Consider the following 71,310-nt stretch of genomic DNA (forward strand, 5'->3'; position numbering starts at 1 on the left):
GCAATAAGGAAGGCAGTTGACGTTAACGACGGGTCCCTGACGCTCTCCCGGGCTGGGTTAGGACTAGGTCCTGCTGAATGCCTCATCCTCCCTCCTCCAAGCCCAGGAGTGCCCTCTTGCCCACCGGGGGGCGGGGTTTGAAGAGGCTTTGAGGCACCACTTGGGCACGTGGAGACCTCTGCCAGTCTCTCTCGTCCGCCCCTGCGTTCCCGGTTTCCAGGAGACATGTGAGTCGGTCTTTTCAGCCTTCGAAATCTGAGTAGCTAGTAGAACCCGGAGGAGCTGTCAACCCCAGGCCGTTGTCATGGAGAGAGCGCGCCGAACTACGTGGCTTGTGATTGGCAGGGAGGCACTCCCCCGCCCTCCCCTTCCAGCCCGTGGCTCGGCGGCTTACAGGGAGATGAGGACCCGCGGGAAAAAATGGCTGCTGGCTTTTAGTACCTGGGGGGTCTTGCAACCCGACGACAACTGCCGGGACGGAGTCTGGCTGCTCGACCCCTTGCAGCAGGTGCTGGGCGAGGCGCCTTCCCTGCAACTAGTCTGCCTCTTCACTCCGGGCGCCCCCACCCCCAGTCCCGAGCGCGGACCTGAAACGGAGAGGAGAGGTCGGTGCCTCCAACTCGGGGCGGCAGTCGAGAGGCGCGCGTCGTTGCTCCTGGGACTCACTGCCAACCAACCCCCATTCCTCAGGGGCTCGTTCCCTTCCCCAAGGCTCAGGACGTAGAGCCTGGGCGGGGCCCCCTCCCCAGCAGCAGTCAGAGGACCTGCACGAGTCAGACTCCACTTCTGGTGCACCTGGGACCTTGGTGCGCTGGGTTAAGGGCTTAGGGGTGGTTCTGGTTGGGGTGGCATTTTGGAACTGTGAGCGGGAGCCGATGAATTCCCCCGAGTGTGTGTTTTCGTGTGTGTCTCCGTCTGTGCAGAAATCCGAGCCAACCACTAGAGCTCTGTGAATGGGGAGAGCTTCACTCTCCAAAATATCCAGTTGGTCCCCTCTCCCATAGCAACTCCAGGTTTTATGAATAATAATCTTTGAGACTGGGTGCGATGGCTCACGCCTGTAATCCCAGCACCCTGGGAGGAGAGGCGGGCGGGTCACTTGAGCCCGAGTTGGAGCATAATAAAGCCAAAAGTGTAAACAACCCAAATGCCCACCAACTGATGAATGACTAGACAGAATGTGATATATCCATATAATCATATATTATTCAGCAAATACAAAGGAATGCGTTGCTGATATGGGCTACAACATGGATGAACCTCAGAAGCACTACTGTTATAGGAAAGCGGTCCCTATCCAGACCCCAAGAGAGGGCTCTTGGCTCTCTAGCAAGAATTTAGGGCGAGGTCCACAGTGCAAAGCAAAAGCAAGTTTATTAAGAAAGTAAAGGAATAAAAGAATGGCTACGCCATAAACAGAGGGCTGCTGGTTGCCCATGTTAATGGTTATTTCTTGATGATATGCTAAACAAGGGGTGGATTATTTATGTCTCCCCTTTTTAGATCATTTGGGGTAACTTCCTGATGTCATGGCATTTGTAAACTGTTATGGCGCTTTTGAGAGTATAGCAGTGAGGATGATCAGAGGTCACTCTTGTCGCCGTCTTGGTTTTGGTGGGTTTTAGCCAGCTTCTTTACTGCAACTTGTTTTATCAGCAAGGTCTTTATGACCTGTATCTTCTGCCGCCCTCTTATCTCATCCTATGACTTAGAATGGCTTAACTGTCTGGGAATGTAGCCCAGTAGGTCTCAGCCTCATTTTACCTAGCTCCTATTTAAGATGGAGTTGCTCTGGGTCACATGCCTCTGACACGACGATAAGTGAAAGAAGCCAATCACACACATACAAACAAATATATACTGCATGACCCCATTTATGTGAAATGTCCAGAATAGGCAAACTACATAGAGAAAAAGAACAGTGGTTGCCTAGGACTGCAAGGTGGCAGGGTAGGATTAGGGAATGGCTACTAATGGGCATAAGTTTTCTTTTGGGGATGATGAAAATGTTCTAGAATTCGATTATAGTGATGGTTATATAACTCTCTACATCCAGTAAAAACTACGGAATTGTACACTTTAAACTGTGAGTGCTATAGTATATGATTTATATCTCAATAAAGCTGTTAGAAGAAGAAAGGGCCTGGTGTGGTGTCTCACACCTGTAATCCCAGCACTTTGGGAGGCTGAGGTGGGTGGATCGCCTGAGGTCAGGAGTTCGAGACCAGCCTGGCTAACATGGTGAAACCCCGTCTCTACTAAAAATACAAAAATTAGCTGGGCATGGTGGCTGGCGCCTGTAATACCAGCTACTCGGGAGGCTGAGGCAGGAGAATCGCTTGAACCCAGGAGGCGGAGGTGGCAGTGAGCTAAGATTGTGCCATTGCACTCCAGACTGGGCAACAACAGCGAAACTCTGCCTCAAAAAAAAAGAGGAAATGGGTGGAGTGGGGAGAAAGGTGGGATGTAGAGGAGAAATTCTAGGAGCTCCAGAAAAGGCAGTATTAGTAGCCAGTGGAGGAAAGAGTTTCAGGGAAATAAGTGCCAGATAGCATTAGATAAAATCTGCCTGATGTCCAGTCAGGTCATCAGCTAGCTAAATCACTAGTCATGTTGGCAAAATCAGTATCAGAGTAAGGTGAAGGTAGAAGCCAAACAACAGTCAAACAAGGCATGAATGGGAAGTGAGGACTTGGTCTTCACAAGATGGTATACTTTTTCTGGAAGTTCAGATGAAATGCATGGGGTAAAGAAGAATGGCAGCTGAGAGACGTCTGGGGACAAGAAATCTGTGTGTGTGTGTGTGTGTGTGTGTCTGTCTGTCTGTCTCTCTTTCAGAAGGGAGAGATTTAAGCATGGTTATAAGTCCAATGGAAAAAGCCAAAAGAAAAAAAATGTAAGATGTAGAAGAAATACGGATGATAGATTAGAAGGGATTGGGGACCAAGGACCCCGAGAGAGAGCACTTTTATCCAAATCAGCAAAGGAACATCTGTCATTAAGACTGGAGGTGAAGTGGAGAAGTGGGTTTGAAAAGTGGGTATAAAAATTGTCAACAGGCTCATTTTCCCAGCAATTTTCAGCTGGCATGATACTGGATTTTGTAGGTCAGTTTCAGCACAAGTGGGGATAAAAGAATCAAGAGCCCTGGTAGGAAAAAAGTTCAGTTGACTGGCTGTGAGGTCTTCATAAAGGAGAAAGAAACAAATGCTGACATTCAGAGAAAGTGAGAGACCGAGAGGCCATAGGGACCTTTGACATATAGTCAACCCACTGAAGTCCCTCTTTATCCTCCAAAACAATATAATAATCTTAGAACCTTTAATCTCTCATCAGGAGAACCTTGATTTTTTTCTGTTGACCTGGATTTTAGTTTCATCTTTTTTTAAACGCACAAGACATAATCAATAGTTTTACATAGTCAATTTTAATTTAGATTTACACATAGATTTACCACTTTTTTTTTTTTTTTTTTTTTTTGAGACCGAGTCTCACTCTGTCGCCCAGGCTGGAGTGCAGTGGCACGATCTCAGCTCACTGCAAGCTCTGCCTCCCGGGTTCATGCCATTCTCCTGCTTCAGCCTCTCCAAGTAGCTGGGACTACAGGCGCCCGCCACCACGCCCAGGCTAATTTTTTGTATTTTTAGTAGTGATGGGGTTTCGCTGTGGTCTCGATATCCTGACCTTGTGATCTGCCCACCTTGGCCTCCCAAAGTGCTGGGATTACAAGCGTGAGCCACCGTGCCCGGCAGGTAGTTACCACTTTCTTTGTTCACTGTTTCCTTGTCTATATATGACTTTCCATGTGGAATCATTTTCCTTCCATTTGAAAGACACCCAACTTTAATGAGTCTCTGTTGATGACTTTTTTTGTTTTTCCAAAAATCCCTCTATTTAATCCTCATTCATGAAGATATAATTCCAGCTGTCTTCCATTGTTGCCATCTTCTAATTCTCCTTTTTTGTTGTGTTTTGAGACAGAGTCTTGCTCTGTTGCCCAGGCTGGAGTGCAATGGTGCAATCTCAGCCTACTGCAACCTCCACCTCCCAGGTTCAAGCCATCCTCCTGCCTCAGCCTCCCGAGTAGCTGGGAGCCATCACACCCAGCTAGCCATCTTCTAATTTTCATTCCTTCAAAGGTAATCTCTTTTTTCTCTCTAGGATTTTAAAGATCTTCTTTGGTGTTTTACAGTTTCACTATGATGTGTTTCAATGTAAATTTATTTTTATTTATCTGGCTTGGAGTGTCAGGATTCCAGAATCTTTATATCTTTCATCAGTTCTGGAAATTTTCAGCCTTTATCTTTTCAAATATTGCCTCAATTCTCTTTTTTTCTTTTTCTAGAACCCAGATTAGATGTGTTATAGCTCTCTCCCTTTTTTAAACTTTTTTTCATCTCTTTGTCCATTTGTGGATAATTTCCTCAGACTGACCTTCTATTCACTAATTTTATCTTCGGCTGTGTCTAATCTATTGTTAACCATGTGCATTACATTTTAACTTAAAGATTTTCTTACTTTTTTTTTTTTTTTTGAGACAGCATCTCACTGTGTAGCTCAGGCTGGAGGGCAATGGCGTGATCTCAGCTCACTGCAGCCTCCCCCTCCTGGGTTCAAGTGATTCTCCTGCCTCAGCCTCCCGAGTAGCTGGGACTACAGGCGCGTGCCACCACGCCTGGCCAATGTTTTGTATTTTTAGTAGAGACGGGGTTTCACTGTGTTAGCCAGGATGGTCTCGATCTCCTGACCTCGTGATCCACCCGCCTCAGCCTCTGAAAGTTCTAGGATTACAGGTGTGAGCCACCGCGCCCAGCCATTTTTTTAAATTCTATTTGGTTCTTAAGATTTTGGACTCTTGTTCTTTATTCATATGTCCAACCCCTACTTTAGTTTATTTAAAATAAATTTTTGACAGCCGGGTGTGGTGGCTCACGCCTGTAATCCCAGCACTTTGGGAGGCCGAGGCGGGTGGATCACGAGGTCAGGAGATCGAGACCATCCTGGCTAACACAGTGAAACCCTGTCTTTACTAAAAATACAAAACATTAGCCTGGCTTGGTGGCAGGTGACTGTAGTCCCAGCTACTTGAGAGGCTAAGGCAGGAGAATGGCATGCACCTGGGAGGCGGAGCTTGCAGTGAGCTGAGATCACACCACTGCACTCTAGCTTGGGTGACAGAGCGAGACTGTCTCAAAAAATAAATAAATAAAAATAAAATAAATTTCTGAAACATATTAGACATTATTATAAATTTTGTGTCTGACAACTCCCTATATTTGAGGTTGTTATGAATATTATTATACTATTTTTTCTGTCTGTCATTCATGATTCCATGTTTTATGTATGTGCTTTGTGTTTGTGATTCATGGCTGTGAGCTCATATTTCTTGGGATTATATCTGGGGAAGTTCTTTGAAGCCTGGACTGAAGGCAAGTTCTCCCAGACTGGATTTATGTTTCATTCTGCCAGATGCCTGGAAGCACTGTTAGCTGAGAACCAATTTAAACTACATTCTCAGCTTGCAGTTTTTTGGACCACCCAGGGACTGTGTATACAGGCTGTAATTCCACATAGGAACCAGCTTTGGTTACAAATTCTCAGGAAAGATATCCACCAACCACCTCCACCAACCCCCCTACTCATTGTCAAAGTTTGAAACAGGTAATTTACCTTGCAGTCTCTACCATGGGAGTGAGTATTCATCTATGGAGGCCCAATTTTTATTGGGTGATGGGGAGTGTCTCCTATTAGATACCCTACTTTGGATGGGGTCTGGGTTTTGTCACTTGGCTCTTGTGCCTACAGGACTATGAAACACAAAGCTCTTAGCTTTGTGCAGTGGCAGTATCGTAACCAATGAGGTTTATCCGAGGCACAATTATTGCTAATTGAAAACTTTTCCCAACACACTGCCATAATGACTTGAACTATACTAGGCATTGGCAATTTAATTTTTGATAGTCTCTACGGAGACTGAAGAAAAAAAAAAGAAAGAAAAACAAAGCTCAAGTTTGCCTCATTTGGCAAATGATTCCCAGGTGAAAGCTAGCGTTCCACGTTCTGCCTACTACTCTCTAAGTTATTCATTTTGTTTGGGTTTGGGTTTCTCTGTATTCCTTACCAATTTTCTAGCTCATCAATACATTTTAAAAGATCTTTAAGTTATTTTATCCAGCATTAAAGTTGCTGAGCCACACTCCCAGAAGCAGAAGTGCATCTGTGAGTTCCTTAGAGGAAATCAATAGATACCTGACTTGGAACACCCGGCTCTGCTTCAGCTTCCTTCAGTCTCCAAATGGGTGTGAGCTTCTTCTCACACCCAGTTAATTCCACAGCCTCTTACTATTGTGAACTGCACACCTTTCCCCGGGGGCTAAAAGCCCAATTATTTTCCAGTACATGCACTTTCTACACAAATAGCAGAAATTCAGGTTGTTCTCGTTACAAACAGCGTTGTTCTCTTTCACTTTTCTCTGGGAGGTGGCAGTACAGTTTTTAAAACCTCCGCGCTCCTGGGTAGGCTCAGTGTTTGAGTGCTCTTTCTCACATTCATCTTGCAAGTGGGAGTGGGGGTGAACACTGCCTTCCACACTAGGTGGAAGGCTTGCTCATCTGAGGAATTCTTTTTCTTTCTTTTGAGAGAGGGTCTTGCTCTGTCACCCAAGCTGGAGTACAGTGGCACGATCTCAGCTCACTGCATCCTCAACCTCCCCTAGCTCAAGCTGATTCTCCCACCTCAGCCTCCCCAGTAGTTGGGGACTACCGGCATGCCACCACACCTGGCATTATTATTATTACTATTGTAGAAACAAGGTCTCACTATGTTGCCCAGGATGGTCTGGAACGCCTAGGCTCAAGCGGTCCTCCCTCCTCAGCCTCCCAAAGTTTGGGAATTACAGGCCACTGTGCCTGGATACGGGTTTTTCCTTTTCTTTCCCATCATACTCTTATATAGCCTGGGAAAAGAGGGGTGGCATTGTGTCAATGGTTAATAGTAACAGCAAATTCAGAATTCAGCACCCAGCTTCCTTTGATAAGACCTGAGAGGTTTTCACCCCAAATGTTTTCATCTTTCCTTAGAATGCAGAACTTAATCCTCAACTCTGAGTCCTGGTTACCAATTCTGGGACAGTAGGAAAAATTCCTCTTATTCTCTCATAGTAATAAGTGACTCCACTGCTGTTACTAAGCCAATGGCTCTCATCACTCTCAAAATAAAATCCATACCCCTCATCACAACCTCCAAAGCCTTGTTCCATCAAGCCCCAGTCTACCTGCCCTACCTCTGCTCTGCTCACTCTCTTACCCCTCACTCTGCTAAGGTACATTAGGCATCTATCTGTTCCTAAGCACACAAAGCTTGTTCCCATCTGAGAGCTTTTGCACCTTCAGTTTCTTCAGCCTGGAATTCTTTTCCCCTTATGCACCTGCAGTTGTTTTGTTGTTGTTGTTGGGTTTTTTTTTTGTTTTTTTTTTTTTGAGACAGAGTCTCCATCTCTCACCCAGGTTGGAGTGCAGTGGTGCAATCTTGGCTCACTGCAACCCCCACCTCCAGGGTTCAAGCGATTCCCCTGCTACAGCCTCCCAAGTAGCTGTGACTACAGGCACACACCACCACACCCTGCTAATTTTTGTATTTTTAGTAGAGATGGGGTTTCACCATGTTGGCCAGGCTGGTCTCGAACTCCTGACCTCAAGTGATCCGCCCCCCCTCAGCCTCCCAAAGTGCTAGGATTACAGGCGTGAGCCACCATGCCCAGCCTGCAGTTGCCTTAAGTTGCAGCTACTAAGTCACTTGCCTCAGAGAGGCCTCCCAGTCCACTCTAATTCATACTTGTGAATTATGCGTTCTGCTAATTCCAGAGCACTATATTCACAAAGCAGTGATAGAAAGCATTCATTAATTTTTATATAGACAGAGTCTTGCTTTGTCGCCCAGGCCGGAGTGCTGTGGTGAAATCATAGCCCACCACAACCTCTGCTTCCTGGGTTCAAACGATCTTCCCACCTCAGCCTCCCAAGTAGCTGGGACCACAGGCACACACTATTGCAACCAGTTAATGTTTGTATTTTTTGTAGAGACGGGGTTTTGCCATGTTGCCCAAGCTGGTCTTTTAATTCCTGGGCTCCTCCATCCTCAGCCTTCCTGTGCTATTGACGTGTTATTTCATTACTTGTTAGCCCCTTGCACAGGATTTTGTGTTTGGGACAAGCCAACAGTGATGGAAATTTTCTCCCTTTTTTGTTTTGTTTTGTTTGAGATGGAGTTTTGCTCTTGTTGCCCAGGTTGGAGTCCAGTGGTGCAATCTCGGCTCACCACAACCTCCGCCTCCCGGATTCAAGTGATTCTCCTGCCTCAGCCTCCTGAGTAGCTGGGATTACAGGCATGCGCCACCACACCTGGCTAATTTTGTATTTTTAGTAGAGACGAGTTATCTCCATGTTGGTCAGGCTGGTCTCGAACTCCTGACCTCAGGTGATCCGCCAGCCTCATCCTCCCAAAGTGCTGGGATCACAGGCTTGAGCCACTGCACCAGGCATAAAGCATTTATTTTTGAATGTTCATATTTTTGATAAAGCAGTGTGACATCAGGAACATTTTGTTGCAGTCATTTTCTACCATGTTGGTATGCGATGCTCTAATGCTAAGAAATCAAGCTGAAATCTAGGAAATGTAGCCTGAATGTCTGTGATATATAAGACATAATTACATAAACCTCATAGCTGTATCTAAAAGTTGACCTATCTTTGTGTTGAAAATTTCCATCGGGCCGGGCGTGGTTGCCCATGCCTGTAATCCCAGCACTTTGAGAGGCCGAGGCGGGCAGATCACCTTAGGTTGGGAGTTCGAGACCAGCATGACCAACATGGAGAAAACCCGTCTCTACTAAATATACAAAATTAGACGGGCGTGGTGACGCATCGCATGCCTGTAATCCCAGCTACTCGGGAGGCTGAGGCGGGAGAATCGCTGGAACCCGGGAGGCGGAGGCTGCGGTGAGCCAAAATCGTACCATTGCACTCCAGCCTGGGCAACAAGAGCGAAACTCCGTCTCAGAAAAAAAAAGAAACAAAGAAAGAAAAAACTTCCATCACTGTTGGCCTGTCCCAAACACAAAATCCTGCGTAAGGGTCTACGAAGTAATGAAATAACACGGCAGTAGGTCTGCCTTTGCACATTGCTCAGGAGGCCACAGATTTATCCGAAGTTTCTCTTTTCTCTGAAACGAGAAATGGAAAATTGCCTTTTGATGAAGATGCAAATGCCCCACCCTCTGACGCTGTGTCACTCCCTTCCTGTGTCACTGTTACAGCTGAAGTCAGGACCTGACATTATCTTGTTGACATGTTTGCGTTTTTATCGTCAGCCTCGTCCAAAGGGGCGTACTCTTGCTCCCCGAAACCAGGGTCTTTCCCGGCCGATCCCTCAGCTGGCAACAAGCCCCTTGCACAGAGGAGGCGGACAGTGACTGTGGAATACTGGGACACGCACACTCGAGCCACGCTGGCCGCCTCCCTCGGCCCTCGCAGGGGTCCCTAACGCGCCTTCGGAGGCCGCCTAGGCGGGGCTCGCGCGCGCGGGCCTCTGGGAAGTGTAGTTCGCGCGCCCGGCGCGGACCCGGGGTTGCGGGAGCAAGGCGCCGCGTGCGCAGGCGCACTTCCGGCTCTGCCCCGCCGCTGCGGCCATTGTCCGACCCCGGTGCGGCTGAGGCCCCTTTGGGCGGCCCCTCCGCAGATCAGGATTGGAGATAACCGAGCCTGCGGCGGGGGCGGGAGGAGCTGCCCGAGGCTCTGGGTGGGCCGGAGGTCGCGAAATCTGGAGTCCCCCAGAGGCGGTGATTCTGAGTGCGCGGGTCTGGGCGGCACCCCTCCTGGGTTTGGCGGGGTGTCAGCCGGGCCTCGCCCACCACCTTGCGAAGGGGACTGGGCGTGTCCGGAGGGGGTGTCCGGGAGGCCGCCGAGCCTTTCATTTCGGGGATGGAGAGCGGCAGGCCCGGGCTGATTCCGCGGTCCTCGCCACCATCTCCGCTGGAGATGTGGTTTGGGGCGGAGGTGGGGCGGGGTGGGGTGGGGTCGGTGTTGCAGCGGGGTGAGTGGGCCCTGTCCTTTCTCCCCAGCTCCTGCCCCGGAGCCGGGCCCTGGCGAGGCAGGAATGGCCCCGAGGCCTCCGACGGCCGCGCCCCAGGTGAGCAACGCGTTCCTAACCTCCTGGGCATCTCATCCATCCGTCCCATTTCCCAAGGTGTTTGGAGCAGTCATTGTTCTCGGCCTGGCGATTCCCTTGCTTGTTTGGCTCGATCGGAGCCTCCTAGCCTTGCAAAACCCCAGGCTTTGGGGAGCTGGATTCCCAAAGGGGAGGCTGCTCTGTGGGATAGAGAGGGCCAGTGTGGTGCGATCTTGTGGGAGGAGTTGAGATTGGATGCGTTGGGAAGTGTCAGTTTTGAGAGTCCTGAATGCCACGCCAGTTTTTTGAACTCTCGTCAGTAAGAAATGGAGAGAGTGGGGTGACAGGATGGAACACTGTAGAGGAGGAAGTGACTGTCGGCAAGTGAGGAAGAGAGGAGCCCCAGCTTCTGACCCAGGGCCAATAGAGAGTCCGTAAGGGGCCGTAGAAGCCTGGTTAGAACATGTCTAGAAAGAGGCTGGAGATGGGCTTTCTTGGGCAAGGAGGCAAAAACAAAACAAAATAAAAAACAACCAAAAACAAAACCAGGGCTGATTCTCCCAGAGCTTTTTGTGTCCTTTTCTGCTTTAACAAAAATGTAATAGAGCACACCACTCCCCACCGCCAGAAGTCCAGCCTTCACCTTAATTAATGTGAGGCTGATTCGTGAACTCATTTATTCTTGTGGCAGAGGGGGCATTTTCTAGAAGCGTCACAACTCTAAGGTTATCCATTGATTTACATATTGGTGAAAATACATCAAGATCCAGATGGTATCTGTATCTTTGAATCTACACTCTCTTTAGAATTAAGGAAAAATGACAGATTGTAGTTGCTAGGTGTGTGAGACATCAAGATCAATTCAAATAAAAATACCAAGTTGCCAGGTACAGTGGGTCACACCTGTAATTCCAGCACTTTGGGAAGCTGAGGCAATAGGATCGTTTAAGCCCAGGAGTTTGAGACCAGCCTGGGCAACATAGTGAGACTCCGTCTCTGCAAAAAAAAAAAAAAAAAAAAAAAAAAGTTTAAAAGATAAAAACACCAACTTAATAATGTCCTTCAAAAGAGCAGTTTACAGTGAATTAAGCATACAATACACCATGCTTTTTTTTTTTTTTTTTTTTTTTGAGACAGGGTCTCTCTCTGTCACCCAGTCTGGAGTACAGTGACATAATCTTGGCTCACTGCAACCTCTGCCATGGTGCACGCCACCATGCCCGGCTAATTTTTGTATTTTTTTGTTTATTTTATTTTTTGAGACAAAGTCTCATTCTGTCACCCAGGCTGAAGTGCAGTGGCATGATCTCGGCTCACTGTAACCTCCACCACCTGGGTTCAAGTGATTCTCCTGCCTCAGCCTTCCTAGTAGCTGGGATTACAGTACACCCCCACACCCGGCTAATTTTTTTGTATTTTAGTAGAGTCAGGGTTTTACCATGTTGGCCAGGCTGGTCTCGAACTCCTGACCTCAATTGATCCGCCCATGTTGGCCTCCCAAGGTGCTGGGATTACAGATGTGAGCCACCATGCCTGGCCTAATTTTTGTATTTTTTGTAAAGATGGGGTTTCAACAGGCTGGACTTGAACTCCTAAGCTCAAGTGATCTGCTCGCTTCAGCCTCCCAAAGTGTTGGGATTACAGGTGTGAGCCACCACAGCTGGACGTGTGCCACCATGCCCAGCTAATTTTTGTATTTTTAGTAAAGACAGGGTTTCACCATTTTGGCCAGGATGGTCTCGATCTCCTGACCTCCCAAAGTTCTGGGATTACAGGCGTGAGCCACCGGGCCTGGCCTGCCTTTTCTAATAGATATATATATATTTACTTCTTATTATATGTTTCTGTTTTACAGGGATGAGCCTTAAGGAGTAAGACACCTGACAGTACTAAAACAAGACAGTTACTTGGTTTGAGGAGAGCCAGAGCACATCATGATCGTTATCCCCTTTACATGCAAAGTGTCCTCCATAGGCTTGTGAGAATTAGATGACTTAACACCTCATCAGGGACTCTGGTCTTTTCCATAGTGGGAGGATACCTTTTTAGTGGTGAAAGTGGATTCATGTTCTGAGCAGTGAATTTTAAGGACCACTGTAAACTTGACTTTTCAAGCTACGTTCCCTGAACACGCTGGCTCAGTTGCATTCTCATTGGATGGCCTGATGATGTCCACGTGGGTTATCTAACTCAGGCTGCAGATGATAACCAGGGATGAAGGACAAAACAGAACACTGGTCCTAAACGGGGTTTTTCAGGCAGAAATTTCCCTTTAGCGGTGGTTCCCCTTCTCTGAGCATGACCCTCAGGGGAATGCAAAGATTAGTAATGAGTCCTGTGACTGCTTAACTATAAAGTTAATTTAGTGGGAGCAGACAGTCTCCTGCAGAAGTAGAGCACAAGAGAGCTGGTGTCAAGTGTTGCAGAGGTCCAGAGGCTGCTTGGAGTTAAGAGGGGCCAGGATATTCTGCTGGTGGGAAGAAGCCAGTGGAGTTTTCACCTTTGAATAGGAGCAGAGTCTAAGCAGGTGAAAACAAAAGGGGACTGTAATCCCAGCACTTTGGGAGGCCGAGGCAGGCGGATCACTTGAGGTCAGGAGTTCGAGACCAGCCTGGCCAATATGGTGAAACCCTGTGTCTCCACTAAAAATACAAAGCCAGGCATGGTGATGGGCGTCTGTAGTCTCAGCTACTAGGGAGGCTGAGGCAGGAGAATCGCTTGAATCTGGGAGGTGGAGGTTGCAGTGAACCAAGATCCCGCCACTGCACTCTAGCCTAGGTGACAGAGTGAGACTCCATCTCAAAAAAACAAAACAAAAAACCCCAAAAAACAAAAGGGAGAGGGTAGAGCTGATTGACTTGGTGAATCGAGGGAGTTGGTAGGCAAGAAGATGGTGGTGCATGTTCATTAAAGCATTTTCTTTGTAACATCAGCTGTGGGCTGCTGGCAGTGGGTGGAGGAGAATAGAAGGAGTTTGGACTTGTTCTTTTTGGCCTTGTAATTCATTCATTGATTATTCATTCATCTACTCATTCACCAGGTAGTCATTGAGCCCTATGATGTGTCAGGCACTTTTCTAGGCAGTTGGGATACTTCAGTGAACAAAATTAGAAAGGACTCTGCTCTCAAGGAGCTTATATTCTAGAGAGGGCAGACAGAAGAATTCAGTAAATAAATAAATTGTATGGTATCCTAGAAGGCAGTAGTATCTCAAGAGGGAAAAAAGGTAGAGAAAGGTAAGGGGGACTGAGTGGGGAGGTGGGGGGTTTGTAGTCGGGGTGCAATTTAAAATGATGTGGTCAGGGTAAGCCTTATCCTTATTAAGATGGTGACACCTGAGCAGACTTGAAGGCGATGAGGGAGTTGATGTCTAGGGGAAGAGTGCTCTGGGCAGAGGGAACAGCCTAGCGGCAAGATGTGTGTCTGGTGTATTCAAGGAGCAGCAAAGAGGCCAGTGTAGCTTGAGCTGATGATTTGGGGCAGGGAACTAATACAACTTCTTAGATTTTTTAAAAGATTGCCATGAATGATGAATCCTAGGAGAAAGAGTTTGATATTATATTTGATAATAGTTCCTTTGGAGAGGTGTTTTGATGAGTGGGACCTTTCCCCTGAACATAGTTAACAAATTCCTGAACTGGCTCCACCTGAAGCAGGATGGGACTGGGAGCAGAGATGGAGGAGCCGGGATACCCATTTAGAATGTTTACATAGATATAGCTATGTATCTATAGGATTGTTAGTAGCAATGTCTATGTAAACATTATGCATCCTTATTTGCCTTTTCTTTCTTTTTTTTTTTTGAGACGGAGTCTTGCTCTGTTGCCAGGCTAGAGTGCAGTGGCATGATCTTGGCTCACCGCAACCTCCGACTCCCTGATTCAAGCGATTTTCCTGCCTCAGTCTCCCGAGTAGCTGGGATTACAGGCATGCGCCACCATGCCCAGCTAATTTTTGTATTTTTAGTAGAGACAGGGTTTCACTATGTTGACCAGGATGGATGGTCTCGATCTCCTGACCTCATGATCTGCCTGCCTCAGCCTCCCAAAGTGCTGGGATTATACGCGTGAGCCACTGTGTCTGGCCTGCCTTTTTTTTTTTTTTTTTTTTGAGGTGGAGTCTTGCTCTGTCACCCAGGCTGGAGTGCAGTGGCGCAATCTCGTCTCACTGCAACCTCTGCCTCCCAGGTTCAAGCAATTCTCCTGCCTCAGCCTCCCAAGTAGCTGGGATTACAGGTGTGCACCACCATGCCCGGCTAATTTTTTGTATTTTTACTAGAGATGGGGTTTCACTATGTTGGCCAGACTGGTCTTGAACTCCTGACCTCAAGTGATCCACCCGCCTTGGCCTCCCAAAATGCTGGGATTACAGGTGTGAGCCACCACACTGGCTGGCCTCTTTTTCATCACGTGTGTACTACATTTTTAGTTAGGAAACAAAAGAGGCATTTGCCATTCTTCAAGTTGAAGCCACCAGAACAGTAAGAAATGAGAGAAGTTTTAAGCTAGGTGTGGTGGCACACACACCTATAGTCCTAGCCACTTGGGAGGCTGAGGTGAGAGGATCACTTAAGCTCAGGAGTTTGAGGCTACAGTGAGCCATGATTGCACTACTGCACTCCAGCCTGGGCAGCAGAGAGAGATCCCATCTCAAAAAAAAAAAAATAGAAAAGAGAAATGAGGGAAGTTGTATAAGAAAAATGCTGCATATGGAGACCAGATCTCTTCATGTTAGAGAAGAGATTTCCTTGATAGAGGGGAAATTGGGAGGAGGGGTCAGGGCCTGGTCTCTGTTGACTCTGGATTACAAAAGCTCTGGTTAGATCATCAGTGTGAACAGACCCAGCAAAACCTGGCTTAGGTCACCCAAACTCAGACAAGATGCTCCTGGGGCCACCAGGGGAAACCAGACCACTTGCTGAATCAGGTCAGGATGTTTGTGGTCAAGGATGTCTGAGCTCCCTCAGTCCAGAGGTTCCCCTTCTCAGCTTCGCCCTGAGCTGACAGGAGGTAGTCTCTAAGCCTCAGATCAGATTGCACCTTCCCCTGTGTAAGGTTAGGTACCGCTCCTGTGTGTGCCCATAGCACCTGTGAACACCTTTTTTTTTCCTTTTTTTTTTGAGATGGAGTCTCACTCTGTCGCGCTGGAGTGCGGTGGTGTGATTTCGGCTCACTACAACCTCCACCTCCTGGGTTCAAGCGATTCTCCTGCCTCAGCCTCCAGAGTAGCTGGGACTACAGGCGCGTGCCACCACGCCCAGCTAATTTTTTGTATTTTTAGTAGAGACGGGGTTTCACCATGTTAGCCAGGATGGTCTTGATCTCCTGACCTCATGATCCGCCCACCTCAGCCTCCCAAAGTGCTGGGATTACAGGCGTGAGCCACTGCACCTGGCCTGAAACAGTTCTCAGAGGAACAGGTTTTGACATCCTAACATCCCAAAGACAAATTTTTTTAAAACTGTTCAGTGCAGATCACATTGTTTCATGTAATCATTTTATCAGAAAATAAAATGGGCTAATTGTGACTGGAAAATATAATTTGTGCAGAGATCATGCCACTGCACTCCAACCTAGGTGACTGAGCAAGACTCCATCTCAAAAAAAAAACTGTTTCAAAAATAAGATGATTTTCCTTACTTTTCCGTGTTGTATTACTTTTATTAAAATATATCTTACGGCCGGGTACAGTGGCTCACACCTGTAATCCCAGCACTTTGGGAGGCCGAGACGGGCGAATTGCCTGAGTTTGAGACCAGCCTGGGCCACATAGTAAAACCCCATCTCTACTAAAAATACAAAAATTAGCCAGGTGTGGCGGCACACGCCTGTAATTCCAGCTACTTGGGAGGCTGAGACATGAGAATCGCTTGAGCCCAGGAGGTGGAGATTGCAGTGAGCCGAGATTGCACCACTGCACTCCAGCCTGGGCGACACAGCAAGACTCTGACTCAAAACAAAGTGTATTTTATTAAAGTATGTGAGCATATATAATATTAGAGACTTTTTACCTTTGATATAATCTTTTTCAATTTTTAAAAATTGTGATAAAATATGCAGACAATCTTAACTAATTTTAAGTGTACAGTTCAGTGGTATTAAATACATTCATATGTAATGCAACCATCACCACTATCCATCTTCAAAACTCTTCATCTTGTAAAACTGAAAACTCTGTAATCCATTAAACAATAACTCTTCATTCTTTCTTCTTCCAGCCCTTGCAACTACCATTCTGCTTTCTATCTCTATGATTTTGACTACTCTATCTCATATAAGTGGAATAAAACAGTATGTTTTATTTTGTTTTGTTTTTTATTAAGACGGAGTCTTGCTCTGTCACCCAGGCTGGAGTGAGTGGCACAATCTCGGCTCACTGTATTCTCAGCCTCCTGGGTTCAAGCAGTTCTGCCTTAGCCTCCTGGGCTCAAGCAGTTCTGCCTCAGCCTCCTGAGAGGTGGGACTACAGGCATTGCGCCACCGTGCCCAGCTAATTTTTTGTGTTTTTAGTAGAGCCGGGGATTCATCATGTTGGCCAGGCTGGTCTCGAACTCCTGACCTCAAGTGATCTGCCCACCTCAGCCTCCCAAAATGCTAGGATTACAGGCATGAGTCACCACATCTAGCCAAAATCATACAGTATGTATCTTTTTGTGGCTGACTTATTTCACTTATTGTAATGTCTTCAAGATTTATCTAAGTCGTAGCATATATCAGAATTTTCTTTCTTTTAAAGTCTGAATACAGTGCTTTAAAATAAAAGCCTTTCTAAGGCTAAATACAATTCCATTTTGCTTATCCATTCATCCGTTGATAGACACTTGGGTTGTTTACATGTTTAGCTATTGTGAATAATGCTTCTATGGCACTGAACGTGAACATGAGGCACTGAACTATTGAACGTGGGGGTACAGATATCTCTTTGAGACCCGACTTTTAATTCTTTTGGTTGTATACCCAGAGAGAAATTGCGGGGTCATAAGATGGTAATTTTTTTCCGGAACCACCATACGATTTCCATAGCAGCTGTACCTTTTTACATTCTTAACGACAGTGCACAAATGGTTCCAATTTCTCCACATCCCCCCAACACTTGTTATTTTCTGTTTTGTCTTGATAGTAGCCATCCTAACCTGTGTGAGGTGATATCTCATTGTAGTTTTGATTTGCATTTCTCTACTAATTAGTGTTTTTGAACATCTTTGTATGTCTTCTTTGGAGAAATGTTTATTCAAGTTCCTGGCCCATTTTTGAATTGTTTTTTGTTGGATTTTTAGGAGTTCTCTATATATTCTGGGTATTAATTGCTTAATAATCTAGACTTTTTGATAGAAAAAGTCATTTATGATCCCTCTTCCTTAGGACCTCTGTATTTGTTTTGATGAATTTCCTTTTCTCCTTATGCATGTTTTTCCCCTTAAGCATTTTTAATTTTAACATATTTTAAATTTCATATAAGTTTTATGAGGATTCTTTTTGTTGTTGTTGTTTAAAATCAGTTTTAATGACTATATTATATTGCTTTGTATGAATGCACCAAAATTTAGCCATTTCTCAGAGAACATTTAGGTTGTTTCTGAAATTTTTACTATTATACATAATGCTGGGGTAAAATTCCACTTGGTTACAATACATAAGTTTTTCAAAATACAGTTGATCTTTTTTTTTTTTTTTTTTTTTTTTTTTTTGAGATAGAGTTTTGCTCTTGTTGCCCAGGCTGGAGTGCAATCTCAGCTCACTGCAACCTCCACCTCCTGGGTTCAAGCGATTCTCCTGCCTCAGTCTTCCAAGTAGCTGGGATTACAGGCGTGTACCACCATGTCTGGCTAGTTTTGATTTTTTAGTAGAGATGGGATTTCACCATGTCAGTCAGGCTGGTCTCAAACTTCTGACCTCAAGTGATCCACCTGCCTCAGCCTCCCAAAGTGCTGGGATTACAGGTGTGAGCCACCGCGTCTGGCCCAGTTGATCATTTTTTAACATCTGTATTACTAAGGGAAATAGACACCAGAGAGAAAGCACTCTCTTGGACAGGTTTTGGTGTCATGCTTATCCTTCATTTGTAGAAACATTCAGATTGCTTTTCACCTTTTTCTGTCTTTTGAAAGAATTTACCTGTAAAACATTTAGACTCAGGATTTTTATAGACAAGATGGTCTGGCAACAATTTTCTCTATTTCCTCCTCAATTATAGACAAGATGGTCTGGCAACAATTTTCTCTATTTCCTCCTCAATTATAAAGTTTTCTGCTTTTTTGTGTAAACATCAGTAGTTTAGAATTTAAAATTTTTTTGTTAAGATTTTTTGCATTTCTTAACACACTATTGTGTATTTCACTGTTTTGTTTATCTTTTTTTTTTTTTTTTTTTTTTTGAGATGGAGTTTTGCTCTTATTGCCCAGGCTGGAGTGCAGTGGCACAATCTCGGCTCACCGCAACCTCCGCATCCCAGGTTCAAGCAATTCTCCTGCCTCAGCCTCCTGAGTAGCTGGGATTACAGGCATGCGCCTCCACACCCAGCTGATTTTGTATTTTTAGTGAGAGATGGGGTTTCTCCATGTTAGTCAGGCTGGGCTCAAACTCCCGACCTCAGGTGATTCGCCCGCCTCGGCCTCCCAAAGTGCTGGGATTACAGGCATGAGCCACCGTGCCCGGCCTTATCCTCCTATCTTTAAGTTCATCTTTTAAAAATTTCTTCTTACTAGATTTATCAGAGGTTTTTCTATTTGGCTGATGCTTAAGAGGAACCAGCCTTCGATTTGGCAGTTAATGCCCTCATTTTTCTGTTTGCCTCTGCTTTTTATAATCCAAGAATTTAATTCACTAACCCACATTTTTTTTTAATCCTCGAAACAACTCCTCATTTTCCTCCAGTGAGAATTACCCAGATTCTGTATCCATTCACTCAGCAGACGTGTTTGGAATGCTTGCTCTGTGCCAGGCAGTGGTTCTTAACCAGGGTCATGCTTCAGAACCGGTCAGGAAGTGGTGCCTGCTTCCTGTGGGGTGGTGACAAGGCTTCAGTGAGGAAATGTGGTGAGAGTGCACATAAATGACCAAGTTCAGTGCTTGCCTAGCAGCGAGTGTTCAAGAAATCTGAGCTGTTGCTCTTTGATAATGAACCACCTGAGGAGCTTTTAAAAGATGCTGGGCAGGACCCTCCATGCATGGACAATTTAGAAAAGCTGCCCAGGTGATTCTGGACACTCTCCGCTTGCAGCGTTGGAGATACTGAAATGAAAAGGAGTTTAAGAAACTCTTGGCCGAGCGCGATAGCTCATGCCTGTAATCCCAGCACTTTGGGAGGCCGAGGCAGGTGGATCACGAGGTCAGGAGATGGAGACCATCCTGGCTAACATGGTGAAATCCTGTCTGTACTAAAAATACAAAAAAAAATTAGCCGGGCGTGGTGGTGGGCGCCTGTAGTCCCAGCTACTCGGGAGGCTGAGGCAGGAGAATGGCGTGAACCCGGGAGGCGGAGCTTGCAGTGAGCCGAGATCGCACCACTGCATTCCAGCCTGGGCAACTGAGCAGGACTCCGTCTCAAAAAAAAAAAAAAAAATCTTAAGGGAGAAAAATGTAAGTAGATGGCTACGGTTCTGAAATGGAGATGGGGACCAAATGCTGAAGGGGGATGGGGAGCACGGAGGATGTGGGGAAGCTTCAGGAGGGAACGCAACAGTGAACTGGTTCTACAAGGATGACTAGGAATTTTTCCTGTGGAACTGAGGGAAGAAAGTACATTATGGTCAGAATAGGATGTATAAAGGCAAAGAAACACAAAAGAAAATGTTGTTACTGGGCCAAAGAGTCCATGTGGCAGAAGCTTGGGGTGTATGACAGGAGGCAGCGTTTGAGAGAAAGATGGCCTGAGGTGGAGACCTAGAACAATGTAGAACAGTGGTGTGCCAAAGAAATACACATTCTATGTATAATTTTAAGTTTTCTAGTGGCTACAATATAAAAAGAAACAGGTGAAATTAATTTTAGTAATATTGTTTAAAACAATATATCCAGAATATTATCATTTCTACATGTGATAAATATTTTAAAATTACTAATGAGGTATTTTACATTCTTTCCTTGATAGTAAATCTTTGAAATTCAGTGTGTATTTTATTTTATTTTATTTATTTGAAACAGAGTCTCACTCTGTCACCCAGGCTGGAGTGCAGTGGTGCAATCTTGGCTCACTGTAACCTCCGCCTCCTGGGTTCAAGCCATTCTCCTGCCTCAGCCTCCTGGGATTACAGGTGTGTGCCACCACACCTAGCTAATTTTTGTATTTTTATAGAGACTGGGTTTCTCCATGTTGGCCAGGCTGGTCTCAAACCAGCCTGTGGTCTCCTGACCTCAGGTGATCTACCCACCTCCGCCTCCCAAAGTGCTGGGCTTATAGGTGTGAGCCACTGCGCCTGGCCCAGTGTGTATTTTGCTTAATCACACATGCCCATTTGGACTAGCTACATTGCAAGTGTGACTTGTAAGTTTGTTTTCTCTTTTTCTTTTCCTCCTAGTATTTAAAACCAGTTTGTAATTGGGTGAACATCTAAATCCTTAATTTAAAAACATAATGAATAGCCACATGTGGCCAGTGGCTGCCATATTAGACTGTGTGGCTGTAGATTGCCATTTCCTGGGTTAATGCTGTTATTGGCAAGGGAGGATTTCAGCTGGATTTGAAGGATGAAGGCGAGGGACTGAATTCAGGAGACATTTCTGAGGCTTTTGGTGATTGCAAGGCATAAAGGAAAAATGAAGAGTCAAGGAGGAGGTCCAGGTTTCCAGTCTTCAGTACTGCAGATGGTGATGCAGTAGGAATCTGTGTGTGTGCAAAGGTTGACAGTGATGTTCTTCTCTCTGTACACCGTTGTTAGTTACACTGTCAACTATCGGCTTATTAAACTATGATCGATCTGGTATCAGAGGCCACTGAGTGCTTAAGTGGAGACACCACACTGTATTGCCGTAAATGTGATGTTTTCTAATTGGGCAAACTGTATTTGTACATGTCCTTTCTGGAAGTGCCCTTTCACCCCATCTGCTCATAAAACTCTTTATTTCTGTAGTTCAGGGAACTCATGTTATTGATGAGGTAATTGGATCTCCAAGAGTTGTGAGATCTACTCAAGGATATTATGCATTTATTCATTATGGAGTTTTTTAGGAGCCCATGAAATTGAGTCTTCTTAACTTAGTATATGCTGTTCCTAGTTCCTTGCTTTGGGCTCAACCATTTGGCCAAGATTCTTGTATGTGAGCGTAAGGAAAGGGAACATGTGATACTTCTTTTTTTTTTTTTTTTTTTTTTTTTTTTTTTGAGACAGAATCTCGCTCTGTTGCCCAGGCTGGAGTGCAGTGGCACGGTCTCGGCTTACTGCAAACTTCGTCTCCTGGGTTCAAGCAATTCTCCCTGCCTCAGCCTCCCAAGTAGCTGGGATTACAGGCGCCCACCACCACACCCAGCTAATTGTATTTTTAGTAGAGACAGGGTTTTGCCATGTTGGCCAGGCTGGTCTCGAACTCCTGATCTCAGGTGATCCACCCGCCTCGGCCTCCCAAAGTGCTAGGATTACAGGCATGAGCCACTGCACCTGTCTGGAACATGTGATACTTCTTAATAACTTTGTTCGTTGCTTTTTGGCTTTTGTTTTTGTTTTTGTTTTTTTATTTAGGCGGAGTCTGGCTCTGTCGCCCAGGCTGGAGTGTAGTGGCGTGATCTCGGCTCACTGCAAGCTCCGCCTCCCAGGTTCACACCATTCTCCTGCGTAGCTGGGACTACAGGCGCCTGCCACCGTGCCCGGCTAATTTTTTTTAAATTTTTGTTAGAGAGGGAGTTTCACCGTATTAGCCAGGATGGTCTCGATCTCCTGACCTCGTGATCCACCCGCCTTGGCCTCCCAAAGTGCTGGGATTACAGGCATGAGCCACTGCGTCCAGCCACTTTGTTAGTTTTTAAAAGGGGTTGATGATGAAGTCTTGTTATATCTGGAAGAAGGATGAGCAGCTATCTGCAAGGTGTTACTGGATCATTTGTTAGGGTTCAAGGTGTGACCTGTAGCATGAGAATGCCCTGAAGTTGATCTGACTCAGAGTGACTAACTTCCACCAAAGTGCATTTTACCTATTTACTCTGGCAAACTTTTGATTATCTGGTATGTACCAAACTGGTTCTGGCCTCTGGAAATTTGAAGGTGCCTGAGCCAAGGTCTTGACCGTCTAGGAGCACAATTTGGTAGGAGTGACCACTGGATAACAGACACCTGAATGTAGTAGTGTCTTATGAGCTGTGCTAGAGAGAGGCCCAGGGAGGAGAGCTGCTGGGATGGGAGGGGCACACAGCCCAGACCTGGGCTACAAATGGGGCCCCAGAGGAGAGAACTTGACCAAGTCTTGGTGAAGAGTGAAGAGTGAGCCTTAGCCAGGCCGAGAAAGGAAGCCTGAGCACTTGAAGCAACGCTTGCCGAGGTGAAAGAGTGTTCTGGTTACAAGGAGCTGTAACTCTTCTGCATGGCCAAATGTTAGTGTCTGAGAGGAGGAGAAGCCAGAGTGCGGGCTGTGGAGGTCCCCAGGGGACTAGGCCATGAAGGGCTCTGAAGCTCACACTGAGGAATCTAAGTTTTAATCTCAAGACAAATATTTATTAAACATTTGTGGATGAGGCACGGTGGCTAATACCTGTCATCCCAGCACTTCGAGAGGCTGACAGGAGAATTGCTTGAGCCCATAAGTTCAAGACCAGCCTGGGCAACATAGAGAAATCCTATCTCTACAAAAAAAAAAATAATAATAATAATAAGTATGGTGGCACACACCTGTGGTCCCAGCTGCTTAGGAGGTTGAAATGGGAAAATTGCCTAGGCCCAGCAGGTCAAGGCTGCAGTGATCTATGATTGCACCACTGCACTCCAGCCTGGGCAACAGAGCAAGACCTTGTCTCAAAAGAAAAATGTATTAAATATTTGTGGAGCACCTACTACATGTCAGGTCTGTTCTAGGCAATGGAGATTCAACAGTAAAGAAAATAAATAGTATTCCTGCTCTCGGGGTTTACATTCTGCTTTGGGATATAGACTGTAAACAAACATGATATGTCAGGTGGCAAAGGCTGTGAAAAAGAAGACAGTGAATGTAGAATGGGGTGCTATTTTGTGTAGGATGGTGAGGGAAGGTTGCTCTGATAAGGTGACATTTGATCAAAGAGCTGAAGCCAGTGAGTGGGGAGCCATGGGCGTACATGTAGGAAGAGGCTTTCAAGTCAAGGGAACAGGCGGAACACAGGCACCAGGGAGGAAGTAGGTTTAGTGTCTTCCAGGAATCAGAAGGAGGGTGGGGTGGGTGCAGGCGAGAGCTGCAGGCAGCGGAGGAGGCTTGAGGTGAAGTCAGGCGGGTAGCTGGCACCCAGGTTGTGAAGGGCCTATAGGCGGCCATAAAGACTTTGACTTTACTTGAAATGAATCAGGGTGCCATTGGAGGCCTTGAAACAGAGGTGACTTGATCTGGCAGATTCTTTTTTTGTTTTGTTTTTCTTTGAGACAGGGTCTTGCACTGTCACCCAGGCTAGAATGAAGTGGTGTCATCGTGGCTCACTGTAGCCTCAAACTCCCAGGCTCAAGCAGTCCTCCTGCCTCAGCCCTCCAAGTAGCTAGGACCATAGATGCAAGCCACCATGCCCAGCTAATTTAAAAAAATGTGTTTGTGTTAGAGATGGGGTCTTACTATGTTGCCCAGGCTGGTCTGGAACTCATGGCCTCTAGCGATCTTCCCACCTCAGCCTCCCAAAGTGCTAGGATCACAGGTGTGAGTCACCATGCCCAGCAGTCTGGCAGGTTTTAACAAGATCTCTCTGGTTGTAATGTGGAAAATGGACTTGGGTGGTGGGGCAAGAGTGAGAGGAGAGATGAACTAGGAGCTTGTAGCAGTAGTCCAGGTAAGAGATGGTGACATGAACTAGGGTGAGGGTGACAGGAATAGGGAAAAGTGGGAGGCAGTGAAGGGTTTGTGGGTTGTGGGTTTTTTTTTTTTTTTTTTTGAGATGGAGTCTCGCTCTGTTGCCCAGGCTAGAGTGCAGTGGTGTAGTCTCGGCTCATTGCATTCTCCACCTCCCGGGTTCAAGTGATTCTCCTGCCTCATCCTCCCAAGTAGCTGGGATTACAGGCGCCCGTCACCACGCCTGGCTAATTTTTGTATTTTTAGTAGAGACGGGTTCATTCTGCTTTCCCAAAGAGTTTGCCACGTTGGCCATGCTGATCTTGAACTCCTGACCTCAGGTGATCCACCCGCCTCAGCCCCCTAAAGTGCTGGGATTATAGGCATGGACCACTCAGCCTGGCCGCAGTGAAGTGTTTGTGAACATGATCAAATTTGTGTTTTGAAGTAACTCTGATAGTGCCCAGGGAAAAAAAAGGGGGTTGGGATCAAGAGGTAAAGAACAGAGGCCAGTGGTTGCCCTGTCAAGGCAAGAAATGATGAGTGGCTTGGAGCAGACGTTTGCTTGCTGGTTAGCACATTCTTCACCTTGAGTGCAGACTCTTTGGGAAAGCAGAATGAAACCAGGAGGCCGGCCAGGCTCAGAGGCTCACACTTGTAATCTCAGCACTTTAGGAGGCCGAGGTGGGAGGATCACTTGAGCCCAAGAGTTTGAGACCAGCCTGGGCAACATAGTGAGACCCCATCTCTATTAAACAAAATAAAACAAAAGACACCAGGAGGCCATATGTTAAATATGAGGAACCAGTTAAGCAAAGGAGTCCTGGTTGGGCGATGACTATTACTAAACCGAAGAGACAATATGTCTACAGGGTAGAGGAGGCAATGGGGAGAAGGTTTTACTTCTCACCACTTATCTCAAAATGGCTGGTCCAACCCCTTTATCCTTGCTGGCCATGCCTCTCCCAAGACCAGCCTCCCTTCTCAAACTTCCCAATCCCTGGATTGGATACCCACATTTTCTTCTTCCATGCAGATGGCACTTACCTCTTAGGACCTGGTACAGAGCCTACCTTGAAGTGTTCTCTCCCTCTCCCAGTCTTTCGTGCTTTGAGTGCCTGCAGCACCTCATCTTACTGTGTATTGTCTCATATTGTGCTCTAATAAATAACGCTTTTAAAATAAACTGAACCGTATTCAAGGACTGCAGTGTTTTTCTTTTGCATTTTTAGTCTGCCACAGTGTATATAGTAAATCCAGGCACCTTGTAAATATCTAGTCGGTCAGATCTCTAACCTTGATCAGAAAAATGGCCCCAGTTTCATCCCGCCCCTGCTCCTGCAGGGACACAGCCAAGTGTTGAACAGAAATATGGGGCAGAGGAGCCAGTATGGTATGTGGATGTGGTCACGCACCTCACTCAGTAGAAGGGGCCACTCCTGCCTTCTTTAATATTCAAATCTCATCCATCTCCTTAAGGCTCAACTCATTCAGGAAACAGAGGTATAGTGTGAGTCAGGCACTTGCTGGGCAATGGTGTTGTAGAATTTAAAAAACAACCAAAAGTATTATCCCTGCCCTCATAATGTGTACCGTTTAACTAGGAAAACAAGCATTAAATAGATGAGTAGGTTTGTTTGAATAATGGTAGGTGTGCAGGAGTGGTATAAAGCACATGATAGGGAGGTTGACTCTCCAGTGGGGGATCAGAAGACTTCACTGGAGATCTGCTAACCAGCACCTGAAGTATGAAATGGAATTAGCTAAGGGAAATGGGAGGACAGAATGATACCTTTGAGGAATTTGAGTGAATCGGTTCAGCTATACCTAAGCAAACAAGAGAAGGGTACAGAATAAGCTGAAGCCTCTGTGAAACCTTCCCTCACTGCTCCAGCTAACTCAGCTCTGCTTTCAATGTCTTTTTGCACTAATTGTCTTTGCCATACTTTATTATATACTTTCTGAGACAGAAGTCTAACCAGGAATTAGCTAGATATAGTGGCATATGCGTGTAGTCCCAGCTACTCTGGAGGCTAAGGTGGGAGGATTACTTGAGCTCAGGCAGTTGAGGCTGCAGTGAGTCATGATTGAGCCACTGGACTCCAAGCTGGGTGAGACAGAGTGAGCCTGTCTCAAAAAAAAAAAAAAAAAAAGCCTAACCGAAAGTACATAGCTCAAGGAGGCCATGGTCACAGGTGACTCATGGTTTAACAAGGCCAAGTGATTCTAGACAATCAGCTCTGTAGCATCAGAACTGACAACTGGGAGACATGGGGCACCTCAGCCAGCCAGCCATGTGTCCATGGGATGGTGGAGGAAGAAGTGATTAGAGTAGGGTATGAAGCAGTGAAAGACCTTTGACCTAGCCGTTAATTTTAGCTAGCGAGCCAGGAGAAATCTTAGCATGTTTGCCCAAAGAATATTTATTACAGTAATGTTTATAATAGCAGAACACTGGAAATAATCACAGTACCTGCTGACAGGGACTGGTTCATTGATTCAGCAAGTATTTTTTAAGCGCCCACTAGGTGCCGGGCGTTGTTCTGGGCACCAGGCATATAATTGATCAAGATAAAGTCCCTGTTCCCATGGAGCTTACAGTGGAGAGACAGACAATAGGGTAACAAGCTAATATCTCCAATCATTGCTAGAAGCACAAGTGTCCTTTCTATCGGAATCTGTTATGTTCTTGAGTTCAGGTGAAAAGAACTGGGCAGTGAGAGATAGCTGCACTAGCAGGAAAATTAAACATGTAATGCGATGGACAGTGGAGGTGCTAAGACAGCTTTCCCGAGGAGGCGATGCTTGAGGTGATGCCTGAATAACTAGTTAACTAGTTGTCAACCATGTGGAGATGCAGGAGGCTAGGTAATAACAAACAAAAGGGCTGGGAAGAAGTTTGATGTAGTCAAGGAATATCAAGATCAGCATGCGACAGCCTGGTGAGCCATGAGGGAATTGCATTTTACTCTCTTTTTTTGAGACAGAGTCTCACTCCATCATCCAGGCTGGAGTACAATGACATGATCATGGCTCACTGCAACCTCCGCCTCCTGGGCTCAAGTGATCCTCAGCCTCCTGAGTAACTGGGACTGTAGGCACACACCACCATGCCAGGCTAATTTTTTGATCTTTTGTAGAGATGGGGTTTTGCTCTGTTGCCCAGGATAGTCTCAAACTCTTGAGCTTGTGTAACAAAGGAAGTGAATGGGCTCAAGCGATCTGCCGGCCTTGACCTCTCAAACTGTTGGGATTACAGGTGTGAACCACCCGTGCCCTGTCGCATTTTATTCTTAATACAGCAAGGTGTTGTTGGTTTTAATCAGTGGGTACCTGTGATACAGGTGTACTGTGAAGTACTATGAAGCAGTTCAATAAGGTGCAATTATTCCACTATGCAAACATCTCCAGGATACATAGCTAAATCAAAAAGCAAGTTGTAGAACAATATGTATGGTATTTCATAAAACAAGATTCTGTGTTGGGGTGTGAGTATGGTTAAGTGGGTGGGTGGGGTGTTAAAAAACATGAACAAGGGACTTTGTGTATACACCAAACTATTAAGAGTGGTTATTTCTGAAGGTAAAGTGGGATTGGTTATGGCGGTGAAGGAAGGTCGTCACTTTTTACTACCCACCGTATTTGGATTTTGTAACAAAGTGAACAAGCAGCAATGAATTGGTGATTGTATAAAAAGGCTTGGCTTTGAAAGAAACCAAGAAGATAGCTAGGTAGGGATACAGGTCTGCAGGACAAATTGCCCCTCATAACTTTCCTGCCTGACATACTAGATCCTTTACAAAATTATGTAAACAACGAGTTTATGTAACCCAACATTGTCTCCTCAGTCTAACAAATGTGTGATCACCACTTCTGATAGATCCTACAGCATGTTCCCAGCATTGCCTTAGAACATTTGTGGGGTTGATCCCCAGTTGAGCAGGAATGTGATCTTACAGGAATCAGTGACATTCAAAGATGTGTCTGTGGACTTCACCCAGGAAGAATGGTACCATGTCGACCCTGCTCAGAGGAGCTTATACAGGGATGTGATGCTGGAGAACTATAGCCACCTGGTTTCTCTTGGTAAGGACCACTTCTCTGAGTGTCTTTCCTGCTGATGGGTCTTTCCTTCCTTCGTTGCTATAGTGGTGGTGCCCAGAGCTTAGGTAACTGACCAGGGTGCTCAGGGGTCAGAGCTTGTTAATCTCATTGGGACCCAGCTTTATGGGGTTTTGAGCCTGCTCTTTAGGTAAAAGGTCTTTATTTTGCAAAACTGGAAATAGGCAATTTGATTGCATGACTCCTTAAGCTGCACCTTTTTTTTCCTTCAGAGTTCCTGAGGATCAAGGACTAGTACTGACTTGTCCTTAGGAGGGTTCTTTGTCCACTTGCACAAACAACCAAATCTTGTGTATTTACCCATGAGCAGGATATCAAGTTTCCAAGCCAGAGGTGATCTTCAAATTGGAGAAAGGAGAAGAGCCATGGATATCAGAGGGAGAAATCCAACGACCTTTCTATCCAGGTAAATGAGTGACAGGCATTAGGAATGAATGCAGATAATGGCACAATTTAGGGAGGGGGAGATACCCTACAGCGGCTGGCTTGGGATCTCCTAGATCTGCATAGGAGGCTGAAGCCATCGCCTGGCTGACACCTTGTAGGTCTCTCTTCAAAAGGGTGCTCCTGCTCCTGCTGGATTATTTTTCCTCTGGTGGCCTCTGGTTCCCTCCATTAATTAGAGATCCCTTCTCTTACTCATTCAGAATTGAACTCCCATATTTCTTCCCTGAATTGAACTCCCGTATCTCTTTCTTGGATTGAACTCCCCCATCTTTTCCTTGTTTAGTCTTGCTGCTTTCACTGTCAGATGCCCCAGACTTGTAGGAAACACCCACAACCTTCCTTGATTCTCTCTCCCTTCATAACCTGCCTTCAGACTCCGTGCCTTGCCACCACCTTCCTTCCATCTCATGTTCGTGCTGCTTTGACTCATTACCTCCCTCCACAGTTCCTGTAGTATCCTCCCCTCCCAGTTCCTCACTTGTTAAGTGCTGCTTAGCTTTAGGTCTTTAGCTTTTCTTGCTTTTCCCCCTAAGTGACCCTGCCTTAAGGAACCTGCCTTCTAGCCTCCTTTCTTGATTACCTCCTTAACAGAGTACCTGCCTCCTGGTAGTTGCAGCTCTTTATTCTATGCTGTAGACTCAGAAGTCTTCCTTATTTGTACCATGGTTACTTTTATCCTTCTCAGAAGTCACATAGTTCATATTAAATACATAAAATCTAAATTCATCACCTTTCATCCCCCACCGGTATGTTTTGCTACCTTGCCTATTTCTCATTTCTTCCCTTGCCTATTAGAGTCCAATGGATTTTTAATTGCTCAGGCTTGATACCCTAATTAGTTTAGTCTTTTATTTCAACCCAGGTTGTTTTCTTCCTATGAGAAGTAGCTTAGATTTTCTTGCCTTTTAACTTCTACTTGTGGCACTATAAACCAGGGCCCAGATTTTTAAATTATTTATTTATTTATTTATTTTATTGAGACAGGATCTCACTCTGTCACCCAGGCTGGAGTGCAGTGGCGTGATCTCAGCTCACTGCAGTCTCTGCCTCCCGGGCTCAAGCAATCCTCCCACCTCAGCCTCCCAAGTAGCTAGGACTATAGATATGTGCCACCACACCCAGCTAATTTTTTGTGTTTTTGGTGGAGAAGAAACGAGGTTTCACCATGTTGCCCAGGTGGTCTTGAACTCCTGAGCTCAAGCAATCCACCCACCTTAGCCTCCCAAAGTTCTGGGATTACAAACGTGAGCGACCACACCAGCCTAATTTTTTATTTTGAGACAGGGTCTTGCTCTGTCACCCAGGGTGGAGTGCAGTGTCTCTATCACAGCTCACTGCAGTTTTGACCTCCTGGGCTCAAGCAATCCTCTTCCCTTTGCTTCCCAAAGTGTTGAGATTACAGGTGTGAACCACTGCTGAGGTCCCAGATTTAGATTGCTATAATTTCCAGTTGGAATAGCTCACTCTGTTTTTTCTTTTTATAAATCAAATGGATTTTTAAAATTATAGCTTTATTGAGGTATAATTCACATACCATGAGATTCACCCCTTTAGAGCATAGAGGTCGGTGGTTTTTTCATATATTCAGATAGTTGTACAAACAGCAACACTATCTAATTTCAGAACATTTTCCTCACACCAGCAAGAAACCTCATACCCATTAACAGTTACTCTCATTCCCCACTCCTCTCACTACCTGGTAACCATTAATCTAATTTCTATTTCTATGGATTTGTATATCCTGGATAGTTTGTATAAATGGAATCATATAATATGGCACTGGCTTCTTTCACTTAGCATGATGTTTTCAAGGTTCAGTCATGTTCTAGCATGTATCAGTACATCATTCTTTTTTACCATTGAGTAATATTCCATTGTATGGATATATCACATTTTGTTTAATTATTCATCAGTTGCTGAACCACACTGAATTGATTTTATTTATTTATTTATTTATTTAATTTATTTTGAGACAGAATCTCACTCTGTCACCCAGGTTGGAATGCAGTGGCTGTGATCTGAGGTCACTATAAGCTCCACCTCCTGGGCTCAAGCAATTCTCATGCCTCAGCCTCCCAAGTAGCTGGGACTACAGGCACACACCAACACGCCTGGCTAGTTTATGTATTTTTAGTAGAGATGGGGTTTCTATTAAAACCATATTGGCCAGCCTGGTCTCAAACTCCTGGCCTAATATGATCCTCCTGCCTCAGCCTCCCAAAGTGCTGGGGTTACAGGCCTGAGCCACCATGCCCAGCCCCTGGATTTTAATGCTCTATCTTCTTTTTTTTTTTTTTGAGATGGAGTCTCACTCTGTCACCCAGGCTGGAATGCAGTGGCATGATGCAGTGGCATGATCTCAGCTCACTGCAATCTCCACCTGCCAGGTTCAAGCAGTGCTCCTGCCTCAGCCTCCTGAGTAGCTGGGAGTAGAGGTGCATGCCGCCATGCCTGGCTAATTTTTTGTATTTTAATAGAGACAGGGCAATCTGCCCACCTAAGCCTCCCAAAGTGCTGGGATTACAGGCATGAGCCACTGCGCCCAGCCTAATGCTTGATCTTCTTAAAATTTCTGACAAACCGTTGCTATTACTCTCTGTACTTTACTATGGAAAATAGAAACTCCCTGATTTAAAACTTCCCTATAATACTTCCAGTATTATCCTTCTATTCCTGCTAAAACAGATCCCCTTAGGTTGAACTTCTCTTAATATTCTCTGTATGCAGTGTATCTTTTCCCTCATTGGGCAATATATTCTGCCTAACCAAAGCCATTTGTTCTTTGAGTTCAAGATCTATCTAATCCATGAGACCTGATATATACTAATATATTTATTTATTTCTTCCTTTCCTGACAACAAATATCGTTTATATCATCTACACTATAAAAACTCAGATTTAATAATATACCATCTGATGGTTTTACCCTTTTTTAGTTGCCAAAAGATTGTCTTGTTTCTATTCAAGCTCTGTTTATTATGGTATTTCTATATATTTTATCTGTGTGGCAGAACATATAGAAAGCAATCAGAACATACTTGATTGATCAGTAAGAAATCTGGTTAGCAAGAAAACTTTTCTCATTTATTCATTTCCACAAGCATTTTTTGCATGTCCCACTGAGAACAATTCTTAAAAAAATTACAAGGCATTCTCTGTCCTCAGGAGTTGAGTGGATTCTTATTGCAGGATAAGGAGTTTGGGGGTTTAGGGCCTTATTGTGATTTCCTCTCTCAACATTTTATTATGAACATTTTCAAATAGGAAAGTTGAAAAAAATTTTACAGTCAGTACCACATACCTACCACCAAGATTATCACATTTGTTGTTGTTAACATGTTATTTTATTTGCTTTGTTAACATGTGTTTTATTTGCTTTATCATGTATTTCTTTAGCCATCTATCAATCCATCTTACTTTTTGATGCATTTCCAAGTAAGTTGCAGGCATAATTACATTTCACCCCTACACTTTTAGTATGTATGTCGTTAACTAGAATTCAATTTTTTTTAGTTTTTAAAAGAAAATGTTATATACAGTGAAATGTACAAGTCTTATATGTACCATCCAGTTGGTTTTGACAAATGCATTCACTTGCCTAGCCCAAATTCCTATTGACATAGAACATTTCCATCACTCCAAAAAGCTCTCTGCCCTTAGTTTTTAAAGGTTATCATTCTTAAACGCTAAAAATTAATCAATTTGCTTGTATCAGTGTTCTGAAGTAAAAACAGGGACTTAAAGATCAATTTATTAGCCAGATTGAAATAAATTTTTTGGTCAAGGGAGGTAATTAGTGTACAACCAGAGCTCAAATAGATGAAAACCACAGTACCAGTTGTAAAGACAAAGATGATTTGCCTCCTGATCAAGGACCTCCTCGATCTCCAAGGGTTATACTTTACAAACTGAGAAAATGCAGTATTTCAAATAATCTTTTCAGTTATATTGCTGGGTACAGATTTTCTCTGCAGCATTTGGAGACCTAGAACCTCAGAGTTGACAGTAAAGAAATTATGAAATGGATATATTAGAAAGACAGATTTTGTGGTGGTTTATAAAAGGATAGGAGGCATGGAGAGCATATAGGATCCTAAGATGGACTATGATCCTGTTCCATTTGTATCTGTGCCTAATACAGTCCTGCTCACTTATTTCCTTATTTTCTAACCAGCCCTCCTAGATGGGCTTTCCTTATTCTCTGGACTTAACCACATACTCTGGATCTGCAGTCTTCACTATCATTTATTCACTTTTCCTTTTCTCCATTTTGGGTCTTCTTCTTAGGATACAGGACTAATTTCAAAACACAGTCATATGTAACTTATATCTCTTTCTTCATTCCTACTCTAGCAGTTTATTTCAACAGGAAGGAATAGGGGACTTTTGTACTTTGGATTTCTTTCAGACTGGAAGACCAGGCCTGAAGTCAAATCATCACATTTGCAGCAGGATGTATCAGAAGTATCCCACTGCACACATGGTCTCTCACATGCTACATTAGAAGACTCCTGGGATGTTAGCAGCCAGTTAGACAGGCAGCAGGAAAACTGGAAGAGACATCTGGGATCAGAGGCATCCACCCAGAAGAAAATAATTACACCACAAGAAAGTTTTGAGCAAAATAAATTTGGTGAAAACTCTAGATTGAACACCAATTTGGTTACACAACTGAACATTCCTGCAAGAATAAGGCCTAGTGAATGTGAGACCCTTGGAAGCAATTTGGGACATAATGCGGACTTACTTAATCAGAATAATATTCTTGCAAAAAAGAAACCCTATAAGTGTGATAAATGTAGAAAAGCCTTTATTCATAGATCATCGCTTACTAAACATGAGAAAACTCATAAAGGAGAGGGAGCTTTCCCTAATGGAACAGATCAAGGAATTTATCCTGGAAAGAAACACCATGAATGTAGTGACTGTGGGAAAACCTTTCTCTGGAAGACACAACTTACTGAGCATCAGAGAATTCACACTGGGGAGAAACCCTTTGAATGCAATGTGTGTGGAAAGGCCTTCAGGCATAGCTCATCTCTTGGTCAGCATGAGAATGCTCATACCGGAGAGAAACCCTATCAGTGTAGTCTCTGTGGGAAAGCCTTCCAGCGCAGCTCCTCCCTTGTTCAACACCAGCGAATTCACACTGGAGAGAAACCATATCGATGTAATCTATGTGGGAGGTCCTTTAGGCATGGCACATCCCTCACTCAACATGAGGTCACACATAGTGGAGAGAAGCCCTTCCAGTGTAAGGAATGTGGGAAGGCCTTTAGTCGATGTTCTTCCCTTGTCCAACATGAGAGGACTCATACTGGAGAGAAACCTTTTGAATGTAGCATATGTGGGAGGGCTTTTGGTCAGAGCCCATCCCTTTATAAACATATGAGGATTCATAAGAGAGGCAAACCTTACCAAAGCAGTAACTACAGCATAGACTTCAAGCACAGCTCATCTCTCACTCAAGATGAAAGCACTCTTACCGAAGTGAAATCCTACCATTGTAATGACCGTGGGGAAGACTTTAGTCACATTACAGACTTTACTGACCATCAGAGGATCCATACTGGAGAGAACCCCTATGATTGTGAGCAGGCTTTTAGTCAGCAAGCTATTTCTCATCCTGGAGAGAAACCCTATCAATGTAATGTATGTGGGAAAGCTTTCAAAAGGAGTACAAGTTTCATAGAGCATCACAGAATTCATACTGGAGAGAAACCCTATGAATGTAATGAGTGTGGAGAAGCCTTTAGTCGACGCTCATCGCTTACTCAACATGAGAGAACCCACACTGGAGAGAAACCCTATGAATGTATTGACTGTGGGAAAGCCTTTAGTCAAAGTTCATCTCTCATTCAGCATGAGAGAACTCATACTGGAGAGAAGCCCTATGAATGTAATGAATGTGGGAGAGCCTTCCGAAAAAAAACCAACCTGCATGATCATCAGAGAATTCATACTGGAGAAAAACCCTATTCTTGTAAGGAATGTGGGAAAAACTTCAGCCGAAGTTCAGCTCTTACTAAACACCAGAGAATTCATACTCGAAATAAACTCTAGGAACCGTGAAATTAAGGAATTTGCAGAATGCTTTAGCTAAAATGTTGTTCTGATTCAGGATCAGAGGATTCTTAGAGAGAGCGAGCTTGGGAATGTAATGAATTATGTGTGTGTTTATACATTGTGTGTGGAGAAAACTGCCAGTAGACAGATTTTTTTTAACATAAATACACATTCTCTGATCTGATTACAGACTAGTGTAAAAACAACTACATATATGTAGCTGGTTGGGGATGATATACCTATATGTTGGACTTTGCTTTTGAATATATGTATGCAGGATATCATCAAGTTTCAACATCTTGACTTGTGACCCCAAATGTCAACTGCTTTTTTAAAAAATAAATTCCTGCAGTAATAACCAAAACTCATTTTAAAAATTGCTTGACAACTGCACTCAACTGCAGCTCTTACATTAACTTCACCGTGGAAACCAGTTCCAACTCCAGGAAGTCACCATTCAAAGAATTAGATCAACTAGCCCAACCACTTCATTGTACAGATGAAGAGACTGAAAGCCAAAGATGTGAAGTGGTTTCCACAGTATGATACAGCCTATAAGGGTAAAGCTGGGTTAAAAATGTAGGTTTCCTGGATTTGGGGCCCCATGGCCTTGCCAGTGAAAAGGTTATTTTCTGACTCAGAGGGCTTTAAAATAAATTTTAAGATACATCAGATATGCAAACATTTAATGGGCACCTATGGGTTGGACACTTTGAGAATTCTTAAAAGTGGCAGCAAAATGTATGCAAATTTATCACAAACTATTTAAAGCAACTTCTTGGAGGCTTACAAACCACAATTTAACAGAAACTGTAGATAGTTGAACTACTAGTGACTTTTTTCCCCTTTTCCCAGTTACAATTATACTTTCAGCTAACATATGCCAGTTTCACAGAACTATTAGGTCCCTTTATTGTACTTTTTATGGCATGTCCATGAAAAAGCACTGTCTTAAGCCTACAGTATCAGATCAATGGGAAAACAACAGAAAACTAAGAGGAGAAGTTTCCCCTGTTAATTTTATTGCAGAAAAGTGTAAGTCTAATTGCCCATTGCCATAAATTTTGTCTTTTACTCAGAGAAACAACATGCACTGGCTCATTTTATGTGCAAAGAAAATATTTCACCATTAAAAAAATTAACTTGGCTAGATATGGTGTCTCACACCTGTAATCCCAGCACTTTGGGTGGCTAAGGCAGATAGACTGCTTAAGCCTAGGAGTTCAAGACCAGCCTGGACAACATGGTGAAACCCCATCTCTTTAAAAAAAAAAAAAATCCAAAAATTAGCTGGGCATGGTGGCATGCAGCTGTAGTCCCAGCTACTCAGGAGGCTGAGGTGGGAGGATCACTGGAACCCGGGAGCAGAGACTGCAGTGAGCTGAGATCACACTACTGCATTCCAGCCTGAGCAGCAGAGCAAGACACACACACACACGTCAATTTATTTTAGTTCTATAAGGCTTTTCCATTAGTAAAGCGTCAGCTAAGCTGCAGTGGCCTGCTCCATCCCCTAATGACTCCCATGGGCTATCCTAAAGGAATTTCCAGAACCTTTGTTGGTGTGTTGACATTGACCACGCAGACCAATTTGGGCACAACTGGACATTGATTCCTTTTACACAGGAGCTGCCTCCCAAAGATAGATAAATTTTCCCAGCCCTAAATATGAATCGTGGGGCAAGATGATATTGATGGTGAACCTTTCCTCCTGGATTCTTTGCATGCCAGATAGCAGGATCCATTGCCTTTCTCTCATCATGGATGGCATGCAGCAGCACCCAAGTATTCTTCATTCTTTGCAGGGAAAAAATTGTGCATGGGGGCTGAAATATAGTATGTGTAGCTCAATTAGTCTCTCCTCTGTGATGCAAAATGGAATATTCCATGGCAGATCTGCCCTTCTGAGATGCTGACCATCCAAAACACCTTGTTTATGGTGCTCCATGATTAGCTCACACACAATGCCAAGGCCATGCTTGTATCGTCTGATACATAGTTTGACAATGGGTAATTCTACTCAGACCTTCCCTACTGATTGGCTAGGATGCCTGTCAGGAACTCATTTTGCTACTGGTTGTTTGGGGATCCCCATAGTGGACTACTTTCAGGAATGGCATGAATTGTAACCAACTGAGTGCTGCTCCCACTGTTATGGAAGTTTATAAAACCTTAGTTCCGGAAGACCCAAAGGAGACTACTGGTTTGTGTTTGGAGCTTGGCCTAGATCCAACCACCACTCTCTGAACCTCAGCACATCTTCATTGACAGGGAGGGAGCCCAGGACATATGTGTGGCTCATTGACCAGAAGCCTTTCTTAGTCCCAACAGCCATGCACCATGCACTTAGGGATACCCAGCCTTTTAGAGCTACGTGAAATGCATCCTTGTAACATCATTGTATTCTTTCAATAAATAGCCTTCTGAGTTGAATGGGAGTCAGTTTGTCGTTTTCAATTTTCAGAACTTGGCTAAGATTAAAGAGTGGTGCACCAAGAAGGAGGAATTAACTGCTAAACTCATCACAGCCAGGTGAGTTAATAGCTACCATTTATTGAATGCTTACTACTTTAAAGACATCGTGCTAAGTGTTTCACATCTGTCATTTCATTCAATCTTTATAACTTCTGGTTAGCGGTGTGGTGGTAGCTCTTTGCCCAGCATTTTCCCCCTTTTCCTCTTGTAACAATCTGATTGTATTGACTGTAGGAACCTAAATCAGGATGCCCCTGGGGCTCACTGATAGTTTTAGGGGCAGGCATGAGACCTACTTCAGCTAATCAGAGTCCTTTGCCAGAATTTTTTCCAAGTAGAGCTGGAAGGAGCCCTACTTTGGTCTTTCGTGTTGCTAGGCCAAAAGATAAAGGCCTAGAGCTTCCTGGAACCTGATTTCTTACCAGAGATGGGAAGTAGGAGAGGACAAGGTTGACATGATGGTGTTCTTGTTTCTATTTCCTGATGTCCTTAGACCTGGCTCAATTTCTGAAGCTCTCCTTTGGATTCAGGAAGCTCCCCATCAGTACAACAATTTCTCCTTTTTGCTCAAGCCGATTTTTTATGTTTCTGTTGCTTGCATTAAAGAAACCTAAAATATGTATGATATACTTGTATCTGCCAGAGCATCTAGCGCAACTCCATGGAAGATAAGAAAAGACTTCTGCACTTTTAGGCATATTGATGGTGGTGATGCTTGTTTTTTTTTTTATAGCTGCAGTAGGCTTTTCATTTTGCAGTATTCTGACTTCAAGATTGAGCACTTCTTAAAAATACTAAGGTGGTTAATTCCTACTCATCTGTTAAAATGCAAATGGTGCTTCAGGAAAGGTTTTGCTGACTCTCCTATTTCAATTACATTGGTCTCCCTTTTAAAAATTTTCATGGATTACTGTTAATGTCCTCCATGTTACCACAGTTTGTATTTGTGATTATTTGGTTTTCTTTTTCCTACACTAGATGGTGAGTTCCAGGAAGGCAAGAGGCCATGTCTGTTTCGATAGCTCTTTTTATTACCCTGCTAATTAATGCCAGGCATATGGTAGATACTTAATATAGTGATATAGTGTTTTAAGTGAGCAACTGAGTGGAGATTGATTGCTAGACAAAGAAGACTGGTAAATGAAAAGATGCTCAATCTTGAAGTCAGAATATTGCAAAATAAAACAATGTAGTACTGTTTCCTACCAATTAGGCTGGCAAAAATTGAGAAATCTGGCAGAGGGGTATTAGAACTTTTATACACTGCTGGCAAGAGGGTAACTTGGTATAATTATTTTGGGGAGTAATTTGGCAATACCCAGTAAAATCAAAGCTAAGCATATCTCATGTCTCAGCAATACCACTTGGAGATACATACCCTAGACTAGAAATTCTCCCATGTGAGCAAAAGAGACACACACAAAGATGTTTATTGAGGCAGTGTTTTAAAGAGTAAAAATATGAACACAACAGAAATACTGGGAAGTGAATAGGTTAACAATAAGTCATGGCATATTCTTTTTGAGACAGGGTCTCGCCTTGTCAGCCAGGCTGGAGTGCAGCAGTACGATCTCGGCTCACTGCAGCTTCCACCTCCCAGGTTCAAGTGATTCTCATGTTTCAGCATCCTGAGTAGCTGGGACCACAGCTGTGTACCACCACACCCAACTAATTTTTGTATTTTTAGTAGAGATGAGTTTTCGCCATGTTGGCCAGGCTGGTCTCGAACTCCTGGCCTCAAGTGATCCATTTCATTGGCCTCCCAAAGTGCTGGGATTACAGGTGTGAGCCACTGTGCCCAGTCAATCATGGCGTATTCTTATAATTTAACATACAGTTTTTAAATGAAGGAACCAGAGCATCTGGCAAAACAATAAAGAAGAGCCTAGAGCTGTCTATTCCACTCCTATATCCATCAAGCTAAATGTGGCTGAAGAAAAACAGAACTATGACGATTAGTCCCACTTTTTTTTTTTTTTGAGATGGAGTCTCGCTCTGTCGCCCAGCCTGGAGTGCAGTGGCATGATCTCAACTCACTGCAACCTCCGCCTACCAGGTTGAAGCAATTCTCCTGCCTCAGCCTCTTGAGTAGCTGGGACTACAGGCACGCACCACCATGCCCAGCCATTTTTTGTATTTTTAGTAGAGATGGGGTTTCACCATGTTGCTCAGGCTAGTCTCAAACTCCTGACCTCATGATCTGCCTGTGTCGGCCTCCCAAAGTGCTGGGATTACAGGCGTGAGCCACTGCACCCAGCTGATTAGTCCCTCTTTAATTTCTTGTATGCTAACCTCCAGCATTTGTTTTCCTATCCAGTCATTGTCCCACTCTTTTAAGTTGCTAGTTTATGACTTGTCTCTTTAACCTCTGCAGCACTTCGCCCACTCCTCACTCAGCTGGTGACCTTATTTCCTAGTTAACTGAGAACAAGAAAAGGAATCAGAAGAGGCCAGGTGCAGTGGCTCACACTTTTAATCTCAACACTTTGGGAGGCCGCGGTGGGCAAATTTCTTGAGCCCAGGAGTTCGAGACCAGTCTGGGCAACATGGCAAAACTCTGTTTCTACCAAAAATGCAAAAAAAAAGTAGCCAGTCTCATAACCTGGTCTCAAAAAATAATTTTTTTAAAAAAGGAATCAGAAGATAATTCCTCTTCTCTGTGCATCTTATTCTTGCATTCTTTCTGTTGCTGTGGTTGACACTTTGTTCTCTTATCTAAGATCAAGTCCTCCTCTAGTGTATTAGATCCCATCCTTAAACTAGGGCATAATTCCTAAAGTTGTTCTCTTTCCTGCATTTATTTTTTTTTTTTTCGTCTACTGGATCTTTCCCGTTAGCATAATAACATGTATTTTTCTCATCTCAAATATATATATATATATATATGTATGTGTGTATATATATGTGTGTGTGTGTGTGTGTGTGTTCTATATCCCCCTCTACCTACCTACCACTCTATTTCTTGCATCACTCAATAGTAAGATTCCTCAGTAGAGGTGTGGAATACTCGTCTCTAATTCCTCTTCTTCCATTCACTCTTGCACCCACTCCAATCAGGTCTTTGTGTCTGCTCTGGTCAAAGATCCCTGATGGATTCCATGTGGCTAAATCCAGTGGTCTTTTTCAGTCCTATTGATGCAGGCAGATGAGCCCATACAGGTGCTTGGCTTCTCCCAGGAAAGAATTCAAAGGCAAGCCAGTGGTGGTAGCAAGTTTTACTGAACTGGAATTGCTCCTGTGAAGCATATCCACCTCCTAGGCAGTGCACCCCAAGTGAGCACTTGTGGACAGTTGGCTGGCTATATTTATACCCATTTTTAATTACATGCAAATCAAGGGGAGAATTATGCAGAAATCTCTGGAAAAGAGGTGGTAATTTTTGGATTATTGTCATGGAAAGGGGTGGTAACTTGGCCATTGCCATGGTGTTTGTAAATGTCATGGTGCTGGTGGGAGGGTCTTATGCTAATGAGCAATGAAGGAAGCTAGAGGTTGCTTTCAGCACTGTCTGCTGGTTCCCACCGTTTCTTCTCTTTATCCTGTTGGGACTGGAAAATAAGTCCTGCTGGTCTCCTATCTCACTTTTACTTGTCTTTTCAACATTATTTGATACATTAGTTGATCAATTCCTCACAGTGACCGTTTTTTTTTTCACTTGGCTTCCAGGTTACACTTACTAGATTTTCTTATCCTTTATTGACAGCTACTTCTCCCAAGTTATCTTTTCTTGCTTTAGACATAGGAATTCCCCCAGGGCTCAGTTCTGTGAAAGGGCCATGTATGCAAAGCAACCCTCAGATGCTGAAGGAGCTGAGAAACCAAAGAATGAGGCAGACAAATCCACTTTGTCGGTTTGGGTGATTTTTTAGGGGAAACTTAGAGACAGAAGTGTGGTCTTGGGTGGCTGGAACGTAGATCTTCACACCACACCCCATCAGAACCAGGGCTTGTATCTTGGGGGAAAGTATACATGCTATTGAAGGAATGTGCTGAGGGAATGCTCCGGGTATCACAGCCTATGATTTCTGCAACAGCATCAAGGGTTATTTTGAGGGAAAGGAAATAGGTGTTTCTACATAAAGAGTAGTACATCAACTAGACATTTTAGAGGCATTCCCAGACTGAGGGTTAGTCAGAAGTCACATGGTGGATTAAAATTTAAAATCGCTATTTTCCAAACTAGTCTTTATTAAACTCATTTGAAAGGCAAAAAAATAATAATAATAGTAAATAAGAAAATTTAAAACTCTTGTCCCCACAGTGGTGCATAGGTATTTGTTGTATGTGCCTCTGTGAATGTTTAAACTCATTTACAGTTAAAGTTGGCCTCCTTTTTCTTATCTGATTCCTCCTCCCACACAACCACCTGCTTGGTTTCCCTCAGGGCATAAGCCTGGATAACTTGTACACCAGCGCACCCGAAGGATTTGGGGGAAGGAATAATGAGCACTGATGCTCCCCAGAGTGAGAAGCTGATCCAAGCCCAAGAAAGAAGGGAGGGACCCAGCACGGTGGCTCACGCCTGTAATCCCAGCACTTTGGGAGGCCAAGGTGGGAGGATCACTTGAGGCCAGGAGTCGAGACCAGACTGAGCAACATAGTCAGACCTCATCTCAACAAAAATAATTTTTAGAAAATAATAAAAAAATTTTCAAAAAAGAAAAGAAGGTCTTGGCACTGTCAGAATCAGTCAAAGCGTTGCCACTCCCCAAAAATGCCTTTTGAGGCACCAATTAAAAAGAAGGGAGGGCAGAGGAGCAGACAGCCTCCTGCAGATGAGCATAAGTGACTATTTGCAGGAGTTGGTGGAAGGATATTAGTAATTTTTGCTAATAACTTTTAGTAAAACCCTGGTAATTTTGGAAAAACATACTTTTTTAACACTTTTTTTTTGAGGTGGGTTCTCTGATGCAGTGGTGTGATCATAGCTCACTGAAGCCTCAAACTCCTGGGCTCAAGTGAGCCTCTGTCCTTAGTCGCCCAAGCAGCTGGGACTACAGGTGCGTGCCACCATGACCAGCTGACACTTTTTTTTTTTTTTTGCCATTTGGAAAGGTAGCAGACACACTAAAAGACAAACACATTTTAATGGATAAAGGAGTCAAGAAATCTGGACCTGAATTATAATGGTATTTTATTGAGCTGTGAACAGGAAGTATTATTGTAGTAATTAATGGGGCTTTTATTTTACTGTCTGCATTAAAAAACTGGCAATTTGCAATTCCAAAGTTAGAGTTCTCACAGGATCTTGACAGGGACTTTTCTGTTGGCTTGGAGTTGCTGATAAAGCTCCTAAGGTGAAAACAAAATGTCACGTTCCTCTGCTTTCTAAAGGGTGTCACAGAGACTGGACACACGGTCCCAAAGGACTCACTAGATGTGAGATTCACAGAGCCACTTGATCCTTGGCACCTATAGATATAAAAACCATGTAAGGAGGTTCTGATCCAGAGGAGACGGGCCTCATGCTCCTGGGATGAAGCCCCTACCCCGCCCCTACAGGGGTGGGGGACTTGGGCACCAAGAATGAGATATTGGGGGATCTGAAAGCATGGGAGCTTGGCATCTCCATCTCCAGCAAAACCACAGGCCCACTTCACAGCTGTCACCTGGAGTTCTTGGGAGAACTTAATGTTTGTTCCTTAAAATGTGTTCCTGAAGTGTGGAGGTGGAAGGTGGTAAAGGATCGAACAGAGAGGGGTGCCCACAACTGTCTGGCGATTTCAGAAGGGAGGGGGCTGCTGCTGGAGTAGCCCCTAGCAGCAGGGTGGAAGATCTCTAAGGGTCTGCATTTGTGTTATCCCTGGGAAGGAAAGGACAGGACCACTCCATCTGTTTTCCTTGACATCAGAGATCACAAGTCAGGATTTCAGTGGTTCCTGGATAGGGTGTCCTTATAATTGATTGTCCAAACAGGGACCCTGAGAATGAAGGGGAAGCTAATCAGACAGGAAGCTCAGATTGTGCTCTAAAACCCAGATGTATGTTCACCCTGTACCTGGAGCTCCTGGGAAGGAGGACAAGTGGGCAGGAGCCATAAGGCTGTGTCAATGGCTGCTCTGCCAAACTCACCTTGAGCCTGGTTAGAGGTGAGGATTGCGTGAGGCCCAAGGGAAACTAGGCTGCCCTGCTGTGAATCAACACAGAGAGCTGGGATGAAGCTGAACCCAGGGGTGCCATCAGGGCAGGCCACAGGCTTCATTGCCAGGTGCAGTGGCACATTTAAAATCCCAGAACTTCAGGAGGCTTGAGGCCAGCAGGTCCAGGCTACAGTGAGCCATGATTATGCCATTGCACCCCAGCCTGGGTGACACAGCGAGACCTGTCTCTAAAAGCAAAACAAAACTCTCTCTATAAATGGTCAGACTAAGTTTCAATAACTGAAAGTAAGCAGAAAATTGTATTTGCTCAGGTTAAGGGATCCTAACATGGGATTTGACAGTGTTGAGGAGTGGGAAGGCATTTTAAGGGTAACATCACACAGATTAGAAAGGTTTACACCACCAGTTTATAAATAATAATAGGAAGATCTGGGTGTGCCTTTTAAAGAGGTGTCCAAAGGAAGCTCACTGGCATCCTTATACATTTTATGAGCTGAGGTTGGGATGTGTAGTTCCGCCAGGTGTGTTGCACACACATGTCAAGAGAGCACCTCCTGAATGCAGGGACATGTGGCACAGCTAGGGGACTACATTCCCCGAAAGCCTTAGCGGCAGCTCACTTCCACTTCTGGGCTGAACGTCTTCCCTCGCAGTCGCTTTTGGTCTGCTCGGCCATGTGCAGTGCTGAGTTTTCGGTTCCTTCTGAGTGGCACAGCGTGGGTACAAGCTTGGCTGCGTGCATTTCTCCAGGTTTCCTGCATGCAGGGACAAGTCATTCTCCTCCTGTGGCTGCCACTAGCCATCTGTGTCCCATGGCTGGGACATCCTGGACCAGGCCCCTCCTGCCTTGTGACCTTTGCCAGATGGCAGGAGACTGCCATCTCCTATCATGTGACCTACTGGACAAAGTGCGGATAAGTTGAACCATATGAAATTGTCTAAGCGGGGAAACTCCAGGTCAATGTGTCTCCTTTTTCTGAAAAAAAAAAAAAAGAAAAAAAGGATTTTCCTTAAGTTTCTCCTCCCCCTGAAACAAGGTCATAAAGAACAGAGATGCAATCTCATCTTCCTGTCTCCTTCCAACCCCTTTTCCCATCCTCTGGACCGGAGGGCCTTGTGCAGGCAGGCTAGAGGGAGAATAATGAAACTTTGAGTGGGGAGTTATATTCCCAATAACAGTGGTCGAGGTAATTAGTCCTGAATTTCCCACAGAAAATAAGCTGGCGAAAATGTTGAAAAAAAAAAATTATTCCTAAAAGCACCAAAGAGCTAAGGAGAGTAAAGAACTGGGGATCAAACTTTAGGAGAAGCAAGAAACAATTCCTGATCCCAGCACTCAAATCTGCTTTTGTCTGGAGGCATTTTGCTAATGAAAGACACACGTGGGCCGGGTGTGGTGCCTCACACCTATAATCCCAGCATTTTGGGAGGCTAAGTCAGGCAGATTCCTTTGAGCTCAGGAGTTTGAGACCAGCTTGGGCAACATGATGAAACCTTGTCTCTAAAAAAAATACAAAAATTAGCTGGCATGGTGTCTCACACCTGTAGTCCCAGCTACTCGTCAGGCTGAGCCTGGAGAATTGCTTGAGCCAGGGAAGCAGAGGTTGCAGTGAGCAGAGATTGTGCCACTGGCATATGCCAGCCTGGGCCACAGAGTGAGACCCTGTCTCAAAAAAAAAAGAGTGGAAAAAAAAGAGACACTGTGAAACCTAGCTGTGACATTTGTGGACTTAATAATTACCCCATATTTGAACTAACACTCCAGATGAAGACACCCTCAGGAAAATGTTGAACTGTGGAAAACAAGCTGTGGTTTAGACAACTTAGGACTACTGACACAGGATTTTTCTCAGTCACTTTGCCTATAGGGGCCTCTGTGGCCAGCAGTGTCCCCACGTGGGCCTCCCTCGGCCCCGGGCCTGCCACAGGAGGCGCCTCATCCACTCAGCCCACCATGCCATGCCTGGCTTGTGCACTGGGATCCGCACTCAGCCTGTGGCTGGGACGGGCATGCCTCAGCCTGCCTGTGTTACAGTTCATACCTGGATTTGACAGTTCCCAAGTTCTTGTCTCCCGTCCAAGAAGAATGAGGTTACACTGACAACTGAAGGGTGAGGAGGGCAGAGAAGAATTGTATTGAGTAACAGAACAGCTCTCAGTGGAGAGGGGATGTGAGGGTGGTCCCCCACCCAAAGTCAGGTCGTCCCTCTGTTGGCTGGGTTCAGAGCTTTTATGGGCTCAGAATGGGGAGTGTGTGCTGATTGGTTTGTGAGTATGCAAAAAAAAAAAAAAAAAAAGGCTAAAACAAAGGCAGTACTCAAAGGTGGTACTTTGAGTACGACAGTGTAGAAAACCAATTAGGGAAGGGTGGGTATATGTAAAATAGATGAAGGGTAGGGATCAATCAGAGGAAAGCATGCTAGATGGGAAGACAGGTTCTCAATCCGGTCTGTGGATTTACCAAGGATTTGTAGCTAGGCATTAAACTGTCTTCAGCTTGAAGGTTGGGTTTCAATGGGGACCTGTTCCTGTCTGCCTAGGATTTGTCTGCCTCCTGCCGCTATTGCTACCATCTGGGAGTAAGAGCGAAAGAACACAGAAACTTCCAAGAAAGAATCCTGAGTGATGTCAGCAAGAATGGCTAAGTAAGGACCTCCAGAAGTTCTCTGCTCCATACAAGCAATGAAAATACTGACAATACTGTGAGAATCAGATTGTTCAAAATTCTGGAACATTTATTCCAGCAAGCAGCAAATGTTCCCCTGCAGCAAGCTAGGGAACATTTATTAAAAAAATAAATAAATAAATAAAAGGATGCATTTTATTAAGAAGAATGATCTTTGTGGCATTTTAACATGCTGTATTCCCATTTCCTTCTCCCCAGCTGCTCAGCATCCCTGAAAACCAACAGCCTGGCAACCACTAGAAGGAGCAGAATAGGTTTGGAGCATCTTCCAAGTCTCATTCCCAGAGAGTTGTCATTATTTGACCTGTATGGTGGTTTCCTGTAAGACTCTGCTCACAAGACTTATCTTTATTTGACCTGACTCAGTGCAAACAGCCTTTTCCCCAAGGGTACCACTTAAAAATTATCACGGCAATTGTTTAACATCATTGCTACCTGAAGCAGTAGGTAACTGTAAACAATAGGCTAACCAGAAAGCTTAAAAGGAAAAGCTGGGTAATAAGATGTCTGTAAGGAGCTTTGAAAAGCTCCAGCATATTCCTAGAAATCTAGAAGGCAATGCACATGCATAGGGCTGTGCAAGGGAAAAACCCAGAAAGTCACTAAGCTATCACTTGTAGCTGACCTTGAGGCGCTATGCAAGCAGGAAGCAATGCCTAAGGCAGGGTAGTAAACTGCCTAGCTGAGTGTGGAAATTGTGCCCCTAAAGACACAAGAGCCCTTTGCTCTTTGGAAAAGACCAGGAGACTTGGTTGTTCTGGCCATTTAAGGAACTCTCTGTCTAATGAGCTGACTACTAGCTAACTGAGCAGAGATTTCAGGGGCCACATGACAGAGAACACAGAGTTTAAGAATTTGTTCAGAAAAGTTACTAAATAAACAGCAGCAACAACAGCCAGCAACAACAAACTCTAGGAAGGGGAGGGGAATCTGATTTCCAGAGTTGCCACTTCATATTTTAAGTGTTCAACATTCAACAAAAAATTATGAGGCATGCAACACAACAGGAATATATATGGCTCACCCACAGGGGGAAAAAAACAATCAATAGAAACTTCCTGAGGAAGCCTAAACAAGGCTTTACCTCAGCTATTTTAAAATATATTTGAAGAACTAAATGAAACCATGTCTAGAGAACTAAAGGAAAATATGAGAACAATGTTTTACCAAATAGAAACTGTCAATAAAGAGGTAGAAATTATTTTTAATGACCAAATAGAAATTTGGGAATTCAAAAGTACATTAACTGAAATGAAAAATTCACTAGAGGGGTTCAGCAGCAGATTTGAGCAAGCAAAAGAAATATTCAGCAAACTTGAAGCTACATCAATTGAGAGTTTCAGTCTGAGGAGCAGGATTTTAAAAGGAATGAAAAAAAGTAAACAGAGCCTCAGAGACCTGTCGGACGCCATCAAGCATACCAACATATGTGTAACAGAAGTCCCAGAGGAAGAGAAGGGAGGGAAAGGAGCAGAAGTAATATTGAAGAAATAATGGCCAAAACTTCCCAGATCAAAAAACATATATCTAAGAACCTCAAAAAAACTCCAAGGAGGATAAACTCTTAAGAGGTCCATACCTAGACACATCATAATCAAATTAAATGATACACTGGAAAATACTGTTTAACACAAAAGAAAACAGGACATATCAAAAAGACATAAGACCTACAGATACAAATACCAAAATGGCAGATATAAACTCTACCTTACAAGTAAATACATCAAGTGTAAATGGATGAAGCACAATCAAAAGGAATAGATTGGGCCAGGTGCAGTGGTTCATGCCTGTAATCCCAGCACTTTGGGAGACTGAAGCTTAGGAGTTTGAGACCAGCCTGGCCAACATAGCAAAACCCCATCTCTATTAAAAATACAAAAGCTCACTGGGTGTGATGGCAGGTGCCTCTAATCCCAGCTACTCAGGAAGATGAGGCAGGAGAATCACTTGAACCTGGGAGGCGGATGTTGCAGTGAGTTGATATTGCACCACTGTGCACCAGCCTGGGCAACAGAGTGAGACTCCATCTCAAAAAAAAAAAAAAAAAAAAAAGCCAGGCGCGGTGGCTCACACCTGTAATCCCAGCACTTTGGGAGGCCAAGGCGGGCGGATCATGAGGTCGGGAGATCGAGACCATCCTGGCTAACAGGGTGAAACCCCATTTCTACTAAAAATACAAAAAATTAGCCAGGCGTGGTGGCAGGCGCCTGTAGTCCCAGCTACTCAGGAGGCTGAGGCAGGATAATTGCTTGAACCCAGGAGGTAGAGGTTGCAGTGCACAGAAATCGTGCCACTGCATTCCAGCTTGGGCAACAGAGTGAGACTCTGCCTCAAAAAAAAAAAAAAAAATTCAACTAGATGTTGCCTACAAGAGACACAAATTAAATTCAAAGGTACAAACAAGTTGAAAGTAAAAGGATGGGAAGAGATTTATACCACACAAATAGAAACCAAGAGAGAGCTGTGGTGCCTATACCAGTGTCAGCACAAAAGAGACTTTAAGAGAAAAATTGGGCTGGGTGTGGTGGCTCCTGCCTGTAATCCCAACAGTTTGGGAGGCCAAGGCAGGAGGATCACTTGAGGTCAGGAGTTCAGACCAGCCTGGGCAACACAGTGAGATCCCATCTCTTAAAAAAATTTTTTTTATTACTTTGTGGTGGCATGTGCCTGTAGTCCCAGCTACTCAGGAGGCTGAGTTGGGAAGAGTGCCTGAGCCCAGGAATTCGAGGTTGCAGTGAGCTATGATTGTACCACTGCACTTCAGCCTAGGCAACACAAGATGCTATCTCTAAAAAACAAGAGAAAACAAACATGTCCATGCAGACCTGTACATGAATGTTTCTAGCAACTTTTTTTTTGCAATAGTCAAAAACTGGAAACAACTGAAAGGTGCATCAGCAGGTGAATGGATAAACAAATCATGGTGTATCCACACGATGGAATACTACACAGTAATAAGAAGGAATGAACTGTTAATACATACAACATGCATGAATTTCAAAATAATTATGCTAAGTGAAAGACCCAAAAGGTTACATACTACATGATTTCATTTGTACAAAATTCGAGAAAATGTACCTTTATTGACAAAAAGCCAATCAGCAGTTGCCTAGGGCCAGGAACAGAAGGAGAGATTGGCTGCAGAGGGACACAAGAAAATTCCTAGGGGTGACAGAAATGCTTGATAACTTGATTGTGGTGATTGCTTCATGAGTATTCACATCTGTCTAACCTCACTGAATTATATATACATATATCATTTTTTTCAGAGACAGAGTCGCGCTGTGTCGCCCAGGCTGGAGTACAGTGGTGCGATCTCTGCTCACCGCAACCTCCACCTCCTGGGTTCAAGTGATTCTTGTGCCTCAACCTCTCCAGTAGCTGGGATTACAGGTACGTACCACCACACTCGGCTAATTTTTGTATTTTTACAATACAATGTAAAAATGTATTTTTCAAAAAAAGCACCTCTCCTCCCCCTCCCCCTCCCCCTCCTCCTCCCCCTCCTCCTCCCCCTCCACCTCCCCCTCCCCCTCTCCCTCCCTCTCCCTCTCCCCTTCTTCGGTCTCCCTCTCCTTTTTTCCTCTCCCCTTTCTCCGGTCTCCCTCTCCTTTTTTCAGTCTCCCTCTGTTGCCGAAGCTGGACTGTACTGCCATGATCTCGGCTCGCTGCAACCTCCCTGCCTCGGGCTCCTGTGATTCTCCTGCCTCGGCCTGCCGAGTGCCTGGGATTGCAGGCGCGCGCTGCCACGCCTGACTGGTTTTTGTATTTTTGGTGGAGATGGGGTTTCACCGTGTTGACTGGGCTGGTCTCCAGCTCCTGGCCTCGAGTGATCTGCCCGCCTCGGCCTCCCGAGGTGCTGGGATTGCAGACGGAGTCTCGCTCACTCAGTGCTCAATGTTGCTCAGGCTGGAGTGCAGTGGCGTGATCTCCGCTCACTACAACCTCCACCTCCCAGCCGCCTGCCTTGGCCTCCTAAAGTGCTAAGATTACAGCCTCTGCCCTGCTGCCACCCCGTCTAGGAAGTGAGGAGCGTCTCTGCCTGGCCGCCCATCGTCTGGGATGTGAGGAGCTCCTCTGCCCAGCCGCCCCGTCAGGGAAGTGAGGAGCGCCTCTGCCTGGCCGCCCTGTCTGGGAAGTGAGGAGCGCCTCTGCCCGGCCGCCCCGTCTGGGAAGTGAGGAGCGCCTCTGCCCGGCCGCCACCCCGTCTGGGAGGAAGTGAGGAGCATCTCTGCCCGGCCGCCCATCGTCTGGGATGTGAGGAGCGCCTCTGCCCGGCCGCCCCATCTGGGAAGTGAGGAGCGCCTCTGCCCGGCCACTCTGTCTGGGAGGTGAGGAGCGCCTCTGCCCAGCCACCCCGTCTGGGAGGTGAGGAGCACCTCTGCCCGGCCGCCCTGTCTGGGAGGTGAGGAGCGCCTCTGCCCGGCCGCCCCGTCTGGGAGGTGAGGAGTTCCTCTGCCTGGCCTCCACCCCGTCTGGGAGGAAGTGAGGAGCACCTCTGCCCGGCCGCTCCGTCTGGGAGATGAGGAGCACCTCTGCCCGGCCGCCCCATCTGGGAAGTGAGGAGCGCCTCTGCCCGGCCGCCACCCCGTCTGGGAGGAAGTGAGGAGCATCTCTGCCCGGCCGCCCATCGTCTGGGATGTGAGGAGCGCCTCTGCCCGGCCACCCCATCTGGGAAGTGAGGAGCGCCTCTGCCCGGCCACCCCGTCTGGGAGGTGAGGAGCGCCTCTGCCCGGCCACCCCGTCTGGGAGGTGAGGAGCACCTCTGCCCGGCCGCCCCGTCTGGGAGGTGAGGAGCGCCTCTGCCCGGCCGCCCCGTCTGGGAGGTGAGGAGTTCCTCTGCCTGGCCTCCACCCCGTCTGGGAGGAAGTGAGGAGCACCTCTGCCCGGCCGCTCCGTCTGGGAGATGAGGAGCACCTCTGCCCGGCCACCCCGTCTGGGAAGTGAGGAGCACCTCTGCCCGGCTGCCACCCCATCTGGGAGGAAGTGAGGAGCGCCTCTGCCTGGCCTCCCCATCTGGGAAGTGAGGAGCGCCTCTGCCTGGCCGCCCAGTCTGGGAGGTGAGGAGCGCCTCTGCCCGGCCGCCCCGCCTGGGAAGTGAGGAGCGCCTCTGCCCGGCCGCCCCCTCTGGGAGGTGAGGAGCGCCTCTGCCCGGCCGCCACCCCGTCTGGGAGGAAGTGAGGAGCGCCTCTGCCCGGCCACCCCGTCTGGGAGGAAGTGAGGAGCGCCTCTGCCCGGCCGCCCCCTCTGGGAGGTGAGGAGCTCCTCTGCCCGGCCGCCACCCCGTCTGGGAGGAAGTGAGGAGCGCCTCTGCCCGGCCACCCCGTCTGGGAGGAAGTGAGGAGTACCTCTGCCCGGCCGCCCCCTCTGGGAGGTGAGGAGCGCCTCTGCCTGGCCGCCACCCCGTCTGGGAGGAAGTGAGGAGCGCCTCTGCCCGGCCACCCCGTCTGGGAGGAAGTGAGGAGCGCCTCTGCCCGGCCGCCCCCTCTGGGAGGTGAGGAGCTCCTCTGCCCGGCCGCCACCCCGTCTGGGAGGAAGTGAGGAGCGCCTCTGCCCGGCCACCCCGTCTGGGAGGAAGTGAGGAGCGCCTCTGCCCGGCCACCCCGTCTGGGAGGAGGTGAGGAGCGTCTCTGGCCGGCCGCCCTGTCTGGGAATTGAGGAGCGCCTCTGCCCGGCCGCCCCGTCTGGGAAGTGAGGAGCGCCTCTGCCCGGCCGCCCCCTCTGGGAAGTGAGGAGCGCCTCTGCCCGGCCGCCCCGTCTGGGAGGTGAGGAGCGCCTATGCCTGGCTGCCACCCCGTCTGGGAGGAAGTGAGGAGCGCCTCTGCCCGGCCACCCCGTCTGGGAGGAAGTGAGGAGCGCCTCTGCCCGGCCACCCCGTCTGGGAGGAGGTGAGGAGCGTCTCTGGCCGGCCGCCCCGCCTGGGAGGTGAGGAGTGCCTCTGCCCGGCCGCCCCGTCTGGGAAGTGAGGAGCACCTCCGCCCGGCTGCCCCCCTCTGGGAAGTGAGGAGCGCCTCTGCCCAGCCACCCCATCTGGGAAGTGAGGAGCATCTCTGCCCGGCCGCCCATCGTCTGGGAGGTGAGGAGTGCCTCTGCCCGGCCGCCCCGTCTGGGAAGTGAGGAGGACCTCTGCCCGGCTGCCCCGTCTGGGATGTGAGGAGCGCCTCTGCCCGGCCGCCCCGTCTGGGAGGTGAGGAATGCCTCTGCCCGGCTGCCACCCCGTCTGGGAGGAAGTGAGGAGCGCCTCTGCCCGGCCGCCCCGTCTGAGAGGTGAGGAGCACCTCTGCCCGTCCGCCCCATCTGGGAGGTGAGGAGCGCCTTTACCCGGCCGCCCATCGTCTGGGATGTGAGGAGCGCCTCTGCCTGGCCGCCCCGTCTGGGATGTGGGGAGCGCCTCTGCCTGGCCACCCCGTCTGGGATGTGAGGAGCGCCTCTGCCCGGCCGCCCTGTCTGGGAGGTGTACCCAACAGCTCCAAAGAGACAGCGACCATCGGGAGCGGGCCATGAGGACGATGGCGGTTTGGTTGAAAAGAAGGGGGGAGGTGTGGGGAAAGGAAGGAGAGATCAGATTGTTGCTGTGTCTGTGTAGAAAGAGGTGGGCATAGGAGACTCCATTTTGTTCTGACTAGGAGAAATTCTTCTGCCTTGGGATGCTGTTGATCTATGGCCTTTCCCCCAGCCCCGTGCTCTCTGAAACATGTGCTGTGTCAACTCAGGGTTAAATGGATTAAGGGCGGTGCGAGATGTGCTTTGTTAAACAGGTGCTTGAAGGCAGCATGCTCTTTAAGAGTCATCACCACTCCCTAATCTCAAGTACCCAGGGACACAAACACTGCAGAAGGCCGCAGGGACCTCTGCCTAGGAAAACCAGAGACCTTTGTTCATGTGTTTATCTCCTGACCTCTCCACTATTATCCTATGACCCTCCCATATCCCCTCTCCGAGAAACACCCAAGAATCATCAATAAATACTTCATAAAAAAAAAAAAAAACTTCAATAGGCATGATAATGAAGTTCCTTTGCTTTAGTCCTTACACAAAAAATGTGGCCTGAAGTCACCTGATGTTAACCAACCAGTTATTTTTCTGTTGTGGTGTCTCACTGTCCCCACCTTAAAAGAAAAGTAGCTTTGGAAAGACAAAAAAAAAAAAAAAAGCAAACAAACAAACAAACAAAAAAGTATTTTTCACCATGTTGGCCAGGCTGGTCTCAAACCCCTAACCTCAAATGATTTGCCTGCTTTGGCCTCCCAAAGTGCTGGGATTACAGGTGTGAGCCACCACTCCCAGCCTGAATTGTATATTTTATTTATTTATCTTTATTTTATTTAATTAATTTACTTATTTTTGAGATGGAGTTTCACTTTTGTTGCCCAGGCTGGAGTGCAGTGGCGTAATCTCGGCCCAGCAAGGAAGCTGGACCAAAGGCAGAGAGAGAAATGGGGTGCCCATTTGCCACTCCTGGGAGTGCCTGGCCCCCAAAGGTGCTCGCTGGTGTCCCCTCCTTCATTACTGTCCAGAGGTCAGGTCACAGGCATTTCCTGGCCCAGGGATTCGACTCTGGGGTGGGGCTGGGGGATGGAGGCAACTCCACGGATCCAAGGACCCAGCAACCCAACAGGACAATGGTGAGCTTCCCAAGAAGACTGCAGCCCTGGGGCCTTTCCATGGGACAAGAATGGCCTCCATGTTGGGGAACCTGAAGAGCCACAAAAGGGGGTGCCCTGCAGTACTCATTGAACCACCCTCCACCACTGAGATCCTCACAGGGGCCAGCAGGAAACCAGGCAGTGACCTCCGTGTCCTAATCCCCTCATCAACACCTGGAGACCAAGGAACACAGAAAAAGGGGTTAGAAGTAAAAAGCCGGAGTTGCCCAGCACTTTGAGAGGCCGAGGTGGGCAGATCACTTGAGGTCAGGAGTTCGAGACCAGCCTGGCCAATCTGGTGAATCCCCATCTCTACTAAAAATAAAAAAATTAGCTGGACGTGGTGGCACGTGCCTGTAGTCTCAGCTACCTGGAAGGCTGAGACACGTGAATAGCTCGAACCTGGAAGCTGGAGGTTGCAGTGAGCTGAAATTGCACCACTGCGCTCTAGCCTGGGTAACAGAATGAGTCTCTGTCTCAAAAAGAAAAAAAAAAAAAGCTGGAGTTGGAGTTGGAGAAAAGGGGACAGAGAGAGTGGGGGACCAAGAGGTGGGGCAGAAAGGGATGAAGAGAAAACAAGGGGGGAGGGGATGGGTAGAGGAGGACAAGGGACGATGTAGGGGCAGAAAAATGCCCCAGGGGACCCCTCCTGGGAGCCCAAGGGTGCTTGGTTAAGGGGATCCTGCAGCTGTTGAGAGGAACATTTTTGGTTCTTTCCCACTTTCTATTCATTTTCTAATTTCACCACACAAACACTTTTGGGGAGGGAAGGGGGATGGAGAAACCCACCCCTAATTTTGTCCAGCCCATCTGGACACTACCTGCTACCTGCCTCCTAGGACTTGTTACCTCAAGTAGAGATGTTGGGTGGACAACCCCATCCCCATGCCAGGCATTCTTTCCACTCATCAAACCAGAGTCTTCTTATGCTCTGTTTTTTGTTTGTTTGTTTTGTTTTGTTTTTTTGAGACATAGTCACTCTGTCACCCAGGCTGGAGTGCAGTGGTGTGATCTTGGCTCACTGAAACCTCCACCTCCCCGGTTCAAGCAATTCTTGTGCCTCAGTCTCCCCAGTACAGGCGCCTGCTGCCATGCCCGGCAAATTTGTATTTTTAGTAGAGATGGGATTTCACCATGTTGGCCAAGCCTGTCTTGAACTCCTGGCTCATGTGATCCGCCTGCTTCAGCCTCCCAAAGTGCCAAGATTACAGGTGTGAGCCACTGCGCCTGGCCCTCTTGCTGTTATTTCTGAAATTATAAGTCGATGTTGTTATGGTTAGGGAAGTATAAATTCATTTTTTAAACATCACCGAATTCCTAAGAGGTTTGGTCATTGTGCAGTACAGTGGTTCTCGAAATTGAGCATTTATCAGAATCAGTTGGAAAGCTGGTTAAAACACAGACACCAGGCTAGGTGTGATGGCTCATGCCTGAGATCCCAGCCCTTTGGGAGGCCAACGCGTGAGAATCACTTGAAGCCAAGAGTTCGAGACCAGCCTGGACGACAAAGCAAGACCCCGGTCTCAACAAAAAATAAATAAGTACAATAAAAAACACAGGCTCCAGGCTATTTTCTGATCCAGCATGTCTGGGCTGGCTACTGAGCATGCAATTCTGAAAAGTTCCCACATGATGTTGATAATGCTGGCCCAGGGACTACATTTTGAGAACCACTGATATAGATAATAAAAAAATGCAACTACTGGCTGGGCACACTGGCTCACGCCTGTAATCCCAGCACTATGGGAGGCCAAGGCGGGACTGAGGCCAGGAGTTCACGACCGGCCTGGGCAACATGGCGAAACCCCATCTCTACAAAAAAATACAAAAATTAGCTGGGCGGGGTGGTACTTCCCTGCAGTCCCAGCTGCTCAGGAGGCTGAGGTGGGAGGATCACCTTAAAGGTTGAGGCTGCAGTGCACCGTTATCACACCACTGCACTCCAGCCTGGGCAACAGAGTGAGACTCTGTCTCAATAAAAACAAAACATACAACTACTTTTGCAGGATGCTGTGTTTTACTGTTGTGTTGTTTTGGATCTAACACGCCCTCCAGTTTATTCACTCTTAGCCAGTTTTTCCAGCCATATCTTTCCTCGAATATGTCCAGACAGTATTTCATGGATCAAAATATTAACAAGGATGATAAGATGAAAACGATAAAACCTTGTGCTTTTCATTTTCCTACACATTTTTCTGCACGTATCTTGTATGACTACATAAGGTATGTAAGCAAAAAAATAAAATAAAAGTGTGTGTTTGCGGGGAGGCGGAGGCAGTGCCCCGCTGGTGCTGAGCGCAGTCACAGTAAGGCTGTGGATGGAGCCCCCTGGGAAGGCCGCTTCTCCCTGGGGTTTTGCCCACCCAGGTAAGGAAGGAGTGAGTCTCTAATGACGGTTAGCAGGCCCAAGTCTGAGGCCTTCCAAAGAAACATGGTGCAGCAGTGGGCCTGAGAGGTACAGAAGAGAGGGGGTGGCCTGACAAGAGCTAGGTGGATGGACTTCCTCCGACCCAGGAGGGGACTGAGTACCTGGTGCTGCCACAAGGTGCTCTGCGTGAGGCCAGAGGCTTGAAGTGGGAGTAGGTGATTGCAAGTGGTAGCTAACTGGCATTCTCTGAAAGTCAGATTGAATCACTAGATTCTGTTTATTAAGAGTAGGACTTTCAATACAGTTTTTAAAAGCTACCCCTTTTCTTAATTTCTCAGGAAAATGGCAGCTCATTCTTTTGTCGTCAAAATAAATATTCAGCCAAGCCTTAAATTAGGACTTACCGGTGTGTTACTTCTGCTGGTGGATTGCAGTGAAAGGGTGTTTATTCACTTAAGCCGTCACTCCTCCTCGCCCCCAGTAGTCAGCTGTTCACGTTTACTTTTATTTCTAAATTATCTTAAACCATTCCATTCTCCACATTAAGGATCTTATTTCCAGTAACACCTTTGTAATTACATTAGGTTTGCTCGTTGCATTTTTCATTTTTCAATTCAATAGCATTGTTTGTCGTCTTTCTCCCTCCCTGCACGCTGAGGTCTTAGTTCAGGGTCTTGCACTTAGTAGGTGTTCAATAAACATTTATAAACAGAATAAACAGACAATCCCAGCATTGCTCAGTACAGACAATCCCGGCATTGCTCAATACCTTTCCAGTCAATACTCCTTGCTCTCTGAGTGACCTGGGACAAAACTTTCTTTCTTTTTTTAGAGACAGGGTCTCACTCTTGTCACCCAGGCTGGGGTGCAGTGGCGTAATCACGGCTCACTGCAGCCTCGACCTCCCCAGGCTCAAGTGATTCTCCTAGCTCTGACTCCCAAGTAGCTGGGACTACAGGTACTGCCACCGTTCCTGGCTAATGTTTTATTTTTTATAGAGACAAGGGTCTCACTATATTGCCCAGGCTGGTCTCAAACTCTTGAGCTCAAGCCATCCTTCTGCCTCAGCCCTTGAGTAGCTAGGACTATAGATGTGAGCCACCGTGTCCAGCAAATTTCTTAAGCTCTCTGTACTTAAGTTTCCTCAATGGTAAAACGGCCATATTAATAGAACCTAACCTGTAGGGCTGTTGCAGATTAAATGGGTTAATATGTTGTACTATGTGTGGCCCATGGTCAGCACTATAGATGTGTCTTGCTATTATTTTGTTATCGTCATCACGTGGAAAGTAAACAAACAAACAAACAAACAAAAAAAAACAGGTGTACTGTGGTGGGCCATGCATTGGACCTGGAGTTAGAAGCTGCAACTCTAGCTGTGCAGTCTTTGCTAGTTAAAACACAGGCCCCAGGCCAGGTGAGGTGGCTCACACCTGGGATCCCAGGACTTTGGGAGGCCAAGGCAGGAGGATCCCTTGAGGCCAGGAGTTCAGAACCAGCCTGGGCAATCTGCATTCCCTTTCTGAGCCTGAGTTTTTCTGTAAAATGGGGGCTACCATAATCTCACCTATTAAAGCTGATGTGAGGATTAAGTGAGTTAATAGCTACAGAGCACCTGCACCTGCACCGTGCTCAGCTCATAGTAGTTGCTTTTTATAATGTGCTAACCCAAGGTGAACAGGCTAGGATTGTGGGGGCGCTGGCCTGCCAGGAGCTCTCCCGGGAGCCTCCAGGAGCGAGGGTTGCAGGACCCCTTCCACCTCCCTGCCGGGCGCCGCGTGCTTGCCTGGTGGCCACCGGGGGGCGGTGACGCACCATGAAGGGCTCCCAGGACTGCAGAGCCCGTAGCCGCCCTGCCGCACGGAGCCTGCAAAAGGTGAGTTTGTCTGGCTTCCTCTCCTTTTCTTCCTTCTTTTCTCTCTTCCCTCCTTTAAACGATGCTGGAATTTCTCCTTCTCTGATGAGATACCTGCTCTCGGCGATGTCCATCCACAGGTCACAGGTCCTGTACGCGAGATGAAGAGATTTGGGGCACCCGGCGACAGCAGGGATCAGGTTGAGCGTCAGAAATAATGAGACCTGGCCGGGTGCGCTGGCTCGCGCCTGTAATCCTAACACTTTAGGAGGCCGAGGTGGGTGGATCACCTGAGGTCAGGAGTTCGAGACCAGCCTGGCCAACATGGCGAAACCCTGTCTTTACCAAAAATACAAAAATTAGCCGGGCGTGGTGGCAGGCGGGTATAATCCCAGCTACTCAGGAGGCTGAGGCAGAAGAATCGCCACTTCACTCCAGACTGGCCGAAAGAGCGAAACTCCATCTCTAAATAAATAAATACATACATGAAACAGGAGACCCGCAAATCCACACATCTAAGGGGCCCGTGGTGGGATGCAGGAGCAGCCAGCATCTCCACGAGCAAAGTGTTAGTTTTTCCTCGCAACTAATTATTTTGAAAAACTTCATACCCACAGAAATGCTTTAAAATCGCTCAATCAACAAACACCCTTATTTCTCCCATTTGGATTCATCAATTGTCAACACATTTTGCCACGCATTTCATTTGTATTTTTATTTTCTTGACTGCACCATTTGAGAGTTACTTGGAGACATCCTGACACTTCATCCCTGAATACTTCAGCCTGTATCTCTGTAGGCAACCGCAATGCCATTATCACACTTAAAAAGCTCAACCTTGATATAATGCTATTATCTCACCGACACATACTCAAATGTCCCGTTGTCTCATTTATATCCTGCGTAGCTGTGGTTTTATTTGTGATCCAAGAGCCAATCAATGTTCACATCATTTTTTCTTTCATGACATTTTTAAAGAATCCAGGCAGTTGTCTTGTAAGAGGTCCCACAATTGGAATTTGTCCTGTTTATTATTCATGGTTATATTCAGGCAAGTCGCTTTTGGTAACCATATTACATAGGCTTTGTTATCTATTTCCCATTATATCATATCAGGAGGCCCATTGTGTAGGTTTGTGCTATTTTGTGACACTAAGTTTGATCACTGGGCTATCTGTGACAGTTTCCTGTCCTTCCTTCTCTCCAACTCCCTTACCACCCAAAAAAAACAAAAACAAATCTGACATCACAAGAAGCAGCAAGCTACATCTAAGCTTGTTGGGACAAATAGCCCAATAAACTCAGGGTCACCCAGGCCTCCCTGCTGCCTTTCAAAAAACCTGGGCACATTCCTGCCACAGGAACTTTGCACTTGCTGTTCCTGACATGTGTAATATTCCCCATGAAGAGCATGGTTTCCTCCCTCATCCTCAAGTCTTTGTTCAAATATCAGCTTTTCAGCAAGACCTTCATTAACTAGCCTAGCCCCCAATATGGTTTGGCTGTGTCCCCACCCAAATCTCATCTTGAATTGTAGCTCCCATAATTTCCATGTGTTATGGGAGGGACCATGTGGGAGATACTTGAATCATGGGGGCAGTTTCCCCCATACTATTCTTGTGGTAGTGAATAAGTCTCACAAGATCTGATGGTTTTATAAGGGGTTTCCTTTTTTGCTGGCTTTCATTCTCTCTCTTGCCTGCCGCCATGTAAGACATGCCTTTCACCTTCCAACATGATCATGAGGCCTCCCCAGCCACAAGGAACTGTGAGTCCATTAAACCTCTTTTTCTTTATAAATTACCCAGTCTCGGGTATATCTTTATCAGCAGTGTGAAAACAGACTAATACACCCCCTTACCCTGCTCTACTTTTTCCCCATGGCAATTATCACCTCCTGACATGTCATATAACTGACTTATATTTGCTGTCTGTCTCCCTCTGGTGGTGTGTAAACTCTGTCAGCATAGGGATTTTTCACTGTTCTATTCACTGCTGTATTCACTTACAGAATTGCTCTTCACTGGGCTGGCTCCTTCCCCACTTTCAGGTTTCAGTTCAAATGTAAGTCTTCCCTGACACCCCTTATAACACAGTAACTTTCCATCTGTTCACCCCATTTTAGTGTATCTATCTTATTTACTGCTTGTTTACTGCCTAATGTCTTTGTTTGCTTGTTTTGAGACAGGGTCTCTGTCACACAGGCTGGAGTGCAGTGATGCAATCATGGCTAACTGCAGCCTCCACTTCCCAGGCTCAAGTGATCCTCCCACTTCAGCCTCCCAAGTGGCTGGGTCTACAGGCATGAGATACCAAGCATGGGCTGTCTAGTGTCTTATCTCACTGCTCCCACCCCTCATGAAGACAAGGACTTTGCCTGCTTTGTTCACTGCTATATCCCCAGTACTGGCACATAGTAGGTCCTCAATAAGTATTTGCTGAATGAATGACTTCACAGGGAGGTATAACAGTTAAAAACATGCCCTTCAACTCACTTCTCTGGGCATCTTGATATAACAGTTCAGTTCCTACCTGGCAGAGCTGATGAGGGTTAAAAGAGCTGAGTGAAAGAAGTGACAAGGCTTAGAGTCATAGGATATATTAATATTTTAAAAAAGAGTTTTGATTCTCCCACCAACAGTCTAGAACTGGGGGCATTCACAGGGCTCTGGGATAGAAGAGCCCTTTGTCTCCAGAGAGGGCAGAAGGCTGGCGGGAGGGGTGAGCAATCCACCAGCACTGCCATTTGGGTAATAATTGAGCATTTTCTTTTTCTTTTTTTCTTTTTTCTTTTTTTTTTTTTTTTTTGAGACTAAGCCTCACTTTGTCGCCCAGGCTGGAGTGCAGTGGCATGATCTCGGCTCACTGCAACCTCCGCCTCCTGGGTTCAAGAAATTCTCCTGCCTCAGCCACCCAAGTAGCTGGGATTACAGGCGTGTGCCACTATGCCCGGCTAATTTTTTTGTATTTTTAGTAGAGACGGGGTTTCGCCATGTTGGCCAGGCTGGTCTTGAACTCCTGACCTCAAGTGACCCGCCTGCTTTGGACTGCCAAAGTGCTGGGATTACAGGCGTGAGACACCATGCCCAGGGGGAACTGTAAATTAAAACAACAATGAGTTGAGGCACCCGGCCTTCAACTGTCATGTTATGAGGACACTCAAGTAGCCCTATGAAGAGGTCTAAGAGGAACGAGGCCTTCTGCAAACAGCTAGCACCAACTTGCCAGCTATGTAAGTGAACCATCTTGAAAGGCTGCAGATGACTGCAGCCCCAGCAACATCTTTTTTTTTTTTTTTTTTTTTTTTTTTTGAGACGGAGTCTCGCTCTGTCGCCCAGGCTGGAGTGCAGTGGCGCGATCTCCGCTCACTGCAAGCCTTGCCTCCTGGGTTCACGCCATTCTCCTGCCTCAGCCTCCTGAGTAGCTGGGACTACAGGTGCCTGCCACCACGCCCAGCTAATTTTTTTGTATTTTTGGTAGAGACAGGGTTTCATCCTGTTAGCCAGGATGGTCTCGATCTCCTGACCTCGTGATCCACCTGCCTTGGCCTCCCAAAGTGCTGGGATTACAGGCGTGAGCCACCGTGCCTGGCCTCCAGCAACATCTTAACCATAACCTTGTCAGAGACCCCAAGCCAAAACCACTCAGTCAAGCCACTTGCAAATTTTTGATCCATAGAAACTATGTGAGATAATAAATGTCTATTTTTAAGCCATTACCTTTTAGGATCATTTGTTATGCAGCAACAGATCACTGTTATATTTGCTTTTTTCATTCAGCTTATAGATGCTATCCAAGTTTCTCTGTGTTTGTTTAGTTCAGAAGTCATCAGAGTCTTACTATAAAGGGCTAGATAGTAGATATTTCAAGCTAAAATTTGAATTCATGTAATTTTCATGGTCACAAGGTATCCTATTGATTTTTCTCCAACCAGGTTCTAGTGATCTAGTATACAGCATGGTGATAGTTAATAATAATATATATTTCAAAAAAGCTAAAAGAACAAATCTTAAATGTTCTCATCGTAAAGAAACAGTAAGTATATGAGGCGATAAGTATGTTAATTAGCCTGATTTGATCATTCCATAATGTATATAGGTACTGAAACATCATTTCATACCCCATAGATATACACAATTATTATTTGTCAGTTAAAAATAAAACTTAATGGCCCCACACAGTGGCGCATGCCTGTAATCCCAACTCTTTGGGAAACCAAGGCAGGCAGATCACTTGCGCCCAGGAGTTTGAGAACAGCCTGGGCAATATGGCAAAACCCTACCTCTAATAAAATAAATAAATAAAATAGGCTGGGTGCGGTGGCTCACACCTATAATACCAGCACTTTGGGAGGCCGAGGCGGGCGAATCGCTTGAGTTCAAGACCAGCTGGGCCAACTTGGTGAAACCCCGTCTCTACTAAAAATACAAAAATTAACTGGATGTGGTGGCATGCACCTGTAATCCCAGCTACTTGGGAGGCTAAGACAGGATAATCACTTGAACCTGGGAGGTGGAGGTTGCAGTGAGCCGAGATCACACCACTGCACTCCAGCTTGGGTGACAGAGTGAGACTCTGTCTAAAAAAAAAAAAAAAAAAAAAATGCTGGACGTGGCAGCTCATGCCTGTAATCCCAACACTTTGGGAGGCTGAGGCCGGTGGATCACGAGGTCAGGAGCTCGAGACCATCTTGGCCAACATGGTGAAACCCCATCTCTACTAAAATACAAAAAATTAGCTGGGCATGGTGGCGCATGCCTGTAGTCCCAGCTACTTGGGAGGCTGAGGCAGGGGAATCGCTTGAACCCAGCAGGCAGAGGTTGCAGTGAGCTGAGATGGCACCATTGCACTCCAGCCTAGCGACAGAGAAAACTCTGTCTCAAAAAAAAAAAAAAAAAAAAAGAAATGAAAACATGTGTCTACACAAAAACTTCAAAGCAGCACTATTCATAGTAGCCCCAAAATAGGAAAAAAAACCCACAAATGTCTGTCAGCTGATGAATGGATACATAAAATGTGGCATACACATACAATGGAATATTATTCAACTATAAAAAGGAATTAAATGTTTATATATGCTACAAAATGGACAAGACTTGCAAGTATTATCCTAAATGAAAAAAGTCAGTCAAAAGACAACACGTTATGTGATTTCATTTCTATGAAATGTCCAGAATAAGCACATCTATAGAGATAGAAAGTAGATGAGTACTTGCCTGGGGCTCAGAGGCCTGAGAAGACTGGAGGGTAAGAGCTCCTGAGTAGGGTTTTGGCCGGGCGCAGCTCACGCCTGAAATTGCAGCATTTTGGGAGGCTGAGGCAGAGGATCCCTTGAATTCAGGAGTTCAAGACCAATCTAGGCAACAAAATTAGACTCCATCTCTAAAAAATAAAATAAAATAAATTAAGAGTATTGTTTTGTTTTTAGTTTTAGTTTTTGTTTGTTTGTTTGTTTTTTTGAGTTGTCTTGCTCTGTCGCCCAAGTTAGAGTACAGGGGTAGGATCATGGCTCAAACTCCCGGGCTCAAGCAATCCTCCTGCCTCAGCCTCATAAATAGCTGGGACTACAGGTTTGTGTTCACCACGCCCAGCTAAGGTTTTTTTTGGGTTTTCTTGTTTTTAATGTTGCCTATGCTGGTCTTGGACTCCCAGACTTAAGCAATCCTCCCTCCTCGCTGAGACTACAGGCAGGAGCCATTGCTCCTGGCAAGAATACAGATTTCTTCTTGGGATGATGAAAATGTTCTAAAACTGATTGTGATCATGGTTGTGCAACTCTGTGAATAGACTAAAACCTGCTGAAGCACACATTTAAAATGGGCGAATCGTGTGGTATGTGAATTACATCTCGATAAAGACATTTTAAAAAACAAGGGAAGGTGTGCCACAGTTTGTTCATCACTGACAGCACCGTAGTTGCTTAGCCTTTTTCAAAGCACCTTTCCTAGAACTGTTGCAACCAGCCAAGCATTAATTCCTTACATAGCTGAGCAAGACAAGGCTCAGAGGAGGAACTAATTTGCCCAAGGTCACAGGTGACCAATGTGAGGTGTGAGCAGAATGCAGGTCTTTGGACTCCATGTCCAGTGCTCAGCCCAGCACAGACTTTCTAAGAGGTATATCCAGAGATTGGGTAATCATGCCCTCAAAGCTCCAGGGCAGAGAAGATGACAGGAGGGGACCACTCCCTCTACCTGTCCCACCTGCTGCCTCTGCCACACCCACCAGCCATTCCGATGCCAGCTTTCTCCTCCTCGCCCCATGCTCCCCACCTTCCTTTTTTCTCCCTTCCTTCCTTCCCAGCACTGCTAAGCAGAGCTGTCACTCCCTGTGTCTTGCTTAGCAGTGCTAGGAAGGAAAGGAAGAAAAGGACTGGGAGCCTTTTCCAGAAATTTAGTGCACATGACATATATGGGAAAGGGCTCAGACAGGGTGAGGAATCAATCCAAGGCCACACCGCTGGGAATTTGACCTTGACTTCCTTAATATCTTTGAGAATGAAAGGAGAGGGGTTTGGGGCTGGAGTAGGGCTTGAGGTGAGCAAAACCCCATCCCATTCCTGATTCTTTTCTCATAGCGTCCCCCTCCACAGCTTCCCCCAACTTTCATATATCCAAAGCCGCTACTGCGAAGGCGACTGGGGTAGATCTCTTAAAATTAATTGCAGAAAAACCAGAAAAATACAGATAAAGAAAATACCTTTTTTTATTTTTGAGACGGAGTCTCACTCTGTCACCCAGGCTGGAGTGCAGTGGCGTGATCTCAGCTCACTGCAAGCTCCGCCTCCCGGGTTCAAGCCATTCTCCTGCCTCAGACTCCTGAGTAGCTGGAACTACAGAGGCGCCCGCCACCACGCCCAGCTAATTTTTTTTTGGTATTTTTAGTACAGACGGGGTTTCACTGTGTTAGCCAGGATGGTCTTGATCTCCTGACCTCGTGATCCGCCCGCCTCGGCCTCCCAAAGTACTGCGATTACAAGCATGAGCCACCGCGCCCGGCTGAAAATATCTTTATATCTGGTCTTAAACTCCTGACCTCAGGCAATCTGCCCGGCTTGGCCTCCCAAAGTGCTGGGGTTACAAGCATGAGCCACCGCACCTGGCCATTTCTTTTCTTTTCTTTTTTTTTTTTTTTTTTGAGGCAGAGTCTGTCTCAGGCTGTCTGTCGCCTGGGCTGGAGTGCAGTGGTGCAATCTTGGCTCACTGCAATCTCTGCCGCCTGAGTTTAAACGATTCTCCTGCCTCAGCCTCCAGAGTAACTGGGACTACAGGCGCATGCCACCACACTCGGCTAATTTTTTTTGTATTTTTAGTAGAGACAGGGTTTCACCATGTTAGCCAGGATGGTCTTGATCTCCTGACCTCGTGATCTGCCCGCCTGGGCCTCCCAAAGTGTTGGAATTACAGGCGTGAGCCACCATGCCTGGCCAAGGCCATTTCTTTTAGGTATATATTTAGGAATGAAAATTCTGGGTTGAATAGTAATTATGTTTAACATTTTGAGGGTACACCTGTGTTTACACATTGCAGGAGCTAAAAATGGCTTTTACATTTTTAAATGGTTGGGAAAAAAAAACAAAAGAAGAATAATATTTTGTGACACATGAAAATTACATAGAATTCAAATGTCAATGTACACCAAGCTTCATTGGATGGCTGAATTCATTCACTGGTGGATTATCTATGGACGCTTTTGCACTACAATGGCAGAGCTGGGTAGTGTGACAGAGACCATATGTCCTGCAAAGCCCAAGATATGACTATCTGGCCTTTGATAGAAAAGGCTTACCGGGGGCTGGGCGCGGTGGCTCACGCCTGTAATCCCAGCACTTTGGGAGGCTGAGGTGGGCGGATCACGAGGTAAGGGGATCGAGACCATCCTCGCTAACACGGTGAAACCCCGTCTCTACTAAAAATACAAAAAATTAGCCAGGCGTGGTGGCGGGTGCCTGTAGTCCCAGCTACTTGGGAGGCTGAGGCAGGAGAAAGTCTTGAACCCAGGAGGCGGAGCTTGCAGTGAGCTGAGATCGCGCCACTGCACTCCAGCCTGGGCAACAGAGCGAGACTCCGTCTCAAAAAAAAGAAAAGAAAAGGCTTACCAGGCCAGGCACGGTGGCTCACACCTGTAATCCCAGCACTTTTGGGAGGCTGAGGCGGGTAGATCACCTGAGGTCAGGAGTTCGAGACCAGCCTGGCCAACATGGTGAAACGCTACCTCTATTAAAAATACAAAAATTAGCCAGACATAGTGGCGCATGCCTATAATCCCAGCTGCTCGGGAAGCTGAGGCAGGAGAATCGCTTGAACCCAGGATAGGGAGGTTGCAGTGACCCGAAATCACGCCACTGTACTCCAGCCTGGGTGACAGAGCAAGACTCATCTCAAAAAAGAAAAGAAAAGAAAAGAAAAGGCTTACCAACCCCTGAACTATGTTTTGGTATTAGTTTTTGTTTGCCACTTGCTAGGGGCAGCTTGGGTATGCACTGCCTCCAGTTGAGTGGTAACAGGACCGAGGTCACCAGCCCTTCTCTGCAGGTCCTGGTCTGATAGTATAAAGAAATGAGGCCAGGCGCGGTGGCTTACGCCTATAATCCCAGCACTTTAGGAGGGCGGATCACTTGAGGTCAGGAGTTCGAGACCAGCCTGGCCAATATGGTTAAACCCCATCTCTACTAAAAATACAAAAATTAGCCGGGCGTGGTGGTGCATGCCTGTAGTCCCAGCTACTCGGGAGGCTGAGGGAGGAAAATCGCTTGAACCCAGGAGGCGGAGGTTGCAGTGAGCTGAGATCACACCACTGCACTCCAGCCTGGGTGACAGAGTGAGACTCTGTCTCAAAAAAAAGAGAGAGAAATGATAGCTGGCCAGGCATGGTGACTCATGCCTGTAATCCGAGCACTTTGGGAGGCCAAAGCGGGTGAATTGCTTGAGCCGGAGTTAGAAACCAGCCTGGGGAACATAGCAAAACCCCATCTCTACAAAAATAAAAATAAAAAAATTAGCCGGGCATGATAGTGTGCACCTGTAGTCCCAGCTCACACCTCACACTGGGGAGGCTGACGCAGGAGGATAGGTTGAGCCTGGGAGGCAGAGGCTGCAATGAGCTGAGACTATGCCACTGCGCTCCAGCCTGGGCATTAGAGCAAGACCCTATCTCAAAAAAATTAAAAACAAACAAACAAACAAAAACGAAGAAATGAGAGCTCACATCTGGCCCCATTTTCTGCACCGAGAAACTGAGTCCTGTGGGGGCTGCTCAGGCTCATGCGAACTTGAAGGGAAGTGAGAGCTTAGCTTTCTTCTACTCCTCGGCAGCCTCCTCTCTCCCAGTTAAGAAGACCTGGCCATGAATAATTCATGGCTGGCATTTGCAGAACTCTCCTTCTTGTCAGAGCACTTTGATTATCATTAATTAGTCAGAACCTGGCCCCACTGTTGCCCAATAAAACAAAAACAGAAGTGGCTTTGATGCTCTGGGAGCTTCCATCTCCACACCAAGACTTTGACCTGCAGATTCCTCCTCTCTGCCCCGTTGTTCCATCACCTCTCAAAGCCTGAAAGCCTATTGTTTTGGCTCAAAAGTCAGGCTTCCCACAGGAAATGAGGCAGTCTCAGACTTGAAGCCCTGACCCTTATAGCTGGTGTCATCTCCTCTCTGCCATCATTGTCCTTGTCTGAAAGATTACAGCAATGATGCCTATCTCTGGGGTTGTTATGAAGATTATTGTTGTGAGTTTCTGTTTATAAAAGTGTCCTAAGCTAAGCGTAGTGACTCATACCTGTAATCCTAACACTTCGAGAGGCCAAGATAGGAGTAGCCCTTGAGCCCAGGAGTTCAAGACCAGCCTGGTAACATAGTGAGACCTCATCTTTACAAAAAATCAAAAAATTAGCTGGGTGTGGTGGCTCCTACCTGTGGTCCCAGCTACTGGGGAGGCTGAGGTGGGAGATCACTTGAGCCCAGGAGACTGAGGCTGCAGCGAGCTATGATTGAGCCACTGCACTCCAGCCTGGGTACACAGTGAGACTCTGTCTCAAAAAAAAAAAAAAAAAAAAGAGGTGTTCTGAAGAGAACTGTCATACACTGCTTATGGGAATACAAAATGGTGTAGATGCTTTGGAAATCATTCTGGCAGTTCTCCACATGGTTAAGGATACCGTACGACCCAGCAATTCCACACCTAGGTAGCTACCCAAGAGAAATGAAACATCTGTCCACACAGAAACTTGCACACAAGTGTTCACGCAACATTATTCATAACAGCCAAAAAGTCGAAACAACCCATATGCCCCTCAACTAATGAATGGACAAATATTAATAAAACATGTAGATCTATACAATGGAATATTGTTTGGCCATAAAAAGTAATGAAGCACTGATCCATGCTACGACATGGATGAACCTTGGAAACATTAAGAAAAAGAAGCCAAGGCTGGGTGAGGCGGCTCACGCCTGTAATCCCAGCACTTTGGGAGGCTGAGGAGGGCAGATCACAAGGTCAGGTGGTCGAGACCATCCTGGCTAACACGGTGAAACCCCGTCTCTACTAAAAATACAAAAAGTTAGCCGGGTGTGGTGGCGTGTGCCTGTACTCGGGAGGCTGAGGCAGGAGAATGGCATGAACCCAGGAGGCAGAGGTTGCAGTGAACCAAGATCAGGCCACTGCACTCCAGCCTGGGTGACAGAGCAAGACTCCATCTCAAAAAAAAAAAAGAAAAAGAAGCCAGCCAGGTGTGGTGGGTCATGGCTGTAATCTCAGCAGTTTAGGAGGCTGAGGTGGGAGGATTGCTTGAACCCAGGAGTTTGAGACCAACCTGGGCAACACAGCAAGACCTCATCTCAAAAAAAAAAAAAAAAAGAAGAAGAAGAAAGAAAAAAAAAAAAGAAGCCAAACGCAAAAGGCCACATATTATATGATTCTTACTTATGTTCAGAATAAGCAAATCTATAGAAACAGAATATAAATTAGTGGTTCCCTTGGGCTGAGGAGGCAATGGAAAGTGACTGTAAATGGACACGAAGCTTTTTTGGGGGATGATGGAAATTTATTTAAATTAGCTTTTATGTTTTAATTAAAAGTGTAGTTAATAAATGTGGATCTGATGCAGGAATAAACACACAAATTACTGGGAAAAAATAGAAATATTTAAACATGTCCTATTACATATGACCTCAGTAGGGTATATAAGAAACATCACAAAGCAATGGAAAACATGGACATTCAGTAAATTGACTGGAGAAAAAACATATATATATATATATTCTCATTTCTTCCCTCAACAATAAAATAATATAAAAGTATTAAAGAGTAAAATGTACATGGAAACAAAAGGGGAGGAATATATGTAATATTTTATTTGTTAAATTGGTGGGTACCTTCTTTATCCTTTATATATTTTGATTATCCTAGCTTTTTGTAATAAATGTTTTTTTTTTTACCTTATTTTGTTTTGTACTTGGTAGAGACAGGGTCTTGGTATGTTGTCCAGGCTGGTCTTGAACTCATGGGCTCCTCCTGCCTTGGCCTACCAAAGTGCTGGGATTATAGGCATAAGCCACCACACCTGGCCTGATCCTAATTTTAAAAAATATGTGTGTATACATTTGCATAGGAAAAAATAATGGAAGGAACCTAAATTGAGGAACATTTTACAAAATAACGAGCCCATATCAATGTCAAGGTCAAGAAAGACAAAGGAAGGCTGGCAAGCTATTTCAGTTTAAAGAAGGCATAAGAGCTATGACAATTAAATGTAACAGTGCAGGATCCTGGAATAGATCCTGAACTGGGAAAAACATATATACACTGGTAATTGATTAATTTAAATACAGGCTATAGATTCGATAATAGTATTGTTGCAATGTTAAATGTCCTGAGTTTGGTGGGGCGTGGTGGCTCACACCTGTAATCCCAGCACTTTGGGAGGCCAAGGCAGGCAGATCACCTGAGGTCGGGAGTTCAAGACCAGCCTGACCAACATGGTGAAACCCTGTCTCTACTAAAAATACAAAATTAGCTGGGCGTGGTGGTACATGCCTGTAATCCCAGCTGCTTGGGAGGCTGAGGCAGGAGAATTGCTTGAGCCCGGGAGGTGGAGGTTGTGGTGAGCCAAGATCACGCCATTGCACTCCAGCCTGGGCAATAAGAGCGAAACTCTATCTCAAAATAATAATAATTTTAAAAGTCCCTTGCGGCCGGGTGCAGTGGCTCACACCTGTAATCCCAGCACTTTGGGAGGCCGAGGCAGGCAGATCACAAGGTCAGGAAATCGAGACCATCCTGGCTAACACAGTGAAACCCTGTCTCTACTAAAAATACAAAAAATTAGCCGGGCATGGTGGCGGGCGCTTGTAGTCCCAGCTACTTGGGAGGCTGAGGCAGGAGAATGGTGTGAACCCAGGAGGCAGAGCTTGCAGTGAGCCAAGATAGTGCCACTGCACACCAGCCTGGGCGACAGAGCGAGACTCCGTCTCAAAAAAAAAAAAAAAAGTCCCGAGTTTGATCATTATACTGTGGCTATATATGGGAATGTCTTTGTTTTTAGGAACTACACACTGGAATATTTAAGGCATGATGTCTCTAATTTAATCTCAAATGGTTCAGAAAAATACATATACATACACATATACACAGATAGATCCATGTATAGGTAAATATTTATATATTGTCTTAGTCCGTTTTCATACTGCTATAAAGAACTGCCCAGGCTGGGCGCGGTGGCTCATGCCTGTAATCCCAGCACTTTGGGAGGCCGAGGCAGATGGATCACAAGGTCAAAAGTTCAAGACCAGCCTAGTCAAGAGGGCGAAACCCTGTCTCTACTAAATATACAAAAATTAGCTGGGTGTGGTAATCCCAGCTACTGGGGAGGCTGAGGCAGAGAACTGCTTGAACCTGGGAGGCGGAGGTAGCAGTTAGCCGAGATGGTACTATTGCACTCCAGCCTGGGCAACAAGAGCGAACCTCATCTCAAAAAAAAAAAAAAAAAAAAAAAAGAACTCCCCGAGACTGGGTAATTTATAAAGGAAAGAGATTTAATTGACTTACAGTTCAGCGTGGCTGGGGACATCTCAGGAAATTTACAATCATGGCCGAAGCTGAAGGGGAAGCAAAGCACCTTCTTCACAAGGTGGCAGGAAGGAGAAGTGCCGAGTGAATGGGGAAAAGCCCCTTATAAAACCATCACATCTCTTGAGAATTCACTCACTATCATGAGAACAGCATGGGGGAAACCGCCCCCATGATTCAATTACCTCTACCTGGTCTCTCCCTTGATATGTGGGGATTATGGGAATTATGGGGATTACAATTCAAGATGAGATTTGGGTGGGGACACAAAGCTTAACCATATCATATAGAGGAGAAAATTATGAAGCAAATGGTCAACAACTGGTTAATGTGGGTAGAGTTTCTGGAGTTTCTTGTACTATTCTTGCGATTTTGGTTTCCA

General features: G+C 45.9%; 1 protein-coding gene and 1 non-coding gene across 10 annotated transcripts; both read left to right on the forward strand.

The window, feature by feature from the left end:
* The first annotated feature begins 5,827 nt into the window (after positions 1-5,827).
* On the forward strand, positions 5,828-5,973 carry LOC129016439 (U4 spliceosomal RNA). The gene has a single exon (XR_008494828.1). It is a non-coding gene; the product is annotated as a U4 spliceosomal RNA (small nuclear RNA).
* Positions 5,974-9,595: 3,622 nt separating this feature from the next.
* ZFP90 (ZFP90 zinc finger protein) lies at positions 9,596-46,219 on the forward strand. Of its 9 annotated transcripts, none has more exons than XM_054454104.2 (5): positions 9,596-9,836; positions 10,119-10,186; positions 28,053-28,179; positions 28,526-28,621; positions 33,071-37,161. In XM_054454104.2, exons 2-5 carry the CDS (start codon positions 10,154-10,156, stop codon positions 34,723-34,725), a joined length of 1,911 nt encoding a protein of 636 aa, XP_054310079.1. In that variant the 5' UTR covers positions 9,596-9,836; positions 10,119-10,153; the 3' UTR covers positions 34,726-37,161. The 9 variants fall into 9 exon arrangements, with proteins under 9 accessions (XP_054310079.1, XP_054310077.1, XP_054310081.1 ...); XM_054454102.2 differs by having other exon boundaries at positions 9,607-9,796; XM_054454106.2 differs by lacking the exon at positions 33,071-37,161 and adding an exon at positions 45,845-46,219 and having other exon boundaries at positions 9,629-9,836.
* Positions 46,220-71,310: the final 25,091 nt, after the last annotated feature.

Source organism: Pongo pygmaeus, chromosome 18, assembly GCF_028885625.2.
Source record: "Pongo pygmaeus isolate AG05252 chromosome 18, NHGRI_mPonPyg2-v2.0_pri, whole genome shotgun sequence".
NCBI classification, from domain to species: Eukaryota; Metazoa; Chordata; class Mammalia; order Primates; family Hominidae; genus Pongo; species Pongo pygmaeus.

Bases quoted from the DNA above. Each gene is read 5' to 3' on its own strand.
- ZFP90 (XM_054454104.2), top strand. From the start codon at position 10,154: ATGGCCCCGAGGCCTCCGACGGCCGCGCCCCAG. The intron at 10,187-28,052 runs GTGAGCAACGCG...GTGATCTTACAG, and splicing joins CTCCGACGGCCGCGCCCCAG to GAATCAGTGACATTCAAAGA. The intron at 28,180-28,525 runs GTAAGGACCACT...ACCCATGAGCAG, and splicing joins TAGCCACCTGGTTTCTCTTG to GATATCAAGTTTCCAAGCCA.